The 72089-nt window shown below is 44.4% G+C and overlaps 1 protein-coding gene across 1 annotated transcript; it reads left to right on the top strand.

Moving 5' to 3' along the window:
- The first annotated feature begins 27119 nt into the window (after positions 1 to 27119).
- Positions 27120 to 69252, top strand: LOC147449559 (uncharacterized). The gene is made up of 6 exons (XM_086521591.1): positions 27120 to 27179; positions 66920 to 67007; positions 67260 to 67323; positions 68185 to 68239; positions 68600 to 68730; positions 68945 to 69252. The coding sequence occupies exons 1-6, from the start codon at positions 27120 to 27122 to the stop codon at positions 69060 to 69062; spliced, it is 516 nt and encodes a 171-aa protein (XP_086377717.1). The 3' UTR covers positions 69063 to 69252.
- Positions 69253 to 72089: the final 2837 nt, after the last annotated feature.

Raw genomic sequence — 72089 nt, 5'->3', positions numbered from 1 at the left:
TCCCCTTCTTCTACACCAGGGTCCTCTGATGGAAGGAGTAAAGCTAGATCCTTTGTCAAAGGCAGGGGGAAGAATCTCCCAATCAAGAAAATGTTTTAACTCTTAAATTGTATTGCCCTTTTCAGATCAATCGGACCGCTTCTGGAAAGCTGTTTTTATGCAAAGAAGAGAATCAAAAGAAGCGAATTGTTCACTGCCACTTCGCAAATAGTATTCTGGAATTGTTTACTCCAAAAAGTTTGATACAGTATGCTTTCTTACATATATTTAACACACACTGACAGAGTAGATGAACTAACCTTCGGTTGGACCTTTGATCCTCCCTTTAAAAAAAATAATGATTCCACTGAATTTCTCACTTCAAGCAAAAAAACATCTTGTAAGTGCTCTATCTTTGGAAATTTTTTTTCTGACTTCCAAGTTTTTGGAAAACACGTATGCACTATGGATTTATCTCTTATTGATTCTGGGGAAATCAGAAACCTATTATGTAAAGGCCTTAATCATATACCACTCCAACCACTAAATCCACACTTGGCATTTACCTCATTACTTACTTGCTTGACTGACATAGTCAAAATACTGAATTTAGACAGTCTACAACATGCTAGACTGGCTGATTCTTTATCTGCTCGCTTTCAAACGAGTGTTGAGTCAATTCCACCCTCTTGGATTAGTCGGGAAACAACATGGCTATCCCCTTCACTATCCGCTTTGATACATAAACTCAAAAACGATTGGTTTGTGGTAGGACTTGACAAAGCCCCACATATACCCACTATTGTCTGTAAACACTTAGCCAGAATAATGGCTCTCAGTCAAGGCTTAATGGACCGGAATTTTTGCTTTCAGAGATGAGTCCTGAAGAAGTCATTCGGTATCTAGATTCCTCAATGAGGTACCTCAAATTGGATACTCGGAGTTCGAAACTACCTATACTTTTTCCCACTTACAAAAGTCACAAACATAAGTTTAGGTGGATTTCGGATGCCTCCAACTGTATCATGTTACATGCCACCGATGTGGTCACAGCTTGCCTTAATCTTGTTCTCACGGACTTTAATAACATTTGTGAAGAAAAGTTTCTAATGATGAATTAAGACCTTCACTAGACTAATGATTAATAACTTCTGGCTGGTGAAGAACTCTTCTAAGGTATTCATCAATCTGCCGCGAATCATTTTTTCAATATTTTCAACTGATATCACACAATGTTATGAAAAGATTTCACTCTTTGGTCCTTCTGGGCTGCTCTTTGTTCTATAGCAGATAGGCAAATTGGTTTTCACAAGGAGAAATAGGATGGGACACCAAACTATCTCACTGGTTAGAAGCCCGAGATGGGTAAAAAATATGCAAAAAGGACCACCCACCCATTATAATCTCCATAATCTAATGGAGGTAATTGAATGGTTATTGCATAATTGCTTTGTTATATTGGGTGAGCAATGTTTTCAACAAATCCATGGTATCCTGATTCTCATGTTCACCAGTCATGTGCAATCTATACTTGCGTTTTTTGAGTATCAATGGATACTTAAACAACTGGAGATAACTGACCCGACCATTGATCTTACTCAATTTCAACACACTTATAGATATATGGATGATCTATTAAGCTTAAACAATCCCAGCTTTTCATTTCATTGTCCTGACTAATTATATCGTTAATACAAATCGCTTGGTTTGCTTAGTAGAAGGCAACATGGGGTGGTTTTTTGTCTTGTGAGTGTGCTCTGTTTTAGGCATGTTCATTAGTCTTTGAACGTTGTGAAAATATGGCTCTGAGTACATTGAGGTGGTGGGGCTTTTCTAAGTTGTACCATCAAATTTCTTGGGGCTAGTCATAGGGCTTAAAAGCACCTAGGGGCTAGCTCTCGAGACTCTGTCGTGTACTCAATATGATTGCCATTTTTTAGGCGGCCTTTTTATGTAGTAAAACACGTCTATGGCTTGCATGGCATGATGTTTTTTTTGGGGTTGATATGTCCGTATATTGTGGACAAAATACAACAGATACGCCTAGCCCCAAAAAGGGCACCAGTCACCATTGTTGAAGGTGGTGATACATTCTCGTGGTGACATGCTCAAACTTTATGCGAGATTTTGGTGTTGGACCGTTAAAATAAACTATTCAGGGCTTCGTTTGTTTGAGTGCAGGGTGTTTTAAAAAGAAAAAGAAAAAGGAAGAAGCAACCATATAACATAGATACTTGGCTCTTGTAGTGGTTTGTTTTTTTAAACATGACACAATCGATGATGGTTTGCAGAACTGCTTACTCGATTTGCTTATGATATTTTGTTTTGACATACTAAGCCAGATGTATTGCCTACGCCAAATAAAAAAGGTAGTTTTTTTTTGGGTGGATTGACAAACTAGTATGATTTTTTTAAAGGGAAGACAATAAGAGGTTTACTCTAGATATATATCCCGCAAAGTACTAAGGGAAGACAGTAAGAGGTTTACCACTTGGTTGGCGACTCTAGATATATATCTTGCAAAGTACTATGGGAAGAACTTGGGGATGATTATGGTTGTGACACACTTCAAACGGGTTAGTAACCTTTTTTATCTAAATGCTTTATATGTTAATTTACGAGCTAATTATGATATGGTTATTATATAACTATCATAGGTTTAAAGAAGTATATCTTTTACCACACACTTTTGGAGATAAATTAGAAAATATACACACCTTATACATTTGCACTCTGGAAGTTTGTTTTAGGTTAAAAAGTTGTAAGTTGGACATGCATAACAACAGATATAGTCCGAAAACACCTCAATCAAGGCTAACATATATGTTGTCTTGTTTGAATGGATGCAGAAGAGGGCTCTATCATTTCTTGGAATTTTTTAGCTTAAAGCAAATGACCGGCCTTGTGAAACCCGATCGAACTGTCAACTTAGCTTGAACAGTGTATCTTTACACTAGAATGAGACCTCATTCATATAACTATGTACATAAATAATTCTAAGACTGAGTTGTTTTTGTGCTTATCATTGTCACTTGTGTAAAGCCAATGGTCCTTTGAGCTTAAATGTTCATTTATGTTCTATTATTTAAGTAAAACAACTACACACACACACACACACACAAAACACACACATAGAGATAAAAACTAAGTAAAAAACATAGAGTTCACCGATGACAATGAAATTATTTAAAGTTAAGGCAACTAATAATAAAAATATTATGAAGGCTTAAGCAAAGAAAAATTACCAATTACCCCCAAAATTTGTGAAAATTTTCAACATACCCCTCAAATCTAAAAATATTATTAATATACCCTTGTATCGTTTTTGGATGGATTACCCCAATTTTTGCATAGTTTAATCTTTTGACAATAGAGATTTATTTTTAAGTGTCTTAGAGAAAACTACTAACCAACAAGGTCACATATATAGATGTATCGAAAAACAATGAACGATTTTTTTCTTGAGAGCCCACAATACCATCTAAAATCCTGGCTATCATCTTCAATTGAGGGAGAACTAATCTATGAAGAATTGCAAAAAAATCGGCTCATTGCAAGGTTAATGAGGGGCATTTTCGGAATTTTCAAAAAAATAAAGGGTATATTGGAAATTTTTTGGCCTATATATTACACCTCATATTGGGAATTTTTGAAATTTGAGAGGTATATTGGGAAATTCCACAAAATTTGAGGGGTATTTTGGTGTCGCGACGATTTTAAACAAATCCTTACGACTGCGATCATGTAAGCGGGACAAACTCGTTGTACAACTGCTAGTGTGCATGGTAATTGTTCTTTCCGTAGGCAGCCGCTATTGCCCATTTCGATCCCTCGCTAACATCTAACTACGTTTGGAGATGCTCTGTCTCTCTCTTCTCCTTGCTTGCATGTGTGTTCATCACCACAGTTGCTATAGTTAACGCATCTCTCTCTCTCTCTCTCTCTCTCTCTCTCTCTCTCTCTCTCTCTCTCTCTCTCTCTCTCTCTCTCTCCTAACTTCCTCCAATAGCAAGGATTTTGTGCCCCTTGCAAAATTGTGTGATAGGAAGGACGTGGAGCCCTGTACGGTAGCAGGAGTGGGGTAGGAGAAGTCGGAGAAGGAGGCAAGGGACGAGGGGGAATGGAAGAAGGCAGCAAAGGGAAGGGGAAGATTCCTATGTATTGAATTTGGGGATGGAGATAAATTTCGAGTGCTCCTCCAGTGTGGCAGGAGGGCGCCCGTTGCCACCTTAGCATGCTTGCCACCGTGGCTGGCCTGCTCACCAAAAGCTGCGCCGAATGCAATGCTGTAATTTGCTGTACTGCCGCACGGGCTTAGTCACAGATCGATGTTGCAGGCCAGTGCTTCGTACGAAAGGCCAGGATTCCGACACACACACACACACACACACACACACACACACACACACACACACACACACACACACAGAGAGAGAGAGAGAGAGAGAGAGAGAGAGAGAGAGAGAGAGAGAGAGTATCGTAGAGTCTGTATGGGAGAGAGAGTATATTAAATTTGCGAAATATTTCAAGCTAGTGCCCTTATTTTCTTTAGTGAGCCTTAGTAAGACCTCAACTTGTTTCATAAGGGAAAATTATCAAAATACCTCTCCCAAAATGCACTTCAAATTTTCCAAAATTCCCAAATTACCCCTTGTTGTGAAATTTCTCCAAAGAGTAAAAAAATTGTAGCTTTTCATAAGAAGACTCATTGTCTATAAAATCAAGACGCTAAATCTAGAATTTGAGTTGATTATATAATATATGGCTTTGGAGACGAATTGCTTCATTATCTTCATACATAATTACCTTTTTTGTGAGGTAATTAGTGACAAATTACATGATAATGAATTGCTTCATTATCTTCATACATAATTACCTTTTTTGTAATTAGTGACAAATTACATGCTAAGCATGCAAAAAAGAATCTCAATTGTCAAAAGGGAATAAAGAAGGAATAAAGATTAGAAAATCTTGAACAATCCAACCAAAATAGATACAAGGGTCTTACATGCTTTGAGTGTTCACCTGTACCTCTTTGTCATTTGATTCCATATGCCAGGTCAGAGGTTTGCAAGGTGAGATAAGTGGTTTAAAATCTGCATTTGTCAAGGAAGGATATTTACAGGAAAAAGGTGATTTTGTTGTTTCTTTGTGGACTTGTCAATGAGAGAGAACCATGGTAGTAGGTGAGTGCATATTGTAATCAATTATGTAGAGTACTTGTGCTACATTTAAAGATATACCATATTTTATTGTGTATGAAGATGATATTGTGCAAACATGGGATCCAATTTGGCAAGATATAAACAAGGAATATGAGTTGGATCTTGCAAGGAATGATTCTTTAAAAGAGTCGTCAAATAAGATGTACTATGTTTGGGAAGGCAATCACGGAACCGTTGCATGGAGAGCAGCCATAAAAGAGAGGTTCTCAAAAAAATTAGAGAAGCATTGTACCATGATTGATCCTACAAAGGTTTCAGAGATTGCATTACTTAGTAGACTTCAACGCATGAGTTTATAAGTACATGATTTCTCTCTTTATTGTAACTTTCATTGGTTTTTTCATCTTCTTGACTTTCGATGTTTTTTAAAGCATGAACTCACATTAATTGGTTGCTACCCATCTTTGAGATGAGCTTGTAAACTATTCACATGTTTGTTCATCGGATCATGAAGTTTGCTTAAAAGGGATGCTTGAGAAGGATCAAAAGTTTATCGCATCCATGCGAGCAAAGTACTCCAAAGGAGAAGAGCCATGCTATCCTATGACAAGGCGCTATCTAGCAAAGATTATGTATGATGTAAGTTTACCTTGATGCACTATCTTTTAGAGATTTTATTCCTTTATATAATTGTGAGTTTTTGGGTTGTATTTGAAGGTACAAATAAGTAAAGAGCTAGCTACTCGATTGGATCAAAAAAGACACGAGCTTTTGAAAGATGATTTAAAAAAGGAAGAAACAAAGATTTTGAACGCTTTGATCCATAAATATACAGATCGCATTGGAAAGGTAAAGTACTCTTTAAATTACTTTCCAATGGATATTATAGAACTTGCAATATTTCTAATTTGTTATTTTTTGCTATGTAGTTGCTGACTATCATGGATCCTAACTTGGGTGTTGAGTGGAATGAGAAAATGCTGTCTTTGAAATGGGGGAAGATAGTTGGGCCACTCTCAAGAAGTTAAATTTAATGGCTACATATGATGTTCCTATTGAGAATAAAATTATTTGGTTGTCTTTGCTTGAGGCAGACAAGATCACAAGGAGTGCTTATGGGTTAAAAAAAGGTACTCATCTCTTTTGCAAGTAAGTACTTGGCTTCACTAATCGACTTCTCGCATATATTTCTTTCATTTTTTGTGGTGATTATACATCTTATGAGAGTGCTATTGTTTGTTTGCTTTATGTCGTAGTTGGATCGTAGAGAGGGCATTCTAGTTGGTGTTTTGGAAAGAGCAAAAAATATTGTAAGGGATGTGATGACTGATGAAGGAGACATTGTGCTTCCTCATGATTGCTCAATTTTTTACTATTTTGAGGAGATAAAGTATGAGGCAAGGCCACATCTCTTTCCACTTGAAGTCTCACTTGAAGCCAAAACTAAAGATGTAGAGAAGCAAGCTCTTAAGAAAGTTGAGAGCATGCGTATGACAACTCAACGCTCGGCTTAAAGGTCGGCCCTAACCTTGAAACATTGCAAGTTTTCTCCTTGTCTAGAGTCATTGTGAGTTATTTCTCTTTGAGTCTAAGTTTCTTTGTTGATGTCTGTTCTGATAGGTTTTTGTCATTTTTGGTGTCTAAGGGTCATTTGCCTTGCATGCCATTCTTGGCAAGACAATGGGCCCTACTATCATTGAAGGATAGTTGTATGTACTCTTTGGCTTTGCATAAGTTCAGTGCTTGGGAGATGGAAAATTGTCCATCGTTGATTGATATGGAGCGGGGACACGTTCTTGCTCGAGAGAGGGAGCTTGATGAGGCTATGAAGAATGATGCTCCAAAAGATCAATGGAAATTTTTGAAATTTGAGGGGTATTTTGAGAATTTTCACAAATCAGAGGGGTATTGTGGTAATTTTCCATAAATTCCAAAATTAACGAACAGGATTAGGAATTTGAAAATTGGCACGTGTGTGGACGGTAGAGTCCCAATGTTCACATATCCCACTTTATTGTATTTTTAACATGTTAAATTTGTGAAATACTGGCTATTCCAAGCTTGGCTTGAAGAAATCCGGCAAAATTTTACAAGTTTTAGTGTTAAAACCAACAAATGCTTCAAATTTTGACCTAGAAACGGGAAGTGATTTATTTCCAAAGCACCCTGGCACCTGCCTAATCTTCATCGCCTGGAGCTGCTTGCGGCCTTCAAATTCACTACCAATAAGTATGGCCTTACTAATGTTCCTCTTATTCCTTGTTAAAGTGAGGATGGGATAATTTTCCAATAGTGCGGTAATTTTATGTTTTTTTAGTCTAAATATCCATAAACACTTCATGTTTGAGCCTAAAACCACTACAATGCTTTCTTGTTTGTTCACTTAATTTTGAAAGAGGGGGAGGGAGAGAGAGTCAGCGTGTGTGTGTTTGTGTTTCGGGGGGGGGGGGGGGGGGGGGGGGCCTTGTGAATTTTGAAAAAAAAAACTAAGTTCTAAGGATAAATGGCTAGCATATTACTACCAATATTTGGCTCAATTAAAATTTAGGGCAAATTACCAAAATACCCCTCTAATTTGTGAAAATTCTCAAATTACCCCTCAAATTTCAAAAATTCTCAAAATAACCTTATATCTATTTTGGTTGGACTGTTCAACATTTTCTAATCTTTATTCCTTTTTGACAATTGAGATCCGTTTTCAAGTGCTTAGCATGTAATTTGTCACAAAGTACTTCACAAAAAAGGTAATCCCGTCTAAAAATAATGAAAGAATTCATCCCGAAAGCCTACTTAACCAACTCGAATTCTAGTTTTAGCATCTTGTACTATAGACAATTAGTCATCTTATGAAAAGCTACAATTTTTTTTATTTTTGGAGAGATTTACTCTCACAACTAGGGGTATTTTGGAAGTTTTAGAAAATTTGAAGGATATTTCAGAAATTTATTGGGGGTATTTTAGGAATTTTTGGAATTTGAGGGGTATTTTGGAAATTTTCACAAATTAGAGGGTATTTTAGTAATTTTCCCCAATCCCGAAAATGTAAGGCTCAAAATTCAACTGCCTCCTTCAGACAGTTGCAATGACGGCGTGGCAGTACTGTACCAGCGCAAGGGCAGGCTGCAGCTTTTTGGCAACGACAAGTCAGGCCACGTGTGTACTGTGCGCGTGCAAGACTGGTTGCAGCCTTTTTGCGACGTGCCACGGTGGGCTGGTTGCCATCCTGGCAAGGCATTACCTCCGCCACGCTGGAGGTAGTGCTCGAAATTATCCTCGGCCTCTTCGCTCACAGCAAGAGCGAAGAAGGAAACGCGCGGGCTGCGGAAGCAGAAGGTCTCTCTCTCTCTCTGTCACACACACACACACACACACACACACACGCACGCACACATACCCCGTTGTACAGGATTGACTGCGTGTAGTAGAGAGGAGGGTTCCCGCACAGGAAAACATGAAGCGTTCAATGGGATGATGTTTTCTTGTTTCTTATTTTTCGTGTTTTTTTTGGGGGGTGGGGGGTAGGGTTTGTGTGCCGTCTTGTTTCAAAGAGTCGCTCACTCAATGAGCAATGACAGGGGCGTGGCAAGTCCAGCTGCACTTTACCGACAGCTTAGCATGGCGAGATGAGATGTTTAGCAAACGATGGCAAATAGGGGTCTGCAAAGTAGAGCTGGCTTAAGGACTACAATCCAGATGATCACACAAGATAGCTTGAAGAGGAAGTCCTTAACCTCCTAAGAGGCTGGATTTCAAGGGTGGTGATCGCATGGAATCCTACTTTATAAATGGCCATGATTCAAATGAGGTAGAGACAGAGATGGGGGAAGGTGTGGCGCACGCTCATTGGGCAGGTAATGAGTCGTGAGCTTCTGGATCCACTTCAAGGAGACCCCCCTTGGGCTGACTCCCATATGTTTTTCAATTTTGTCAGAGGTCACATTCAATGGCATTACTCCTCACCGCAGTGGCATACCCCACCTTGAGGAGTTACCTTTGGTGGATTCTTCCATATTTACTTTTGGTTTTTTTTCAGCCTTGTATATCCTGTGAGATATAGGCTATTTCTAGCATCTTCTTTTGTACTCAGAGATCCATGGCGGCCACCACACCTGCACCGGGTGTCATGACGATTGTCCACGCACCCTTCACTTGAACATATGACCTGACTACGGAGGACCTAGCAAGTATTGAGGCGGCCACCATACATTACTTGGGCCAGGGCTGGTTGGGCACATGGTGGGCCTCTCCCCTTCACATGGCACAATTCAAGAATTGCTCCAATCTTCCCTCAATGGCTTTGGAGGCAGCATTTTGGAGCTCATCATGCTAGGCCGTGGCATCTTTCAGAGGACCCCTATGCCTAGTCTCTACAATTGCTCTTCTATTGTTGCAGGGACCCGATTGTTGGTTTTAAAGCTTTGGAATCCAGACTTCAATGTTTGAGGAGTTTGATCGCTAGTAGCGGATCCCTCGTTTTCCGGTCACTCTCTCCTTTCCATCGCTCCCAGTCCATCTTTTAGGTTGTGTTATTGGTATAGCTACTAGGTTGGGCCTGGTTATACCAAGTTCACTGGCTACAAAGATCGACACACCACAGATACAGGTCTTGCACCTGGAGACGCCCATTTTCTGGATACAATACGACTTTGTGATCCTACCACAGAGCAGGTTCGTCTATAGAGGTGGGTGGTTACTGGTCGCCCGATCAAGTGTCTCAGATGCTATCAATTTGGTCACGTGGTGAGAGACTCCCCTTCCCACCCTTCTCGTCGCTTAGAGCCACAACATCCCCCACCTCACGGCGCAGTGGAGGGTTGGCAGAAGGTCCCTCATTGCCATACCTTTCGACGGGCGGTTGCACCACACCCACTGCCTCGACAACTTGTCTCCCGATAGTCTCACAGGTCTTAGCTACGCAATTGGTTTGGCCGCCACCGGACATATCCTCTACTTTGCAGCATTCGTCCAAAGCTATTTCCCATATAGCTATGGAGACTGACTTCCCACCTATGCCATCTTCACCAGACACTTCTTCCCTTCCTTCTCCACCGACTGACATTACAACACCTTTACCCCTGCCACCCATTCGAACCCACCCACCTCTACCCATGGCACTTTATCATCTCCACCGCTACTATACGCCCCACCACCCCCTTATGTTCCTAGATCCTTCGTAGCTTCTACGTCTCCAACTTGGTAGTTTTCTAGAGCTGAGTACAATGGTGATAGCTCTGGTCTATATTGGTTCGGTTGTACATTTTGCAACGTGCACAGAAGGCACGTTCTCTTCTAGGTAGTAGCAGAGGGTCCCATGCTCTCCTTCTCCCTACTGCCCACTGGCACGGAGACATGGATAGAGGTTTCGATTATGGATTTTGTTCTTTGCCACACCTTGTAGGCTATCCAGACTTGGGCAGGTTACATTCCATCATGCATTGCCATAGACAGACTGGCACAGAGCATATGAGCCATTCAGTGGCTACATACAGAGGATTGCTACTGTTTACCAATGGTTTTGTCGTAGATCATACTACCCAGATCCCTTGCACTATGCAAGTATGTGTGGAGTCGGCAGTAGTCTCCACACTAAGATTCTCTTCTGACTACTTTGGTTCTTGGTTTACAGTTGCTCGCTCCTTTGCGCCAGGATAGATCCTTTGACCATTACCACATGACGAGGATGCGCTTCCTTTAGCTCTTGTTCCACGGCTTCGGCTAGGGATCAAGAGAGCTTGGCATTGACCTTCAGTCTTGTAGCCATTGACATGATCGATGTATGCTTTTGAGGTTTCAGATTCATCATTGGTTGACACATTGATTTACATATTGTCACTTGGAATGTCAATGGCTTGCATCACACTAGCATCAATGGTCCTAGACAGAATTTGCTTTGTAGAGATTTACGCTCTCATGTAGATCGAGATGTGGATATACTAGTTTTGCAAGAGCACAAGTTATGTATAGATAGTTATCGTAGATGTGGCAGTGTTGTTACTTTGCGATTCTCATACATTTTGGGAAACTGCGATTGGACAATAGTATTCTAGGAGTGATGTATGTATTTTTGTGGGACCCCGTTTGCGCCTGTGTACGTGACCATGGTACTTGTCAGGTACAACGGAAGTGTTTATGGATTTAGCTCGGTTCTAGTACTCCGCACAAACACAAAGGACACTTTACTTCACTTGAAAGAAGTGAACTGAAAGAAAGAGAGACACACAAGAGAGACGACACGGGATGTCGGGTCCCAACCCTCAAGGGCCCCCTTGCTATGTTGCCAGAGCAAGTACTTTCTTTATTCTTACACAATGCTCATACACTATGCTAAATACTAAGATGCTGATGCTAATGTGGGTACTGATGCTATTGATGTTGGGTACTGGGTATTGATGCTACTGATATTGGGTAGTGCTGGGTACTGAGGTACGGAGGAGAGGTTCTATATTGACGACCACGGGTACTGATGGGTCTATGTCGACGACGATGATGTTGACGACGAGGTATTGATGGGTCTATGTCGACAACGAGTTTCTCTCTCTCTCTCTCTCTCTCTCTCTCTCTCTCTCTCCTCCCCCCCTTTTGTAACAGAGGAGAGCAAGCTGAAAATCTCTAATTCATCGAATTTCATTAGAAATCAACAAAACATAGTAAATCGAATGCAAATATTCTGAGTTTCGTAAAAAATCAGTAAAATATGGGTGAAATTTCTCGATTTTTTTCTGATTTTTACTAAATTTCAGAAAAATCAGCGAACACATACTCTGATTTTATGAAAAATCAGCAAACAATACATTAATTATCACTTGCACACTGATTACAAGAGAGAAATAAGTAATTGCAAATTACATGAAATTAAGGTTTTCTGACTTAAACCAACTCATAGATTTGCACATGGTCCTTCCTGTAGCTAAGCCGGCTCTAATACCATGAAACGAACATGTGGAAGGACGAGGTGACCTCGCGCACTCCTACCCTCATGGGCTGACCACTGGCACTTTGCTAGTGGGGGTCGATAACTACAAATGAGGCCTTGGCCTTCTTTTATATAAGTGGTGGTCACATTGGCCGGGTTTACTCTACTCCGCCCGGACGCTGGACACCCGTCCCCACAGTGTCTTTTGACTAGATCCCCTCTCCTGTGAGCAGGACATAACACTGTCCGTATGAGGGAGATTGATGAGGCCATTCCATCCGACTGGTATGCCTTTATTGAGGGACAGACTGCTTTACCTTCTCATCAAGGATGGTGGGTGTACTTCGAGCCTCTGTCCAGAGACCCGATTGTTGCTCAACAATGGACACTGGTCATCATGGATGTCACCTCAGACTAGGCCAAATGACCACACTTTCCACAATTGTAACAACGGTTCTCGGTCCTCTTTCTGGAATCCGAAGCAGCAAGTGCTTCCCCACTCGTCGCAGAAACCTGAATTTTTCCTTGAGTTATCAACACGGCTTCCTCCTCAATGAGAGAAGAGCTCGTGACTGGTAGCTGAAGTGTCCTAGACACCGTTTCATATGCCTTACGCAACTTCGTGAGAACCAAATCATCTAATTGAGTACTCGTCAGTGCACTTTTCATAGCTGATAGTTGATCATGAATAACTTTATTCTTCATAAGAAATGATTGCATACAACTTCTTCGCGGAAATTGGATGGCAAATAACTGTCCAAGAAGGGTGACTGCTCGCATCGTAGAATCCTGATCCAACATTCCAATGAGCTTGAACCACATATCGTTGGCACTCTTCAAAGTCCGATGGCTAGAGATTTGAGAAAGGTCCTTTGTAAGAGATTCCGCAATGGCAGACATAGCCTTCGCATTAGCCACATCCCAATCGACACACAATTTGAGATATTCGTCATCTTGAAGGCGGGTGTACCTGGTGTGGGGATCCCTCGTGGGACGGGGCTCCGAGCCATCGACAATATCCCATAAGTCTTTCCTTGAGAACCAGAGTTGCATGATCAAATTTCAATGAGCATAGTTATTGCCGTTCAATTTGTCGCTGGTGCTCCAGCAAGGGGGGCCCATGTTGAAGTTGCAAGATCTGGTATTCTTGGAAGCCTTTTCGCACTCCAAGGGCCAAGCTATAAAATAAACTCCAAGCTGCTTTTCCAAAAACTTCTTTGTTGCCTTCTCCAAACTCCACCTCTTCCAACCTGCAAAAAGTTCCCCAAGCCACACAAAGTGAGTCTCCTTCGATGCCCCTCTTGGGCTTCGGGGTCACCATGGGGTGGACGCGCCGTTCTCCACAAGCGATGGGCAGGGCAGCGTTTTAAAACGTTGCCGTAGTAGAGGGGTTTCCAAAACGGAAAGCAACGGTTTCTATTTGGTGCCGTTAAGAGGGTCTTGCGTTTCAGAACGCCGCTGTGGGGGGGTTAGGCACCGGCTACAAAAGGGAGGGAAGGCTCCTCCGAGCTCTCTTCATGACGGCGCTCCTCCACCAAAGCTCTTCACCAACACGTCTCTGATACCATGTCAAAGTCGACGATACGGAAGCGGAGAGAGAGAGAGAGAGAGAGAGAGAGAGAGAGAGAGAGAGAGAGAGAGAGAGAGAGAGAGAGAGAGAGAGCCCGACAGTGGCTGCCAAATTGATTAGTACTAGATTGCGTCCTTTTCTGCCGGACCTCATACATAGTTCTTAGACAATTTTTGTTCAGGATCGGTGTTTTTGGATTTTTTTTTTGCTTTCATCATGTAGTAGAGTGGGCTCATTTGTCCCATACGTTGTTGGAGATCCTTGTTCTCGATTTTGAGAAGGCCTATGACAAAGTAGACTGGAATTTCATTGAGGGATTCCTACTCCGGATGGGTTTTGCGGATGCTTGGATTAGAGGAGTGTCTGCATTGTACAAATCACCTTTTAGTGCAGTGATTATTAGAGGATTTGTTGGACGCTTGTTTGAGCTCTCTCATTCAGTCAGGCAAGGCTGTCTGCTGGCAGCTTACTTGTACTTGTTTGTGGTGGAGACGATGTCGGATTTCGTCAGAGCACAACAGCCAAGTATTAGAGGTCTACTCATGCTCGTTTAGGATGAACCCAATTTGGTAGATCAGGAGTATGCTGATGACACTCTACACTACTGTTTTTATGCTATGCCACAGGGGTTTTGGTGGATACGATTCATCACTCTTTGGATGTATATTGTTTGGCCAGTGGTGTACGCATCAATCGGCACAATCTTTTGGCATTCTTGTGGGCACTGATGACATGCTGACCTGGGGTATAATGGATGGCTTTACCTGGTTGAGACCTGGTTAGTGTTGCAGATAGCTGGGGTTTTAGGTAACTCTGGATGTGCCTTCGGAGCCAGCAGTTTTCACTTGTTATGCAGTCAATGCATAGGAAGCTTTGCTATTGGTCTTCGCAACATCTTTCTTTGGCTGGTTTAGCATTGGGCACCAATCAGGTGTTGTTTGCCTCTGTTGATCAGATGGCACTCGTGACTAGAGTTAGATGGTCCGCAATGATTCTTTCCCGTGCAGAGGGTGGTTTGGGTGTCATTGATCGTGAGATGCAGAGCCATGCACTTATTACCAAGCTCATCGTCAGGGGATTTTTCTCGGGCAATGAACCTTGGAAGATGTTACTCTAGTCCACCCTAGCCACAGTCACTCCCACCCATGGTGTTAGAGACATGCACACATAGATTGTAGGGATACCGTTTTTGTTTACGGATGCGCCTTTGTAACGAGATCATTTGTCTCCTTCCGTGCGCTTATTGTTACATATTTGGAGCTCCTTTAGAGAGTGCTTGGTCAGATGTACTCGTTCAAGAGAGGAGATTGAACGACAGTCTCTTGTATGGAATTCTTTGTTCACCATCCCTATCCATTTAGAGTCTGAAGAGAGACCTCAGCAGCTAGGGCAGCGATTACACATTGATTGGGCTATTTAGGATACCGGTCCAGCGAGCTCAATGACTGCCGGCTGATATCTTGATAGAGGTATGATGCCCGTAGAGGGATTTAGCCCAGGATTCTTGAGATTTGAGTCTGGCATTCCAGACTTGTGGAACCATGTTATGAGAGGTGATACTGCGCTTTCACAACATCAGGGTTGATGGGGCTACTTTGATCGATATGGCACAACCATACTTGTCAAGTATCAGTTCCTCTCGTTCATTATTGCTAGACCTCTTAGATTCTTGAGATCGAGTCTGCGATTCCAGACTTGTGGGACCAGGTTATGAGAGGTGGTACTACGCTTCATAGCATTAGGGTTAGTGGGGCTACTTTGATGAGTCTGGCACAACCTTTCTTGTCAAGTATCAGTTCTTGTCGTTTATTATTGCTAGAGAGCACGATCTGTGCACACATACGGATTCATTTTTGCTTTGATGAGAAAGGGCTCGTTCTTTCTAGGCTTGCTTGGTAGCCGATCAGAGTAGTGGGCTCCTATGGCAGAAAGCGATGCGTAGATCCTCATATCTCTGTAGAGGAGGCTACCTCTTGGAGGCTTTGGGTTTGCGAGAGTCGTCTTTTATCTCAACTATATTGGGATCCTGGTGAGTGGCAGTGGCCGTCGGATGTATAGGGACATGCTTCACTCACCTTTTTTGAGTATTGTGTCAGGATAGGTCGCACATTACATGTGCGGAAGTAGTCTTGGATGCCCAAATGACAGAGAGAGTGGTTACATGCAGGTCTATCACATGCTTTTATATATTAGCTTTGGTCTGCGTTGTGGGCTTTGAGATTGGCACAGAGGATTCGTTATTTCCATTGGCTGTTTACTGATGGTGGTCTTCAAGTTGGCTCTTGGTGTGCTCAGCTAGGCTCTGATCCTCTATGTGTACCCTGTATAGGCAGGATTGTGGAGACTCCCAACCACTGCCTTTGGGGTTGCTTCACATCACTCCTTGTTTGGACAGCTCTTGGATTACCTTTTTCCTATCATTTGTTTTTAGAGGGTGCTGCCACAGATCTAGTTTTTATGCTGACAGCCTTAGAAGTTATGGGTACCTTGAGTATGGGTGAAACCGGCTCGTAGGGCGGTAGGCTTTGGCTTTCACCCGAAATTCTTTACTTTAAACTTTACAACACAAAAGAACTTCACGAATAAGCCTGTGGTTGGAATTCAACACTTTAAGACAAACCACGGCCTGGCAGCTAGAGCGCTACCAAGCAGATAACGACACCCTGTTGGCCCCAAAAACTGGCGCCCCTTTCGGTATTTCTTTATTCATATTATACTTAAGAAAAACCTGTAAACCTCCACAAGATGTCCCACTTTTATCGAGCTGAAATTCCTATACTCCAACCCGATTTCGGCAACATAACCTCAGTAGAAGTCTCCACGGGCAAAATCCCAAGCAAAGATTGACTTTCCACGCACTTTAGAGCTCTTTGCAGAATCTGGCGAGAAATTGTAGCTCGCTGAATTCTCTGTTTTGCACTCCGATCCGCGTGTCGATCACTTTTCTGGGTAGCCCTCGAGCTCTCGCACCGTAGGGTCACTTGTCCCTTGAATTAGACGAGATTCCTCGCGAGAAATCTCTCTAAATTGTCCCGTACAAGCACCCAATGCCTTCCCAAGGCTCCTCTAACAAATAAACGATCCGAACCGTTGCACCTAGCCCTCACCAAGCTGTCCAAACCTGTCCATGGCTGTAATTGCAGGTTTTTGACCCAATTTCGCCAGCATAATGGCGCAAATATCCATGTAGGTCAAAAGTACACGTCAAGGACACTTTCTCTTCCGGTATGGAAGCTTTCCAGTGAGCTGCAGGTCAATTTCAGCATGCTGTAATTTTCTGTTTTGCCACTTTTAGGTGCCTACTGCCCTGTACACGCATCCGAAGGCCTATCCGAGGCTCCCTTGGCGATTCCCTGCAGTTTAGGTGCAAAACCCTAAACCTGCAGAAAAACACAGCAGGCTGTAATTCTCTGTTTTGGACTGTTTCGAGCAGAGCGAGCATGCCTACGCGTGTCTAAGGTGCTCCCGCAGGCAATGGGACAGTTCCCATGTAAATTGGACGAGTTTTCCTGCGAGAAAACTCTCCGTTTTCGCATTCCTTCGCGTTGGAATTGTGCGTACTTGAAGGGGACTAGCAATTAGCTAATCCGGTTCCTGTACATAAGGCTCTTGCCTTGGCAAATGCGCATAAAACCCCCATAACATGGACATCTGAGAAGCCCAACTAGAGGGGCGTTACCATATGTGCAAAGGGGAGAGAGATGCGCGAGAGCAAATCGTCGCGCTACATAGAGCAAGGGAGAAGGCAAGCTTTCCATTAAAGCTGTGATCACCTGCACCCGCTGTCAGGAGTTTTTTGGAGCAAGGGATTGCGCATATGTACATACCCATGCATGGTGCATAAAATAAAGAATTGCCCATTTTCCAGAGCCAGGTGGTTAGGGCCCACATGTGTACAGGTAGGACAACATGTACATAGTGCATCGATTTTCACTATTACCAGTACCAGTATGTTTTTTCTACAATAATGAGGAGTTTCTAGCGCGTAAAACTTCTCGAGGAAGCTATCCGCGGGCCGACGACATGAGGTAAGCAAGTGCGTCAGATGGCATCTAGTGGCGTCAGGAGGCCGAACGGGGTCAATATTTGCACGTGGATGAATACGGACACAACGTGGGTGTTTTCTTGTGAGAGTTATGCAGAAAGGTCATTATGAGGACCATATTTTGGGGCCACTTCACGTGGTGGCGGGATGCATTATTGAAAAAAGCTGAGTGCCAGGTGTGCGGATGATGCAAAAAAGGTGACAACTATGCACTGCGAGGTCAGTTTTTGGCCTGTTCGAGGTCCGTTTGAGGTCATCTAAAAGGCCAAGGGTGCCCAACTAATAAAGCTAAGTGTGGGAACTGAAAAAAACAGAGAGAAGACCAGAAAAAACGGGGAGAGAAGAGGAGGAACAGCCGCAGGTGTGTTTTTGGTGTTTTTGGAGCCTGTTTTGGCCCTTTACTTCTCATCCGAGGTCGGATTTGAGCACTTTGACATTGTAGACTGGGGTTTTAGGCCGTTCCGGACGCGATGGCGCTGTCCATTTTGCCAAATTCCTCACTCTTTTTCTGCTATTTTGGCTGTGTAAGTTTCTCTTATGAGCGAAGCTTCTGCTCCAATTTGTGATTGTATCTGGTATCTTTTACCCATATTGTGTGAGCTGTTTGCCCCATTGGTGTTGGCCCAAGCTCATTCGTATCTAAACATCAGAAGTTCTCCTCTTTTGAGCTGAGTTTTTTGGGTGTGTGTGTGTGTGTCTCTGTGTGGAGTGGGCAAGTGGATAGTCTCTCTTCTCTCACTCTATGGGTGTGTTTCCTGTCTCGGCCAGGAGGGTTGTGTAAGCCAAGTGGTGCCCCATAGTGTGTGTGTATCTTCCCAAGAGTGTGTGTCGGGTCGTTATAGAGGCGTTCTGTGTGTTTCGATCCCGCCCACATTCTTTTGGCGCCCCCACGGAGGATCTTCTTCGAGTACCTTCTGCTTCGAGCTTTAAGCTTCGAGATTCGAGATTACAGGTTGCAGACTACAGGCTACAGGTTACAGGTTACAGGTATATGTACAGGTACAGGTGATTCACACAGGTACAGGTAGCTGGAGTACAGTGGTATACTACCGGTGAAGTCACTTGCAGTTGTTGTGGGTATGCATCATTTGGCGCCTGTTTGAGCGCATTGTATCTACTGGTATTGTACGTTACTTGTGGAAACTGCCATTGTACGTCTTTGTGGAGCCTACTTGGTTTTCTTTGGTAGTCCTAGCCATTTCTGAGACTTGGTCTGGAAGATAGTCATTTCTGAGACTTGACTATACGCAATTTGCATTAGCCTTCGCGTGAGGGTCGATAGCGTGAGGTTTTATTGAGCTAGGGGATTCTCAAATATGGAGATCCTTTCGGTGATACAGGTAGCTGGAGCACCCTTTTCGTGACCTTGCCATAGGCTGTGTATTAGTGATTCCTATTTGATGCTCGGGTTCTATTTGTGGCAGTTTATGCATACATATAGTCTATATTTTGGGTTCCTACTGCTCTACTTCTGGGGAAACTCTGCCAAAATTTTTGGAAGATATGATGGCTGGTTTTTTGGTCTTTTGAGCCATTTATGCTGTTATGCTGTTGAAATTTTGGCAAAATCAGAGGATAAGACAGGTGTGCCTTCTTGGGAGCTTCATGGTTGGCTTTAATGGATGATCAAAATGGCCCTCAATTCACTCCTTTTCATTTAACTCAAAGAATCCAGATAAATGTTCATGTGTCCAGGAAGATTTTTTTCCAGCAGCGCATAGTCTTTATGTTCGGGCCAAGAAGATTAAGAGAGATACTGGAATGTCCTTTGCCTGTTGTAATTCCGATGATTAACTATGAAAACTCATTTGATGTGCACGTGTTTGTCCTTATCTAAAGACAAACTCCATTGAAGTTTTTAGGGATTGAGTCAGTCAAAAGTTTTGGGTTCTTGCACGTGTGTTCAAAGGGGTTCTCAAAGCATTGTAGCTTGGGTAGCCATGGCTTTCTCTTATCCGGAGTTTCATGGAAGAAGTGATGAAGATGTGGAAGATTTTTTGGAAAAGATGGAGGTTGCCTGCATTAGCAACCAGATTCATGACCCGGCACAGATGGTACGTCTTCTCCAAATTTGTTTGAAGAGTGATGCACGAGTTTGGTCCAAAGCATTTGAAGAGGAGTTGCGTGTGGCTGATCCATCTGTAAGATTGAGTTGGGACAATCTAAGGCATGGATTGGAAGTGGAGTTTGTGAAGATAGAAGATTCTGACAAAGTGTGGCAAGAAGTACAGGCTTTAGTGCAAAAGGAAGGTGAGCCGGTAGATGCTTACATACGAAAGTTTTCATTGGCATGGGAGCGGATGTGCAAGGCCTTAGCACCATAGGTACCTCCACCTGACATGATGAAGAAGGACAGGTTCTTGGCTGGTCTTTGGGAGAATATACGTTGGAGAGTGGAGCTAAAGAAGCCTAGGACATATGAAGATGCACTAGAGGTAGCAAGGAACAAAGAGTGGAAGCTGAGGAAAATGAACCAGTTAGAGATGGAGTCTTTGTCCATGAGGTCTGAATTTCAGCTTATGGATTCTTTGCCAGGTCGCATGCCAGGGGTTCATCATGATCCAGTGGTTTCTGTTACTCCTCAGGTTATGCCGGTAGTGGTCACTACAGCAATGCAAGATGATGGGCTTAGGCAAGACATGAGGCAAGTGGTAGATTTAATGAAGAATCTCAGCCTAAACATGCTAGGCCAAGTGGGAAATAATCGAGGTCGAGGGAGGTATGCAAATAAGCCAGGAGGTGAAGAAAGACCTAGGAATGGTGTTGGACAAAGTAATGGTAGGTTCTGGAGGCAGATGCCCACATGTTATAATTGTGGAGAGTTGGGTCACATCAGCCCGCAATGTGATAAGCCACCAAGGATGGGGGGAGACATGTATCCATTGCCAAAACAGGTGCTAACTAGGTCGCATGATTATGGCATCGAAATTAAGGGAGATGGTGGATTAACCCAGGAGGAAAAGGGAAAGACAAAAGTGTTAGTGTGGTTACCTTAGAGAAGGCATCAAAGCTAGAGGATACATTAGTGATGCCTATTGGGAAGAGGATGCCAGAGGACAAGGAAGGAAGAAGTGCCCCAGGTCCTAGTAAGAAGAAGGGAAAGAGTCATGAAGGCGAGGATGTCAAGGCCAAGAGAAAAAGGAGGGTTCGTCGCAAGTTTCATGTTTCGGATTTTCCACTAGGAGATGGGCAATTAAGCTATGACTTAAAGGAGGATCTGACAAGCAGGAAGGCAAACGTTACTTTTGGCCAGCTCATAGAGATGGTTCCTAAACTAAAGCGACAGTGGAAGAGGATGGTTAACCCAATGGAGAAAGAGCCAAAGAGAGGTTCAATGAAGGTGTTGGCGATGGATGAGCTACCGGACATTTGTCCAATCGTAGATGTGTGGCACAAAAGAAAAAATAAGGTTATGTGGATAGTGGAGCCCAAATATGCGTCATAACACACTCATGCGTTGAGAAGATGGGTCTTACAGTGAGTGGGGTGTCAGGATTCCGAATCAGATTGGCAAACCATCAGAAAGTAAAATGTTTGGGTGTTGTAAAGAGCTTAGAAGTGGAAGCGTATGATGCAGAGGCAGTGGTTGATTTTCATGTGATGCCAGCAGGGTTGGGAGCTTATCCTATTATACTGGGTAGACCATGGTTACGTGCAGTGGGAGCTGTTCAAGATTGGCGACATGGTACGATTAGCCTCTATGGAAAGACATGTGCCAAGAAGCTATACAATATGGACACAAGGAAACGGCTAGAGGAGCTTTATGAAGATGAGGATGAGTCTAGTGATGAAGACTCTTCCATGGTGACAGATGAGGACAGTGATAGCACTACCAGCAGTGATGAGGATGCTGATGTTGCATTTCTTTTGATGGATAAAGAAATCCAGGAGTGTGGTTTAGTTGCATTTGCGAATGAAGTTGAAGATGAAAGTGAAGGGCGTTATGAAGTGATTGAAGGGCTGATACAAACCAAGGTTGAGTCGTCAAAGAAGCAAGAATTGATTAAAAAAATGATTAGTGGAGACCTCTCAACTATGGAGAAGGAGATATATTTGCACATGCTGGCTAGTTTTCCTGATTTGTTCATTACTTCATATGAAGAGGTCAGAGGGTGCAAAGGAGAAGAGATGCATATAGAGTTGAAAGAAGGTGCTAAGCCAGTGCGGCAAAGGCTAAGAAGGATGGGCCAAGAGCAGATGGAAGCCTTGCGGGAAGAGGTGGACAAGCTATTGAAGGCATGGTTCATAGTCCCAGTGGAGACCACAGAATGGGTGAGTCCAGTAGTAGTCAGTCCAAAGAAGGATGGGAAGTGGAGGATTTGTGTAGATTTTAAACCCTTAAATGCAGCCACTAAGAAGAACCCATATTCTCTTCCATTCATCGATCAGATCTTGGATTCAGTGGCAGGTTATGAGAGGTACAGTGTGTGCGATGGTTTTTCAGGCTATTTTCAATTGAAGATTGCTCTTAAAGACCGCACAAAGACAACCTTTATTACACCATGGGGCTGCTATTGCTACATAGTATTGCCGTTTGGGTTGTTAAATGGACCATCTTTCTATCAAAAGAGAGCAAATTGGATATTGGAACCATTCATTGGCAATTGTGTTAAAGCTTTTATGGATGACTTCTGTGTATACAGCAGTAGGGCTGAGCACCATGAGAAGCTTCAAATGGTATTGGCTTGATATGATGAATGTGGAGGACAACTAAATCCAAAGAAGTGTCATCTTGCACAGCCAAGGGTGAAGTTATTGGGCCATATGGTGTCAGAAAATGGCATTGAGGCTGATCCAGATAAGGTTAAGTCTATTATTCTTCTTCCATAACCTACGAGTACGAAGCAATTGACAACCTTTATACACAAAGTGAAGTACATGGCACGGTTTATTCCATTGTCTTCGCAGCTTCTTTATCCATTACAGCAAGTGGCAAAGCATGATCCATTGCAATGGGATGACAAGTGTGAAGAAGTGTTTCAAGAGGTGAAAGAGGTGTTAGGGGGGTTGTCAGCCATGCAAGCTCTTGATTGGGAGGTGTTTTATGTAAATCCATGAGTAGGGGATGATGCCATTGGAGCCATGCTATTGCAAAAGGGGAAGGGCAGCCATTATATGAGGCCAGTGTATTGTGCAAGCCGAGTGAAGTTAGTAGCGGAGAGAAAGTTCTCGGAAGAGAGCTAGTGATGGCCAGCGTAATATTTGCTTGTCGACGATTTCGTCATTACTTGCTACCACGATCTTTTGTTTTCTTGACGAGTTATGCCTTTTTGCCACAGTTAATTAATGGCACTAACATGTCAAATGTGGTGAAGAAATGGGTAATTGAGCTGCAAGAGTTTTGAGTTCTCTTTTTTAGTGGAAGACAGTACAAGGGCTACTCTAGCTGATTTGTTGACCTACAAGGAGAATCCCCTTATTGTTAAGGAACAGGTGGTGAGAAAGGTGGTTGAAGAAGTGCCACAGATTAGCAATGCACATGTGTTGTTCTTTGATGGTTCATACAGAAAGAGCTATGATGCAGCTTCAGGGGGTATAGCACTTTATGATCCAGAGGGGAAGCTAGTATGCAAGAGGGTTCAAATTGGATGCTCATAGTAACAATGAGGCTGAATATGCTACTCTGGAAGCCGGATTACACATTTGTTTGAAGCATGGGGTTCGAAGGTTGAGCATAAAAGGTGATGCCTTGTTAGTGGTGAAGCAAGTGCTGGGTGTGTGGAAGAGCAAGAACACCTCATTGAAGGAAATGTGCTTCAGAATTAAAGGCCTGTTAAAAAAGTTCGAAGCATGGAGCATCATACACATTGAACGTGCTCTAAATGGAGAGGCACATGAAGCGGCTCAAGGTATGATTGGGGAGCTATTAATGTTGAGGACCACTTTACCTCTTTATCATGGCCGGGAAAGTTTGGCTCAAGAAGACGAGTTTTTGCTAACAGGAATCATTCTAAAGGAGATTCAAAAGTCTAAGAAGTATGGTTTTGTGCGTAGAGCATATAGGTACAAATTGATTGGTGATGTCTTATACATGAAAGGGGCTGATCTCGTGCTGAGACGTGTACCTTGGTGGGAGGAGCTTTACAGAGCGTTGGAAGAGAATCATGAAGGTGCATGTGGCGACCATTTTGCTCTAAAGATCACTTTGCATAAGATCTTGCAAGAGGGGTATGTGTGGCCTAGTTTGCACAAGGATGTTCACCATTGGTGTAGGTCTTGCAATAGGTGTCAAGCATTTGGGAAGAGAGTGTTGAAGCCAGAGCTACGAAAAACCATTACGGCGTTTGATGTGTTTGAAAAGTGGGGGATTGATGCAATAGGCCCGTTACCTATCACAAGCAAGGGCAAAAGCTATATTTTGACTGCAGTGAACTATCTCTCTAGATGGGCAGAGGCTATAGCAGTAAAACAGATCACTGCAAAGGATGTGGCAAAATTTGTGTATGATGAAATATGTTGCAAGTTTGGGGTGCCACTGGAGCTACTTTCAGATAAGGGGCCTAGCTTTAGAGCTAAACTGCTAGATTTTTTATGTGCAAAGATGAAGATTAGGCACCAGCATACCACTTCTTATTACCCACAGTGTAATGGCTTAAATGAAAGATTCAATGGTGAGTTGGTACAGATTCTTTCGAAAGTGACAGAGCACCAAGGAAAGAATTGGGATTTGGAATTGCCTAGTGCATTATGGGCTTACCGTACGTTGGTGAAGACAGGTACAGGGTTTACTCCATTTCATTTGGTGTATGGAAAGGAAGCACCATTGCCTGTGGAAGTAGAGTTGCCTGCAGTCAAGATGTTAGAGAAGTTGCTTGGGTCGCCTAGTGATGCATTCAAAGAGAGGCTCTTACAGCTACAAGAGGTTCAACTGGATAGGATGAGCGCATTGGAACATTATGGGCAGATGCAGGATAAGGCTTTGGCAAAGATAAATGAAAAGGTCAAAAGTAAGGGTATCAAGAAGCATGACTTGGTTTTGCACTGCAACAGTAAGCTGGACAACACTTTCCAAAAGAAGTTTCAAATTAAGTGGGAAGGCCCTTTCAAGGTAGTGGAGTGTTTTCCGAATGGTACATATCAGCTGGCTAACCTGGATGGTGTTCTACATAAGTCAAGGGTAAATGGATTGCGTCTTAAATTATATCATGCCAGGTTAATGATGGTGGAGCAAGATGAGCTGTCTGTTGATCAAGCAGTGTTGGTGAAGGTTGAGGAGACTAGTGACGCTGCGAGTCTCATATCGCTTTTTGCTGCTGCTGATCATGAATGATCTAGCAGGCTAGGGAATGGGTAAATTATGTCAGGAGTTTTTTGGAGAAAGGGATTGCGCATATGTACATAGCCATGCATGGTGCATAAAATAAAGAATTGCCCATTTTCCAGAGCCAGGTGGTTACGTGGGGCCCACATGTGTACAGGTAGGACAACATGTACATAGTGCATCGATTTTCACTATTACCAGTACCAGTGTGTTTTTTCTACAATAATGAGGAGTTTCTAGCGCGTAAAACTTCTCGAGGAAGCTATCCGCGGGCCGACGACATGAGGTAAGCAAGTGCGTCAGATGGCATCTAGTGGCGTCAGGAGGCCGAACGGGGTCAATATTTGCACGTGGATGAATACGGACACAACGTGGGTGTTTTCTTGTGAGAGTTATGCAGAAAGGTCATTATGAGGACCATATTTTGGGGCCACTTCACGTGGTGGCGGGATGCATTATTGAAAAAAGCTGAGTACCAGGTGTGCGGATGATGCAAAAAAGGTGACAACTATGCACTGCGAGGTCAGTTTTTGGCCTGTTCGGGATCCGTTTGAGGTCATCTAAAAGGCCAAGGGTGCCCAACTAATAAAGCTAAGTGTGGGAACTGAAAAAAACAGAGAGAAGACCAGAAAAAACGTGGAGAGAAGAGGAGGAACAGCCGCAGGTGTGTTTTTGGTGTTTTTAAGCTTGTTTTGGCCCTAAACTGCTCATCCGAGGTCGGATTTGAGCACTTTGACATTGTAGAGTGGGGGTTTGGGCCGTTCCGGAGGCGATGGCGCTGTCCATTTTGCCAAATTTCTCACTCTTTTTCTGCTATTTTGGATGTGTAAGTTTCTCTTATGAGCGAAGCTTCTGCTTCAATTTGTGATTGTATCTGGTATCTTTTACCCATATTGTGTGAGCTGTTTGCCCCATTGGTGTTGGCCCAAGCTCATGTGTATCTAAACATCAGAAGTTCTCCTCTTTTGAGCTGAGTTTTTTGGGTGTGTGTGTGTCTGTGTGGAGTGGGCAAGTGGATAGTCTCTCTCCTCTCACTCCATGGATTTGTTCCCTGTCTCGGCCACCAGGAGGGTTGTGTAAGCCAAGTGGTGCCCCATAGTGTGTGTGTGTGTATCTTCCCAAGAGTGTGTGTCGGGTCGTTATAGAGGCGTTCTGTGTGTTTCCATCCCGCCCACACCGCTACTCACACACACAATAGCACTCCTTATGGGCTGAAATCAGCCCCCTCTCTTGAAACGGGCGCCCCCTCTTCATGCAGATCTGGCAGATCAGCCTGGAGCCGCCATGTGTCCCTTATGCCTCTTTTGAGTTAATTTCCTAGTACCTACAACTTATAAGTGTCGCGAGGGGCCTAAATGACTTTGAGCTGCGCCTAGACATCCTTTTACTGCTCGGATTCTAGTGCCGACTAGCCCGATCAACTTGTGGTGACCTGCCCTTCCCGACTGCGGGTGAAACTCTCGGCCGTCAGCCGTTTCACACTGGCCACGCAATGTCCGGTCATTTGCAACTTCAAAAAGAGGGTCCCAAAAATTAAACAAAAATCATTGGAAACAAACCAACAACTCAAGTTAGCAATTGCCATGTCCTCTTGACAATGGGGATGTGCAGAATGATGCTCCTCAGTTTGGAGATGAAGTGTTCTGCATGCTTGTTGCCATTACATTGTAGAACATTTGGTGAGCTCGCTGCCGTCACTTTCTCAGTGTTGCACCATCCTTTGTGGACATCATCGCTGACAGTTGGGTGGATATTATCTACACTATACGTAGTCAGGGGGATTCAACAGCAGGTTCCTCGAGGGCAGCCGGGGAGTGCAGGCTTTTTTTCTCAGACGATGGGCTCATTCTTAGATGTTTTTTAGGTTTGTCAGAGGTCACATTCGATAGCATTACTCCCCACCAGTGGCTCATCTTGCACTCCTCTCATACCACCTTTGGTTTCTTCAGCGCTATACATCCTGCGAGATAGGCTGTTTCTAGCATCTCCAGGGCTTTATTGTACTCAGATTTTTACAGATCTTTCCCCACACACACACACACACACACACACACACACACACACACACAGAGAGAGAGAGAGAGAGAGAGAGAGAGAGAGAGAGAGAGAGAGAGAGAGAGAGAGCATTGCACAAATTTGATGTAGGGCTAAGCTTTTCCTGTTGAAGGATAGCTATGAGCGAGGGAATGAGTCTCACTGACATCAAGGCTTTAGAAGCCCTTTTGACTCCACTGGGTTCCACACAGGTTTGGATTTTCTTTTCTGCAAAATGCTCTTGTTATTTGTTAATTCTCTAGATAATCTTCAAACGATTATGCTCTCTTTGCATCTTTTTGCTAGAGGTAAAAATAATCTGGTAGTCAAATCAAAGAGATTTCCATCTATATAATGTGATGAGTAACATGCAAACAGCCTTCTAGGAAGCATAGGGCCAGTAGGAGAGATGATGCCTAATCAAGGGGAAGCAGGCAGTTTATGGACAGACGACAAATTGGTAAGCTAGGTGGAGGAAAAAAATACGTGATCCTGATGTATCACCAATTTGTAACATCATGACCTTCAGACTCTCCATAAACGCTTAGATAACACAGTGAGAACTAGAGATGATCATGGAGTTCCCGGTATTTACCTCATATACAAGAGTCATAACTTCAATAGGCTACGATGGATTCTTGTTTGAAGAAGAAGAAGAATAAGAAGAAGAAGAAGAAGAGAATTTTAACGTCGTAGGCAACTATCCCAAGAGACCTTAAAGATCTATCCGACGAGGAGAGTTGAACTCAAGACCTCTTATTCAAGAGGGAAATGGCATAACCAATCTACCTGTTATGTGTGTGTGTGTGTGTGTGTGTGTGTGAGAGAGAGAGAGAGAGAGAGAGAGAGAGAGAGAGAGAGAGAGAGAGTCCTATCGTATCTGTCATGAACAGGAGGTATAACCTCGACTAATCACTGTGTACTCACATACTCTTAGATAACACTCTTGGCTTTGAGTATTTAGTAATCCCTCTAAATTCAAGTGTAATGTGCTATCTTAGTTCTTCATCTTATCTGTATCCACTATTTGACATTAGAGGGGATGCTGTAGTATTTAGTCAATTCAGTGCATGATGGAGCTGATGGTTATATTGCCTTGTGGCTGACTTCCATGAGTTTAACTTGCACTTTCCTTCATAGCATTCAGCTAGGTATATCCACGCATGCACTTGGGCTTTCTGCCTTGTGAGCATGCTACTGCTACCCTGGAGCAGCGGTAAGTCTCCTGATCTTGTTCATAGGACCTGTTAGATTAGGCAGTACCTGTCATAGCCTTCGTTGCATAATGATTTGTACAAGGCATAGATTGGGTGTCATCACAATCTTGTGGGATCTGGCAAGCAGATTAGTAGTCTAGAAGATATGCACAAATGTGCACCACTAAAGTTCACATTTTGTGAGTGCTTTTATGGTGGCTCAAAATTGGTGGTGATTTGGCTGTACAAAGTTCTAGGAGAGTTTTAAGTCTAAAGGTTGCCCTTATCAATCAATCTCATCTGAAGTATAATGGACGAAGAAGGCTGTAGCCGAGTACCAAACAAAGTAGGTGCCACTTGCAAGCTTCAGCTCCTTCCTTTTGTGTTTCCCCCATGCTAGGCCAGTCCCAACTTGTGCACTTGACAGCAGCAGTCTTCAGCCCACTTGAAGCCCATCTAAGCAACCTTCAGCCCCTACCTTGGTCCCCAAAGCAGCCAGCTATCCCAGTGCTTTTGCTGGATCTCTGCAGCCCCTTTTCTCAGCCATAAAGAAGCTCCAAGATCAGTGACTTTGGCAGATTTGCAGTTGCCCCTACAACCCTCCATACCTGCGTTATCAAAATGTGAGTGGATATCAGCCTCAGCTCAGCTGTATTCCGAAGTAGTGTTTTCAGTCATTCGTGCAGTCCATGATTTAGCATAACGATGAGCTGGAAGCTCCCACAAGTCATGTATGTAAGATATTGATCTAGTCATTGCCTGAATATGACAATCGACTGTTTGGATTGTATATTGATGAGATTTCTGATTATATTGTGACTACAAGGGATAGAGGGGCATAGTTGTCAGGTACATGACGTGCCAATAGAAAAGAACAGTCTTAACAGACTTTTAGCACTTCAATAACAACTGAATTGAGAGAAAGAGATGACACGCGACGTGGAGTGGCAAAATTCCACCTCAGAGAGTATTGGCCCCAAACCTTGGCGCCCCTTTCGGTATTTCTTTATATTGCATCAACACAGTACAAGCCGGTACTCCAGACTCTGCACCTTCTCCAGGAAGCATGCCAAAGAATGAGCCCTAACCTCATATTTAAAGGCCCTTGGCCTAAATAGTAAAAAGCAATTACAGTGAAAAGCCTTCAAACTCAAAAGCATCTGGTCCAAAAGCAATGCCCAAAAAGCTGCCAGCGTAAATCACGGACATCCATACAGTTGCCACGTCATCAACTAGTACAAAACGCGAAAATCCGCACAGCGTGCCACGTCAGCACTACCAACGTGAAAAGCGGAAATCTGTACAGTTCTGCCACGTTAGCAGTCAACGGAATTTTCGGAAATCTGTTGCTGCTTCTTTTGTTGCTTGTTCTTCTTAGGGTCCCTCGGCCAGCATCTGCAAGTTGGCTCCCTTCTTTAGGGCTTTGACACGTCAGTAGTTTGTGACATCTCCCCTTCTTGAAAGAGAGTAATCGTCTGCGATTACAGCATATCTGCAAAACAACTCAAGTTAGCTCAAATTTTTTTCCCGAGGGTCATTCCGAGGGACAATCAGTTTGCTCTTTTTGTTAAGGAGTTAACTTCTCCTTTCGGCTCTTTTTATCAAGGAGTTAGCTTCTCCTTTCGACTCTTTTGATCAAGGAGTTAGCTTCTCCTTTCGTTCAGATCGGAACTCTTGATATTCCGGCGTAGTAAAATTAGCCATCACACCCAGACGGTACTGATCTTCCACGGGTGTCTTGATGCACTAAAATTACATACCCAGGCAATCTCATCCAATTAGGAATATTCAGTAATTGACACATCACAATGCAACACAAATGCGTACATATGCATGTTACAAGACACAACAAACAACGCTGTTGAGCACTCCCCCGAGACAAACGGTCTACGGTATGAAGCTACTCAATGACTACCTCGTCACTCTCCCGCAAATAACCTAAAAAGGTCCGGGCCATGAGCTCAGAGGACTGTGCAACCAAACGCTCCCCAGACCGCAGTCTGCCTCGCTTGGAGGTTCAAACATACACCAAACGCTCATCGGCCTGCGTCATTCGGAGGTTTTCTAGCATACAACAGAACGCTCCCTAGGCATCGGCCTGTGTCGTTCCGAGGTTCAAACAATACCAAAACAATATTTCTCACTTCTCCACCTGGGAGTAAAATCGAAACCAGTATTAAAACGAGAGTAAAACATTTCAAATCGGCACCAAAACAGGTTCAAAATAGATACCATCCATTTCAAACAAACTCCAACAGGACATTACGTGCTCGCTGCTGCTGTACCCCCCGCTACGCCATCGCTACCCCCCCCCCCAGCCCCCGCTGCCCAGCCTACCCTCTCGTCTTCCCTGCTTGCCCGCGCATTGCCCCCCCTGTTTTGCGCTGCCCCTGCCCGCGCGCTGCCATCGCCTCCACCCTTCGCTCCCGCCCGCTCCCGCCCGTGCTCCCGCCATTGCCGCCCTCGGACAACAACCCCCCCTCCCCCCCCGCCTGCTTGCTTTCCTTCTTCCCGATAGCTTTCTGCAATTCGACACCTGCAGCATTGAGATTTTTTGGGGCAGTGCTCGGCGCACCCAGTTGCAGAATCTCCCCGCCCCCCCTTTTCTTACACCACAGCAGTAGACATAGATGGAGGCTCTAGCTCCGCCACAGAGGGACTCGCCCGAAGCCCCCTCGCCCGACCCCGCTGAGCCCACCATTCGACTTGCTCTTTCGCCGACAGAGCAAGCGAGCCTAGCCGCAGAGGTAGAGCGATTGCAGGCGACTTCTGTCATCTGCAAGATTCTCGGCACCCGACTTAGCAGAGGAGAGCTGCGTGACCTTCACCAGGCCCGCCTTCTCGCAGAGGTGAGCAAGATCTTGGACGTACAGATTCTCGGACGAGGTTACTATCAGATCGAGTTTGAGACCTCCGAGATGGCGTCCAAGGTCATCGCCATGAGTCCACTGACCATCCGAGCAGCACGTGCCCACTTTCGACAGTGAAGACATGGTTTCGACCATGCTTCGGATGCTCTAGTAGAGGAGGCAGACATCCCCATCTCGGTTTGCTTTTCGGGTTTGCGGAGGGAGTACTTACCACTTTTATCCAGGATCGGCTCAGCCATTGGGACTGTTCGTGAGACCCCTCGTACGGCAGCCTCAGTAGCTGCCAAGGCGGCTGGCATTTCTTCAGTTCGAGTTTTGGTCAGAGACACTCACACGCTCCCGAAGGTTATTCTTTTGCCTTGGGTGAGTGGGGGTTGGTTTAGACAGAGTGTGGAGTATTCGGGCCTCCTGAACCAGTGCTTCATTTGTCGACAGATGGGCCATCTAGCGAAGGCCTGTCCACGGAGGAGGCCTCGACCTACACCACAGCCTCAACCCCAACCTGCAAAGGCTGGCCAGCAGCCATAGACAGAGACAGCGCACACATGCAGAGCCACCCTCTGAGCCTGGGGCTCCAGCGGAGGAGGGATGGCAGCAGGTCCGTGGTAGACGACGACAAGGGCCACAACGTCAGCCTGGCACTCAGAGTGGCCCTCAGGCGCCTACTCAGCAGCAGTGGGTTCCCACGGGGAACCGCTTTGGTTCTCTTGAGCAGGAGGAGGTCCCTGCTCCAGCCCCCACCCCAGCTTCACCCTCGACAGCCCCTCCCCCCAGAGTTCCCCCCCTCTTTCTCATCCTCTCCCCCGCCTCCTGCTCCCGCCACCTCTTCACCCTGCCCCTCTGCCTCTGTCGCCCCCTCCCGCCTCTCTTCTCCACCGCTTTCCCCAGCTCCTTCTCCCCCCCCTCCTACTCCAATTCCACAGTCGACCCAGGGGGCAGGGCCTTCTCCGGCTGCTAGGAGATCTCTTGGCAGCGCCTTTGCCACGAGTTGCCTAGCGAGAGAGGGTCAACCTTTCTTATGGCCCCTTTGCAGGTACAGACATCTTCCCTTGCAGCTATCCCTCGTGGTCTGACGAGCATTCACATCCGGCGCTGATGGGACTTCTTCGACTACGGCTTCACTCGTTTTCTCGGCGACTCCTCAGCAGACCATGAGGCAGCCTGCTTCAGGGTCCATGCTCTGTTTCTTGCTGCTAGGGAGACAGAGGCCTTGGACTCAGCAGTTGGTTTCTCCTTCCCCCTTTGCGGCAGGGCGCAGAAAGAGTGGACTCTCGACTGAGTGTTGGGATGATTGCACACACAGGTCCTAGAGTTCTCTCACCATATGGGAGAACTAGGAGTTATAGACATGCTACAGACTTTGTGGCCATTGGCCAAGTTTGCGGTGACACCTCCAAACTCAACAGGATGTAGGCACATTGTGGTTTACTTCTTTGCTGATACACAGTGCTTGCCATGCTATGTATACATTCATGAGGACTCTTGGACAGAGGAGGTTGCTTTACGTACGGCTCGCTTTGCTTGGGCTTGGGCTTGGGCTAGGCACTCGTTGCAGTCACGCCTATCTAGAGGACGCTCGGATGCGGATTACTCCCCATCCAAGCCAGCCTCGAAGATAGCCCGTCTAGCTGCTACAGCAGCATCTGTTCTCTCTCGCTCCCCATGAGGATCGTCTCATGGAACGTGCAGGGACTAGGTGGGCCCTAGTTTCAGCGTCAGCGGGGCCGAGTGCGTCAGGAGCTTCAGTGTTGCCTTGTGGGAGGAGAGATTAATCTCCTTATGCTTCAGGAGCACCATCTGTGTGAGAGCCGCATTCGACGATGTGGTCAGCTTTTGCGTGGACGATATGATACTTTTTGGTCAGCTGCTTTGGACCTAGAGGCATCCAGGGTGGGGTATGTATGACTATTGCGGACTCATTGCAACAGGCCATTGTGGGCAGAGGGATTATTGTGCCAGGCAGGGCTCAGTGGATTACTATGCAGGTTCAGGGTTGCCTAGTGGGTTTCCTGAACATCCATGTGCCCAATGTGGCGAGTGCTCGTGCAGAGTTTTGGTCACAGATTGTTGAGTCTCTGCCGGAGGCAGAACATTGGTGCATAGGAGGGGACTTCAACATGTTGGAGGACCCTCTGACAGGATTGGTGGTAGCCATGCTACTGTGCATGGAGTTGAGTTGGCAGCTTGGGAGAGGTTTTGTATGACTCTGAGGGTCTCGGATGCGTGGCAGCACTCTGGTTTTGTGAGGCCCCCAGACAGTCTTGCCTTCTCTCGATTGAACCGCAGAGTGGGAGGAGTGAATCTATCGCGGATAGATCGCTTCTACACTAGTGACCACTTCAGTGACTTGAGAGGGTCAGTGGGCATCCTTGCAGGGACCTCCTTCTCGGACCATGCACCAGTGATCCTCACAGTGGCAGACAGTCAGAGGAGTGGGAAGCACGATGCTTTGCATCCCAGAGAGGATCTTGTTGGACTCAGCACTCAGAGAGAGGGTAGAGGCTCTCTGGACAGTGGGCATGGACAGGCAGGATTCTCCTACTGACAGAGTGGCCTCAGGCCTAGCTCAGATTAGCCATTTTTTTCTTCAGGAGTCTCTGGCTCGCCGGCGGGCTGCAGCGAGAGAGGCGGAGCAGCGTCTCAGACGGGGCATTGCTTCGTTACAGAGGATGCAGGATCAGCATCTCGACAGTCCTTGGTTGGAGGAGCAGTTACAACAGGCCCGACAGGAGCTTGCTAGCACAGAGGAGAGGCGACATGAGTTTGCTTTCCACCGACACGCATCTCAGTGGACTCAGGTGGGCGACAGAGTGACTGGTGCTTTCTTTGAGGCAGTGGGACCTCGGCACTCGCATGCCAAGGTCAGTCAGTAGAGGAGGCCCGACGGGTCAGTTGCTTCTGAGCCCGAGGATATGCGTGTAGTTGCTACCGACTTCTACCGTGAGTTACTGTCTGCAGAGCCCCAATCAGAGCGTCAGGATGCATGCAAGGAGCAGGTTTGGGCACAGATGCCTTGTCTTGTGAATGACTGAGGAGATGCGTCAGAGGCTAGAGCTGCCACTTCAGCTTGAGGAGATGCACACGGCTCTTAGGGCCCTCCCCCGTGGTAGATGTCCAGGTGAGGATGGGTTGACTCCCAGTTTTGTCTTGGAATACTGGGACCTGCTTGGCCCAGATCTCTATAGTGCTTTTTAGTACATTTTGCACACAGGAGTGATGCCTGACAGCATGAGTGAGGGCCTGATCTACCTCATTCCCAAGGAGGGTGGCTCCTTGGATGAGATTCGACAGTGGCGCCCCATCACCATCCTCAACTAAGCCTACAAAAATCTTGCCAAGGCTCTGAGTTTGAGGATTCAGCCACTTCTAGAGAGCCTTATACATGGGACCCAGACAGGTTTTGTCAAGGAACGCAGTATCCTGACAACATCTTTATTTTTTGGGAGGCTTCTGCCCTGGCACGGCTCCGTGGTGAGGACCTCGTGATTCTTCTTCTCGATTTTGAGAAGGCATACGACAGAGTTGACTGGGACTTTCTAGAGGGCACTCTATGCAGGATGGGCTTCTCAGATGCTTGGATCAGAGGGGTGTCAGCCTTGTACAGACAGGCTCATAGTCAGGTACTTTTGGCAGGAGGTAGAGGTGATCGTTTCATGCTGACACGCTCGGTCAGGCAGGGCTGTCCTCTTGCCCCCTTCCTCTTTCTGTTCTATGCGAAGGCAATGAGCAGGTTTTTGGTGTCACAGTAGGTTAGTCTACGGGGCTTAGCACTCCCTGTTCAGGGAGATGAGCTACTGGACGCTGAGTTTGCCGACGACTCAGCCTTGTACGTAGATGGCCAGGGCACCTTCACAGATGTGAGCAGGCTTTGGAGACCTTCTGTTGTGCATCGGACGCACTGATCAACTGGAGAAAGACAGTGGCTTTCTCGGTTGGTAGTGCTCCTGTGCTAGATTGGATGCCAGGAGAGGGCTTCAGCTGGATTCCCCTAGGGACTGTAGTTCGGTATTTGGGGTGTCAGGTTGGGTTGGACTTGTCTCATGAGCAGCAAATTGCTCCCCTTCTCCTGTCTATCAGGAGAAAGTTGTTACATTGGAGCTCAACACGACTTTCTTTGGCTGGCAAAGTAAGTAGTTGCCAACCAGGTGTTGTTGGCAACTATGTGGTACATCACTTCCTGCTGGATCTTCTCAAGTTCTTGTATCAGCCAGGTAGAGAGGCTGATTAGGAACTTCCTTTGGTCAGGACGTGACACTCAGATAGCCCGAGCGAAGGTGGCTTGGCAGGTCATCACTCTTCATGCGAACACATAATACTTCCTGTGAGGGTTGCTTGGACCAAGGCTCGAGAGCCAAGATCACTTCTTCGGGATCTATCGAATCGTCTTGTGGGGGATCTGTGGACCTCGACTCGAAAGCCAAGATCGATTCTTGGTGATTGATCGAATCTGCAACGAGGTTAGCTTCGCTAGAAAGAGCATCAACTAACACATCATCCTTGTGAACAATCACATCTTCTTCATGCAACTCATCATGCTTGTGAGAAATCACATCTTGATCATGCAAATCATCATGCTTGTGAGAAATCACATCTTGATCATGCAAATCATCATGCTTGTGAGAAATCACATCTTGATCATGCAAATCATCATGCTTGTCATTGTCATCCAAATCATTATGCAAATCATTGGCATCCAAATCATCATGCTTATCATTGTGCTTCAAATCATCATGCAAATCATTATCATTCAATTCATCGTGCTTCTCATCATGCAATTCTTGTGTGTCATGCTGTGGAGAAGAAGAGACTGAGAGAGTCTCCTTTTTCCGATTCTGTTGCATCTGTGTCTGAGCTTGAGAAAAGAGTCGCAATAACTCTTGCATTTGTGCTTTGTTCTCGCGATAAAATTCTGCTTCTATGGCTGCCCTTCTTTCTTGGTACTTACGCTCAATGACTGCCATATCTTCTTCGTAGGCTTTTCTTTCTGCTTCTCTTTCTTGGTCCAACTTCTCCATAGGAGTTAGTGCAATCTTTGTCGTAGATGGGGAAGGATCGGAAAAACCTCCTGGTGGGGAAAATTCTTCTTCGCCTCTCTCATGCTCATCACCTCCAAGCGAAGTATCCATTCTGCTTCGAGTGATGACCATTCTGCAATCGGGGTTCTTGTGGGTTCTTAAGTTCACGAGGAACTTGGGTTCTTGCGGATCTTGGGTTCTTAAGTTCACGAGGAACTTGGGTTCTTGAGGGTCTTGAGGTTCTTGAGGTCCTTGATTCGTGAGAATCTTGGGTTCTTGGGGTTCTTGAGTCTTAAGGGTCTTGGGTTCTTGCGAAAAGCGGAAATCCGTACAGTTCTGCCACGTCAGTAGTCAACGGAATTTCCGGAAACTTGTTGCTGCTTCTTCTGTTGCTTGTTCTTCTTAGGGTTTAGGCCCCTTGGCAGGCATCTGCAAGTTGGCTCCCTTCTTTAGGGCTTTGACATGTCAGCAGTTTGTGACATCTATTGCTTTATGCTAGTGATATTGTGCTTTGAGGGGATTCCGGAAATGGAGTTTGAGCCGGCTTGCAGAGCTCACATTCTCTAAGAGCACACCAGAGGAACACAAAGCAGAGAGTTTGCCTCTTAAGGTCGCAAGGGAGTAAGGAAACTCGGATCTTGTGCTTGTAAAACATTCTCCCTGTTAATAAAGGTTCTCTTGAAGGGGGCACACCAACCCATCTTCACGTCCCCAAAACTTTGTTGATCTTCTCCCTTGTGTGTGTGTGTGTGTGTGTGTGTGAGAGAGAGAGAGAGAGAGAGAGAGAGAGAGAGAGAGAGAGAGAGAGAGAGAGAGAGAGAGAGAGAGAGAGAGAGATTCTATTTATTTTCAGCTATTAATTGTTCATGTGCACTCCCGTTTGTGACAGCTTTGGCTGCTTATCCTGTATCATGGATTACTATGGTCAGAGGTGGCTAGGCTATCTTCTTGGTGGAGATTTGTAGACTGGGAGAGACTACCCTCATGAGTAGAGGACCTACATATGGAGGATCCATACAGAGGCAGATCACAACATTTTACAGAGAGACTACTGGGGATGGGTTACCCAGTCACACCCTCATTGGGACATTCTTCTTGATGGAGCCATCCAGCTTGGCCGCTCACGACACCCGAGGATGCAAGGATCTTCACATCGTATACGAGGTCTAAATAGGAGGCTATGGAGGATTGTTGAGCGACATCGAGCGGCGCCCCCCCCCCCCTTCCCCCAACCAAGAGCTAGCCATGGAGGATATTGAGGCCATACTACAGAGACCCATGAGAGAGTTCTTGGAATGATCACCATTGGATACTTTCTCCATTGTACACCTCATTAATCCTCATCTGATTGTATGGCACCGTAATGTAAATTAGATGTAGATTAAGGAGTTTAAGCTCCCTTACAACGGGTTAACCCGACTTAATACTATAATAGAGAAAAACGCTTAGAAAAACTATGTTGAAGGAGATGGAGAGTGCGCGGTGATCTCTATGGTGATGATGAAGTTCTCCTCTCACCATTGCTGTATTTGCCTTCAAGAACTCTCCTTCTCCTGCTCTTCTTGCTCCCAAATCTGCTCTGTGATTGCCTTCCTAGAAAAAAAATTCAGAACTCTTAAAAAATGCTCAAAAATGTTGTTTTATAGAGCCCAATGGCTATTTTTAGCAAGAAAAGGAGAATCGGACACTTGTTCCTCTCTTCCTGGAAATTTTGCATGTGAGCTGCCTCTCAATAGGCGTTGCCGAATCCTCTTTCTCTCTCACTGTCTTAGTACCCCGTGGGAAGGGCCCCTCTCCTAGCACTAGCGCTAGCGCTAGTGGGAGGGCCCGTTAGCCTTCAAAAGTGTTGGCCCATTGTGGGCGCGTGGAAACAGCCCGCCACGTCATCAACTGACTGCAACGGCAGCGGCCGCCGGCCCTTGCTCACAAACGCCACAACAACGGCATCGCCCACGCGGGCACCACCGACGTGAGGCAGCGTCCCCGCAGCAGTGCCCACCCTTAAGCGCCATAGCTCACCACGAAGCTCAAGAGGCTCACGCCTTTGTGATGCCAATGTAAGGGACTGAATTAAGCTTTATACCCTGCACCGTGACCAGCTTTATTTGCTTATAAGATCCCCCCCCCCCCCCGGGCCACGTGGCAACTCTGGCTCCCTCGGTCCTCAAAGGCCTTGCAAAACCCCCCAAACCAATATTAAAATTCAATTTTCTCTCCACTTTACCGCCTTGTTATTGGTCACCTGAAAGTCGGTTTTCCGAGCCATCGGTTTTCATTGAAAGCTCCGCAAGCCAGCTTCAGACCGTGCCGGTTCCACTGCTTGTGGATATTGCCGGACCTGCAAACCGAGTGCCCACAAAAACCCATCAAATTCCTCCCGGCTGACAATCGTCGCCAATTTCAAACTGCTATAGCTTGCCGATCCGGAATCCAATTGACATGCCGTCAATTCCTATGGTCTAACACATGCTTCACATACAAACCCTGGTGATGTTGCAAAATCTTTAGATGACACACGGACCGAGGCGACCTAACTAGATCAGAACTGGCCCTCGATGAAACTTCAACAGGCAATATCTTGGCAAATAGAACTCCGATTGCCGATGTGAAAAGACCGACGTGCTCCAGATGATGAGCACTTTAGGCTCATGCACTTTCTTTAGCCTTGATTCTTCACCAGCAGATGTCCAAGCAGATGTCCACTCCGGTACAGATGTGAAATCTATCCCAACTTTAGCTGCTATATCTTCCTCACCGTAGCTCCAATTGACGAGCTGTAAAGACAAGCCTGTGGAGCACTTCGAGTACTACAATTTTAGTCCATAAGCTCCCATTTATGATCACTTTAAACATACTCTCTTTTAGCATCATTAAAACAACTTTTGGCCCTTTAAAGCCGCATGTGGCATACATTTAGTATAAAGCTAGCTTGTTATCAAGCCGTGATCACTGGTCATTAAACACATAGCCTTCAAAGAAGCTTAATCTGCATCCCTTTGCTCATTTTCTCATCGTGAAAGCGGAGCTGCACGACATCCACCCCCTTTGAACCCGCACAGCCTCTGGTCTGTGCTAACTGCACTTAATCAGCATCATCAAAAGCATCATCAGATACATCGTTCGATGCATACATAGCATTAATTCGGAGGTTGATGTGAACTGAGATCTTCAAGAAAAATCTCTCCTTCTGGCTTCTTGAACAACTTGATCCTTTTCCCTGCAATAAGCACCTTGAGCACAGTGCCATCAAGTTCACATAATTTATATGTTGCACTATCAAAAACATGAAGCACCACATATGGTCCAAACCATCGTTTAACCATTTTCCGCATAGCAGTATACTGATTCTTCAAGCTACTATCATAAACACGCACCCAATCCCCATCTTTAATGGCATGAGTTCGGAGTCTGTGCTTTCCATTGAATGCTCCTTTATTCTTCAACCTTGCCTCCTTAAGCTTTACTTTAGCCTGCTCGATATCTTCTTGACACCTCTCAAGTGGCGAATGCGTAAAGCAAGCAAATCTTCTATAGTCATATCTTCTCCGAGGCATAACCTACATCAACTCAAATGGCATAAAATCTGTAACAGAATTGTGTAGTACGATCAACCTGTAAAGCGAATGGTAAGAGTTTAGGCCAATCACCGATATGCCCTTCGCATGCCTTTGCTAAAGCTTTTACAATAGGCGGATGCCCTCTTTCACTTTTCCCATTACCCTCTGGATTGTATGTTGTATTGAGAGCTATTTTGATGCCCAAACAACCAAAAAACTCTTGAGCTTCATCTGCATCCAACTCTCCTCTATCAGCCGTAATTCTGCCAACACAATCATACCTTGAAATAACATCTTCAAGCAAGAACTTGCATATTGAACTTGTAGCTTTGGTACGCAGAGGTCTGCCTTCAACTTGGTTAGTAAGATCTTCTCTAGCAAGAACAATTTGCCTCATTTGCCACACACCTACTGGCATCGTAATCAGGTCCACCACCCACTTGTAGTGCATAGCCAGTGGATAGGTGGGATGCAATCCATCTCGATGTCTCACATTAGAATACTGAATACTGCTAACAAATTAAACATGTCTCCACAAATTGAGCCACACCTTTATCCATACCTTTCCACCAATATCGGTCCTTGACCTTGACAAAGGTTGCCCATACTCCTCTATGTCCAGTCCGTAAGCTCTCATGGAACTCTTTTATCACTTGTTGTTGAGTTGCTTTGTCTCAAACAACCCGCTGTGGTACCGCTCCGTGGTACCCCTCTTGTACGCTTAGGTTGTTTCCATAGATGTCCATCCCTTAGAAAGTAGCCGTAGGCCTTTTTCCTGATCCTCTTATAATCTTGATCACTCCATTCTTCTTGTCTAGTGAGAGTGCTAAGGTAGCGGCCAATCATAAGCCACTCTCCCTTGTAGAATTCTTCAGAAAATACTTCAAAAACATGAGCAATAGCACCACAATCTGCATATAAATAAGAACTGTAGAACCTCAACCGGATATCATCGCTTGTGGTAAGCATCTCTTCTTCATCTTCAAACCTGACCCTTGATAACATATCTGCAAAAGGATTATCTCTACCTGCAATATGACAAAATTCAAGGTTAAGAAACTAGATATAAACTATCCATTGTAGCATGGCAATATCCGGGGTAGAGCAGTTTGCAATCATCCCTACCAGCGGCAAACAATTTGTCTCTACCACGATTGAAGATCCAATAAAATATTCTTTATCAGACCTTAGAGCAGTAGCAACGCCCCAAAGTTCTCTCTTAACCTGTGGGTACCTCGTTGGCGAGCATTGAGCACCTTTGCTTCAAATCAAACTACATACCTATGTCCTTCTGCATCATCTTGACCTATAGCCCACCCAATACCTTTCTGGCTAGTGTCAACTGTTAAGATTACTTGCCTTCCGCATTTGTAGTCGATTTTCCTCAAGGTCGGAGCCTCGAGAAGCATCTTCTTTAGTTTCCTGATAGCCTTCGTGCGAACTTCTTCCCATACAAACCTTTTAGCAGTTGATAAAGCACCTCTGCAACATGAGAAAAATGTGGCAACCAAATAAGGTAGAATACACACGCACCCAGAAACCGACAAACGACAAACTTTAGTAAGTGAAGAGCATGTTTCTTTCATCTTTTGGATAGCTTCAACTTTAATTGGACTTGGTCTTCTACTCTTTGGATTGCACACATGTCCCACAATTAAAACCTCTTTAACCTGCAAATTTGATTTTTGCCCCTCTTGGGGAGCCGAGTCCTTACGTAGTCTAGAGGAAACTAGTGACAAAAGCGTCTGCCCTATGATTATGGGTGCAATAAAGTCTTTGTTGTCTCTTTCGCTTCTCTATTTCGAATGTATATACTAACATTAGGAAGGGAATGGGGTCTAAGGGGGCCTCTTTATTTGCCATAGGATTAAAAAGGAGATTATGGAAGGGGCAAATGGGTGGATGCCATGTATATTGAAACGGTGGGTATGGCAAGGCCTAAAAGTAAGTGGTCAAACTTGTACTCTCTTATAAAATATAAAGAGAAAATCTCTTTTAAGTTCAGAAAACTAAACTTTTCTCAAAATAGTTGAGTAAAAACCAATCCTTTCTCTCTCTACTGGCTGCCAGTTTCTCCCCCCCCCCCCCTTCTCCTAAAAGGGGGTCCCTCCAAAAACATGCTGATCATTCCCTCCCTCTCTCTCTACTGTACCATCTCTCACTTCTCTTCACTTCACCTTGTTTCTCGTTCCTTCCTTTCAGTTTTCCCTCCCAAAAGCTCTGCACCAGAAGTTTGAACCTCCTTTCCCTCCTCAAGCTCATTGCATTCTTGAGGGTTGCATTCTCCTCAAGCTGAAGTTCTCCATTTCTCCATGGGCTTCACTAAACACCTCTAGCTAAAGCTGAAGTCTACAACATATCCTTCTGCTACATCATCCCTGTTTCTTTGCTCAACAGGTTTCTTGCTCCTTCTCCATTAAGCTCTCTAGAGAAGATCTACTTCCCTCTCAAGCTTTGCAACATTATCTTCCACATTAAGCCAACAAGCAGGTGGAGCAGTATAGCAGTAAGTGGCATCCTTAACCTTTGTGTACCATCAAGAATCTTGCTCATCTTCTTTCATGGAGGAGCCAATGTAACGAGTCTGTGGCAACTTTACTTGTTGATTTCTTTTTGGGGGAATTTTATTTGACTTGTTTTAAAGCACCCCTTTGGAAATGCCAATGCCCGAGTTGCATGGTGTGAGGCGGACAGTGAGAGTCTAGGCTGGACGGCCAGTGAGCACTGAAGTGGAGCAAATGGACTAAGGTTAGCCACGGTGGGGCTACGAGTGTAAATCACGTGATAGCTGGCCGACATTGCATTTTCCGATGTGGTTCCAGTGGTGATTGATGGTCAGACGACCAATGTGAGTGGCGTGGAAGCATCTCCTAAAATTTAGGGAACTGCTATTTTGGGCCGTGAAATGTGTTCGCGTCATTAGCTTTGGAATGACAAGGGGAACATTTTATTGCTCTGCTGCCAAGTCAACTGAGGCACCAATTGAGATATTTTTAGCCAAGTTGGTCAAAGTCAGAATCTGGTCGAGGTGTTAGCTCGTGAGCAATTCTGCCACTTTGGGAGAGCTGGGTGAGTTGTTTATAAGAAAAAGGGGCGCCATTTTCAGCCATAGGCGGATTGCAACAGGTTGAGAGCTATGGAGTGCTTCCTTTCCCTGTTATGTACAGTACGGTGCCAGGAGTGATGCCCTACACGCTACGCACTGCCCTCTCTCTCCCCTACGAGCAGTTATGTTATGCCCCACTAGTGGGCTTCTCATTTGACCAATGTACAGTTGTGTGGGTTCATGCGGGATTGCCGAGGCAAGAGCCTCTTGCACAGGTACTGGATTAGCTAGTGGCTAATCCCCCGCAGGTACATGTGAATTTGGAGAGGTTTCACGTGAGAAATCTCGTCCGATTCATAGGGCAAGTAGCCCTACAGGTGCGGGAACTCGAGGACTTGCTACGAATGTGACCGGCACGTGAAACGGAGCCTGAAACAGGGAATTTCAGCCTTCTGTGTATTTTTGCAGGTTTAGGGTTTCGGCCCTAAACGGTCCCTAATACCCCCAGGAGGTTCGGGGACGCGAGGGGACCGCTGTACAGGTGATCTGGCGCATTTTCGGGGCAGAAAACAGAGAATTCAGCGTGCTGCAGATTCTCGCCAGGTTTTGCAAAGTGTCCGTATGCGTCGGGAAAGTCATCTAATGCGCGGGGATACTGACTATGAAGGGTCCTAGTATAGTTATGCTGCCGAAATCGGGCCAGAACAGATGGAATTCAGCCTAGATTGTGCGCGGCAGCTTGTAGGGAATCATAGGTTCTATTCCCTCTTTTAAAGAATAAAGAAATACCGAAAGGGGCGCCAACCTTTGGGGCCTACAGGTGTCGTTGTCTGCTTGGAAGCATTCTAGCGTCCTGGCCGTGCTATTTGTCTTGAAGTGTAATTCAGTCTCAATTACAGGTTCCTTTTAAGTCATTGCTTTGTGTCGTAAAGTCAAGTGTTGAAGAATCGGGTGAAGCTAACGTCCACTGCCCTACGGGCCCGTTTCATGGTCCGGTTGCCGGCAAGATCACTTTTTCCTTAAGAAGTGGGCCTTGGTTGGTTTGCGGCGAAGACACAAAGCACAGGAACTTGGAATTACGCTATGGCTGATAGGACAGACAATGCTAGAGAAGAGGGTTCCTCTTCCCAGGGTAGACAGGTTATTCCTTTACAGCATGAAGTGCGAGAGTTCACGACCGCCAGTGTCTATGCCTTTTGATCGTGTGAATGCATAGCAAGAACAGGTTCACGGATTCATGACTGGGCACTTTGAAGAGGATGCGTTCGGGACACAATTAGTTGCTGCTGTGAATGTCTTCACTCAATTGCTGCAGAATCCTAGGTTTATGGGTTATCTGCAAGCACCATTAAAGTCACAGTAGGCAAGGGAATGCCCTCAGCGTACAGAGCCCGTTGAGGTTCAAGCCCAGGTCCCCCATGTGACTGAGCATGATAGGGAGCATTCACATGTTGCGGAGTCACGTCAGGCTCCTAGACAGGTCCCTTTTGACCATGAACAGGTGGCGAGGATTCCTACTCCACAGATTTTGCCAATTTAGCCCGCCACCTTTCAAGGTTAAAATGTTGCATTGAATGGGCAGGGAACCAATCTCCAGGCAATGCGTAAGGTTTTTCCACCACCCACGGTACATCTGGGTATTTCAGGGGTGGATCCGTGTTCCAACGTATGGCTTGTTTTGCGCCTGGAAACCAGCAGTACATGCTTGGAACAGTGTTTGGGGGTATGCATGGCATGACGCCAAACCCCATGTATGGTAACATTGGCATGCAACAAGGCTTTCAGAGCAATCAGGGCCAGTTTGGGGTGCCACAGGTCAATTTTAGCATGGCTGGTTTTTCTGGACAGCAGTGCCCATGCTGCTACAGTTTGGGGTGCCCATGCTGCAGACAGTGCCCATGCTGCAGACACTTCTCTATGACAATTTGGGGCCAATAGAAAAGCCAAAACCATACAAAGAAGGTGGTGCAGCTGTGAAATTTAGCACCTTTAGTGGCTTCGAGGATAAAGCAAAGGCTCTCACTTTCCTCCAGCAGTTTGATACAGCTTATGCAGGAGGGAATTTTACAGAGGCTTCTAAAGTAAGAAAAGCCGCCACTTTCTTAAAGGACAATGCGCTCACATGGTGGACGACATTGTTAATGCAAGGACAGGCACCTGCCACTTGGGTTTACTTCAAGCAAATGTTTTTATTTGCTTGGCGGTCAGATGAATTTGAAGCCGACGTCATGACAGATTGGCACCAACTTATTTCGGCTACATGCAAGAGTTTGCTGGAGTACAATAGGAGGTTCTGTAAAGCGTTACTCTCAGTGACCTCCTACAGATTTGTGCCATTGACAGAGCAGATAGAGAAGTACTGTTGTGGGTTGCCTAAAGGGCTTCACGATTATTGTACCAAGAACAGAGTGGCTACCCTCACTCAGCTTATGGATGTTGCTAACACTGGTCTTGCCTTGTTGAAAGGAGAAGACAGTGGGTTTCCGAGCAACGTGAAAGGAGGGCAGCAAAAGAAAAATTCAGCAAAGCAGCCCTTTACGAGAGCGGCTCCTGAAGCGTCCCAAGGGCCAACTAGGTTCAATAAAGGCAAAGGTTCAGCCGAGACTTCTAGAGCGCAGGCAAGGAATCAGAAAAGGAAGCCTTTTATGTGTAAGATGCCCGAGGAAAAGAAGGTCTTGATGGCTGAAAACAAGTGCTTTATATGCGAGCAGACTGGTCATTGCAACCAACTGTCCACAAAAGAAAAGACCAGCTGACTCAGATGACAAAGAGGATAGGAAAGGAAAGAAGCCTATGCCCTCGGCAGGTTTAATGCCAGACATGTTGGGCGACAAGCCTAGTACAGATGCCAGTGAGTTATGCAGAGTGTGGATAAAGTTAGAGACCAGATGGCACTTATCTTTTGTGATCCAGGTGTCAAAGCAAACTTTATCACGCCAGAATTAGCTATGAAGCTGGGCATCAGAGCTGAAGAGATGGGGTATACCGCAGAGGCAGGAGTGGCATGTCCTGGCCACTCAGAGTGCGTTACTCCCATCATTGGAAAGGTGCCAGTCATATGTGGACACAGAAGAGTTCTACATCATGCCGCTGGAAGGATGTGATGTGTTGGGGATCCCGTGGATGTTCCGAGTGCATGGAGTCTTGGATGCCTACAACAAAAAGATCACTGTACAACATAGGGGCAAAACTCACATCTTGGATGTAAAGCTAAAAGGAGAGTCAGTCCCTATTGTATCTGCTTCTACTATCACTTCTGTAATAAAGAATCATCTTTCTGCGTACTTGGTTTTTGCACGTGATGTTTCAGATAGTTGCCAGTCAAATTTATCTGTGTTAGATAAAGACAGGCTAGCATTTTTGCAAAAGTTTAATGGCTGTTTTTCTGATTCATTACCATCTCAACTACCGCCGGAGAGGCCCGAGGATCATGCGATTGATTTGGTGCCAGGTTGTAGCCCACCAAATAGGCCACCGTATAGGGTTAGTGAAGCGCAGCGGAAAGAGATTATGAGCCAAGTGGAGGAGCTCTTAGAGAAAGGGCTGATTCAGCCTAGCTCGTCACCCTTTGCTCTCCAGTGCTCTTTGTACAGAAAAAGGATGGCTCGTGGCGCATGTGTATTGACTACCGTGTGTTGAATAAGAATACCATCAAGAATAGGTTTCCTATTCCAAGGATTGATGATATTCTTGACCGCCTAGAGGGTGCGGCGCTTTTCAGCAGGGTCGACCTTAAAAGTGGGTACCATCAGATTCGAATTAGGCATGAGGATGTGCATAAGACTGCGTTTAGAACGGCATTTGGTTTCTACAAGTTCTTAGTGTTGCCATTTGGTCTTACGAATGCTCTTGCTACGCTCAATAGGATGATGGATAGGATCTTCCGTCCATATGAGAACTTTGTTGGCATATTCTTTGATGACATGATAGTCTACTCGAAGAATGAAGAGGAGCATAGGCATCACTTGACCATTGTTTTCGAAGAGTTGCGCAGGAACAAATTGCTCATCAATGGCAAGAAAAGCGAGTTCTTCTTGGAAGAGATCCACTTTCTCGGACACATTGTGTCTAAGGATGGTGTTCGAATGGATCCTGCGAAGGTAGAAGCAATCAAGACATGGCCAGCTTTAAGGACTGTGCACGATGTCCGTAGCTTCTTAGGGCTATGTTCTTACTACAGAAGATTCATTCGCAACTTTGCAGAGATTGCTTCACCTTTACATGCTTTGCAAAAGAAAGAGGTCACTTTTAGATGGACCCAGAAAGAGATTTCAGCTTTTAATCTCTTAAAGAAAAAGATGACTTCAGATCCAGTCATTGTTTTGCCAGATCTCAGGAAGTCATTTGTGGTTCAATGTGACGCTTGTGGCAGTAGCATTGGTGCAGTGCTAATGCAAGATGGCAAGGTAGTAGCCTATGAGAGCAGAATCTTGCAAGGGCCAGAGACGACCATGCAGGTCTATGAAAAAGAGTTACTGGCTGTGATTCATGGGCTGTTAAGTTGGAAACACTATCTGCTAGGTGCTGATTTTGTTGTCCAAACGGATCATCAGACCTTGCGATACTTTTTGACACAGTCAAAGCTATCGGAAAAGCATATGCGATGGGCAAACATTCTTTCCATGTTTCATTTCCAGATTGTGCATGTGGAAGGCAAGAAGAATGTTGTGGCTGATGCGTTATCAAGAAAGCCACAAATTTCAGCTGTGTCAATTCCTTATCATCATGAGCTTGATGACATGAAGGAACAATATGCAAATGACGAAGATTTTGCAAGGATCTTCGAACAGTTACATGAAGGACAACGTCATGAGCACTACCTCATCAGAGATGGTTTTATAATGATGCATGGCAGACTCTGTGTCACTAGGCCATTGCGACATAAAGTCATGGTAGAGAGTCACGTCCCACTGTATGCAGGGTATCGTGGTATAGATGTTACAGTGAAAGCGGTTGAGACATTCTTTTATTGGCCTACCTTGAGGAGAGATGTGGATGCCTTTGTGCAAGCATGCCTGATTTGCCAAAAGGTGAAGTTTGACAGGCAAAAGGCACCAGGGCTGTTATAGCCATTTCCGATTCCAGATAAACCATGGGAAAGCATAGCTATGGATTTTATCTTTGATCTTCCAAGAACACAGACAGGGAATGATGGAATTTGGACCATTATTTGCAGATTCAGCAAGCAAGCTCATTTCATTCCTCTTAGAAAGAAGATAAAACCAGATCAGATGGCACGTCTCTTTATGTACAATATCTTTAAGTACCATGGTATGCCACAGTCGATTGTCAGTGACCGTGACCCACGGATGACAAGTCTATTCTGGAGAGGCATATTTCAGAATATGGGCACTACGCTTAAGTTCTCATCGTTGTTTCATCCATAGACAGATGGGCAGTCAGAAGAGGCAAATTCTACTGTCTTGGATCTGCTTAAGCTCTATGTGTCAGAGCACAAGGCGAAGTGGGAGCAGTATTTGCCGTTGGTTGAGTATGCGTACAATAATACAGTGCATTCTTCAACAGGCAAAGCACCTTTTGAAATTGTCAAAGGTCATGTGAAAGTTCCTCCCATTTTGCATACCAAGGAAAAGATCTTTCAGGCAGATCAATATGTACAGAATATGGATGAAATGTACCAGAACATAAAGCATGCCCTTGAAAGGACACAGACAAAGCAAAAGAAAGCTGCTGATCTCCACCGTGGTGAATTGTTGTTTTCACTTGGTGACTGGGTACTGTTACGGTTTGAAAAGGCACGCTTAAAGAAGCGAAAAGGTAAAGAAAGTCTCTTTACAAAACTTAGTATGCGTTACTATGGGCCTTTTCAAGTAACAGAGAAGATCAGTGACGTCAGTTATAGGCTGAAATTGCCTGAGAACTGGAAGATTCAGAATGCTTTTCACGTGAGTCTTCTCAGACCATTTATTGGTAATGTGCCAGAGGATATGCCAGTTGAAGAGCAGCCAGAAGTTGAAGAGCTTGATGAAATTTTGGTCCCAGAACAGATCATGGCACACAAGGAAAGAAAATTCAAAGGCAAGGTGAAGTTCAAGAACTATCCACCTATGGATGCAAAGTGGATGGAAGAGAGTGAACTCTTAGAGTCACCAAATGTATTGCAGCTCTACCTTGAAGCCTTTGGTTTACCACCTGCATATTCTCCAACTCAAGAAGAGCAAAGGTCAAAAGGAAAGAAACCTGCGCTAGGGGGGGGTGATCCAGGAGCTAGCACTTCTCATGTATCTATGGATTTAGTGCAATAGAAGTGTACCCTGCTTGGCAATTGCCCTTGGGGAGTAAAAGTTTTGTCCAAAAGTCTGTTTAGTGCTATAGAAGTAAGTATGTCTTGTTAGTTGTCAAGAGTACATCAATTGCTTCTAATGAGTACATGTTGACGCATTATTAAACTACTGGTTTATTATGCTTGAAAGGATTCGAAGTGTACTAGAAGTTATGGACTCTATTAAAGCCAGTGGCACAGTGTGAAAGCTATTCACTATGTCAATGAAACAATCTCACAGGTAGACCATACACGAGTTAACAAGTGTTGAATACACAAGAGTGTTAACTATGAGCATGTATGTCTCGTATCATGTTAACCAGGTGTGTACACACGAAAAGGTTGACAACCATGATACGGTGTCCATGAAGTGCTGTACACACTAATGGATTGATATTCATGCAAACGAGGACGTTCGCGATTTCAAGAGGTGGGTATGTCACGAGTCTGTGGCAACTTTACTTGTTGATTTCTTTTGGGGGAATTTTATTTGACTTGTTTTAAAGCACCCCTCTGGAAATGCCAATGCCCGAGTTGCATGGTGTGAGGCGGACAATGAGAGTCTAGGCCGGACGGCCAGTGAGCACTGAAGTTGAGCAAATGGACTAAGGTTAGCCACGGTGGGGCTACGAGTGTAAATCACGTGATAGCTGGCCGACATTGCATTTTCCGATGTGGTTCCAGTGGTGATTGATGGTCAGACGACCAGTGTGAGTGGCGTGGAAGCATCTCCTAAAATTTAGGGAACTGCTATTTTGGGCCGTGAAATGTGTTCGCGTCATTAGCTCTGGAATGACAAGGGGAACATTTTATTGCTCTGCTGCCAAGTCAACTGACGCACCAATTGAGATATTTTTAGCCAAGTAGACCAAAGTCGGAAACTGGGCGAGGTGTCAGCTCGTGAGCAATTCTCCTACTTTGGGAGAGCTGGGCGGGTTGTTTATCAGAAAAAGGGACGCCATTTTCAGCCACAGGCGGATTGCAACAGGTTGAGAGCTATGGAGTGCTTCCTTTCCCTCTTATGTACAGTGCGGTCCCAGGAGTGATGCCCTCTTATGTACAGTGCGGTCCCAGGAGTGATGCCCTGCACGCTACGCGCTGCCCTCTCTCCCCCCTACGAGCAGTTATGTTATGCCCCACTAGTGGGCTTCTCATTTGACCAATGTACAGTTGTGTGGGTTCATGTGCGATTGCCGAGGCAAGAGCCTCTTGCACAGGTACTGGATTAGCTAGTGGCTAATCCCCCACAGGTACAGGTGAATTCGGAGAGGTTTCATGTGAGAAATCTCGTCCGATTCATAGGGCAAGTAGCCCTACAGGCGTGGGAGCTCGAGGACTTGCTACGAATGCAACCGGCACGCAGAAAACAAAGAATTCAGCGTGCTGCAGATTCTCGCCAGGTTTTGCAACGTGTCCATATGCGTCGGTAAGTCATCTAATGCGTGGGGATATTGACTGTGAAGGGTCCTGGTACAGCTATGTTGCCGAAATCAGGCCAGAACAGATGGAATTCAGCCCAGATTGTGCGGGGCAGCTTGTAGGGAATCATAGGTTTTATTCCCTCTGTTAAAGAATAAAGAAATACCGAAAGGGGCGCCAACCTTTGGGGCCTACAGGTGTCGCTGTCTGCTTGGAAGCATTCTAGCTTCCTGGCCGTGCTATTTGTCTTGAAGTGTAATTCAGTCTCAGTTACAGGTTTCTATTAAGTCATTGCTTTGTGTCGTAAAGTCAAGTGTTGAAAAATCGGGTGAAAGCTAACGTCCACCGCCCTACGAGCCGGTTTCAGCCAAGGCCAACTTCATTTCAACGGAATTGACGGCGCGGCTCGAGATCACTCCCGATCAGATGGGACTACTTGCGGAGGCTGTTATAGCGGCACCTGGCAGGGACGTAGTGAAACCGGCCTGTTCAATCCCAAAAGGGCGGTAGACTTTAACTTAAACCTTATTTGCTTTCACCCATTTAATTTGTCGTCCACTTTACCTGTACTTTCAAGACACAACAAAGGGGAGAGGGATACAGGCTGCTAGATTGCACCTGTAGGAATAGACCGACACCAGATTGGCCCCTAACTTAGGCGCCCCTTTCGGTATTTCTTTATTGTTAAAAAGAGGGAATAAACGCTGTGGTTCCCTACAAGCTGCCCCGCACAAACTTGGCTGAATTTCAACTGTTCCGGCCCGATTTCGGCAGCATAACTGTACTAGGACCCTTCACAGTCAGTATTCCCACGCATTGAATGACTTTCCCGACGCATACGGGCACTTTGCAAAACCTGGCGAGAATCTGCAGCACGCTGAATTCTCTGTTTTCAGCCCCGAAAATGCGACAGATCACCTATACAGCGGTCCCCTCGTGTCCTCGAACCTCCTGGGGGTATTAGGGACCGTTTAAGGCCAAAACCCTAAACCTGCAAAAATACACAGCAGGCTGTAATTTACTGTTTCGGGCTCCGTTTCGCGTGCCGGTCGCATCTGTAGCAAGTCCTCGAGCTCCCGCACCTGTAGGGCTACTTGCCCTTTGAATCGGACGAGATTTCTGGCGTGAAACCTCTCCGAATTCACCTGTACCTTCGGGGGATTAGCCGCTAGCTAATCCAGTACCTGTGCAAGAGGCTCTTGCCTCGGCAATCGCGCATGAACCCACACAATTGTACATTGGTCAATTGAAAAGCCCACTAGTGGGGCATAACATACTGCCATAGAGGAGAGAGAGGGCAGTGCGTAATGTGCAAGGCATCACTCCTGGCACCGCACTGTACATAGGAGGAAAAGCAAGCACTCCATAGCTCTTAACCTGTGACAAAATCTGAAAATGAGCCCTCCTCCTCCTAAATTCAGCGCCACTTCTTGTTGCATGAGGAAAGTGCACTAGCAGGGTGCCACTTGGCACATTTACAAGCATTTTCCCGTTTCGGGGTTGCCGCCTAAAAATCTCCCAACCAATTACCCAGTTGACTTCACGACAGAGTAAGAAAATGTTCCCCTTGTCATTCCGGAGGTAATGACGCAAACACATTTTCAGGTCCCAAAATAGCAGTTCCCTAAATTTTAGGAGATGCTGCCATTGTATCTTTCTAGGTCGTCTGACCCCCTTTGTACACTGCAGCCACACCCAAAACTGAAATGTAGCCTCTGTAGCAAAGGATTCCACTTTGGCTAGTCAATGACCCCACTTTGGCTAACCATAGTCTTTGTCCAACCTTAGTGCTCTCTTGCCCTCAGGCCTGGACTCCCTCTGGACAGTTCCACACTAGCTATGCAATGCAGGGTAGTTAGATTTCCCGAGGGGTGTTTCCAAGAAGTGAAAGTAAATCAATAATAAGAAAGAAATCAGCAAAAAGGATAGATAGTAGTCACACGCTGGTGACATACCCCCCTCTTGAAATCTGAAACGTTCTCGTTTGCATCTATGTCGTACATGCTCCTAGTCAACACTGATGTATTCAACACCTGTCGACACATGTATGACACATACATGCTCATTGTCAACCCTGGTGTATTCAACACCTCGTCGACACATGTATTGCCTGCGTGTGAACCCTATCCCAATGACATAGTGGTAGCTTCGCACTCTGCCATTGCTTTGAGTCACTAACTTTCCAATGACAAAATGGTAGCCACACATTTTGCCACTGTCTTATAGTACACGTTGGATCCCGTAACACTTTCGAGCATACCCAAACCGACAGTCTAGGAATGCAGTTACACATGTACTCTTTAATAGAAGCAATTATTGTATCCTTGACAAACTTACAAGAAATACTCACTTCTATAGCACTAACCAAACTTTTGGACATTCCATAAGAGCGATTGCCAAACTGACAATCTGTACAGCTCTAACATTCATGTAACATGTATTTGATTTGAGCTCACTTTAAATACCATGTACATCATTTGTTTCAGAAGCCATTGTCAAACTGACAATCCATGTAGCTTTGAAACTCAAGGGGTCAAGGTAGGTTGCAAATCGAAGGCTTCAAGGTAAAGTGATAACACAGTTGGTGACTCTGCAAGTTCACCTTCTTCCATCCACTTAGCATCCATTGGTGGATAGTTTCTGAACTTTACCAAGTAACGCCTAGCAACCTTGCCTTTCACTTTCCTTTCTTTATGTGCCAAAATCTGTTCGTGGACCAAGATCTCGTCAAGTTCCTCGACTACCGGCTGATCTTCAGCTGGCATATCTTCTGGCACATCACCTACATAGGGTCTGAGAAGACTCACATGAAACGCATTGTGAATCTTCCAACTGTTAGGCAATTTCAGCCTATATGCAACATCACTGATTATGTCGCACACTTGAAAAGGCCCATAGGATCGCATGCTGAGCTTTGGAAACAGTTTTTCCTTGCCCTTCATCTTCTTTAACCTTGCCTTTTCAAAGCGTAGAAGCACCCAATCACCAAGTGAAAATACCACTTCACGACGGTGACGATCAGCTGCTTTCTTTTGCTTTGCCTGAGTCTTTTCTAAGGCCGCTTTGACCTTCTTGTACATTTCATCCATGTCCTGAACATACTTATCTGCTTCAAATATCTTGTCCTTTGTATGCAGTATGGGAGGAACTTTCTTGCCACCTTCAACTATCTCAAAGGGTGCCTTGCCAGTTGATGAATGCACTGTATTATTGTATGCATACTCCACCAATGGCAAATACTGCTCCCACTTTCCTTTATGCTTTGACACATAGCACTTCAGCAGATCTAGGACAATAGAATTTGCCTCTTCTGACTGATGATGAAGAGAATTTGAGCGTTGTGCCCATATTCTCAAACAAGCCTCTCCAGAACAAACTTGTCATGCGTGGATCACGGTCGCTAACAATCGACTGTGGCATGCCATGATACTTGAAAATATTGCTCATAAACAAGCGTGCCATCTGATCTGGCTTGATCTTCTTCCTGACAGGAATAAAATGAGCCTGTTTGCTGAATCTGCAAATAATGGTCCAAATACCATCATTTCCTGTCTGTGTTCTCGGAAGATCAAAGATAAAATCCATAGCAATACTTTCCCATGGTTTATCTGGAATAGGTAGTGGTTGCAATAACCTGGTGCCTTTTGCCTGTCAAACTTGACCTTTTGGCATATTAGGCATTCTGGCACAAAGGCATCCACATCTCTTCTCAATGTAGGCGAGTAGAAGAATGTCTCAACTGCTTTAACTGTAGCATCGATACCACGATGTCCTGCATATGGTGGGACATGACTCTCTTCCATAACTTTGCGTCGCAATGGCTTTGTGACACACAATCTGCCATGCATCATCATGAACCCATCTTTGAGAAGATAGTGTTCATGACGTTGTCCATCCATTAGCTGTTCGAAGACCCTTGCAAAATCTTCATCATTTGCATACTGTTCTCTCATATCATCAAGTTCATGATGATAAGGAATTGACACAGCTGAAATTTGTGGCTTCCTTAACAAGCCACAACGTTCTTCTTGCCTTCCACATGCACAATCTGAAAATGGAACATGGACAAGATATTTGCCCATCGCATATGCTTCTCAGATAACTTTGTCTGTGTCAAGAAGTATCGCAAGGTCTGATGGTCCGTTTGGACAACGAAATCTGCACCTAGCAGGTAGTGTTTCCAACTTAAGAGCGCATGAATCACAGCCAGTAACTCTTTCTCATAGACCTGCATGGTCATCTCTGGCCCTTGCAAAATTCTGCTCTCATAGGCTACTACCCTGCCATCTTGCATTAGCACTGCACCAATGCTACTACCACAGGCGTCACACTAGACCACAAATGACTTCCTAAGATCTGGCAACACAATGACTGGATCTGAAGTCATCTTTTCCTTTAAGAGATTAAAAGCTGAAATCTCTTTCTGTGTCCATCTAAAGGTGACTGCCTTCTTTTGAAGAGCATGTAAAGGTGAAGCAATCTCAGCGAAATTTCGGATAAACCTTCTGTAATAGGAGCATAGTCTCAAAAAGCTTCGGACATCATGCACCGTCTTCAAATTTGGGCATGACTTGATCGCTTCAACTTTTGCAGGATCCATTCTGACACCATCCTTTGAGACAATGTGTCCCAGAAAGTGGATCTCTTCCAGAAAAAATTCACTTTTCTTTGCATTGATGAGCAACCTATGACTGCGTAGCTCTTTGAACACAATGGCCAAGTGATGCCTATGCTCCTCTTCATTCTTTGAGTAGACTATCATGTCATCAAAGAATGTACCAACAAACTGCTGGTGTGGACGGAAAATTCTGTCCATCATCCTATTGAACGTAGCAGGAGCATTTGTGAGACCAAAGGGCATCACTAAAAATTCGTAAAGGCCAAACGTTGTTCTAAAAGCAGTCTTGTGCACATCCTCTGATCTAATGCGGATCTGATGGTACCCACTCTTTAGATCTATCCTGCTAAACATAGCTGCTCCTTCTAATTTGTCCAGAATATCATCAATTCTAGGTATAGGGAACCTATTCTTGATGGTATTCTTGTTTAGTGCACAGTAGTCGATGCACATACGCCATGAGCCATCTTTTTTCTGCACCAACAACACTGGAGAACAGAATGGAGATGAACTGGGCTGAATCAGCCCCTTTTCTAATAGCTCCTGTACTTGGCCCATTATCTCTTTCTGCTGAGCCGCACTAACCCTGTACGGAGGCTTATTTGGTGGGCTACTGCCTGGCACCAAATCTATCGCATGGTCCTCGGGTCTCTCTGGTGGTAATTGAGACGGTAATGAATCGGAAAAACAGTCACTATACTGTTGTAAAAACATTGACCTTTCTTTATCTAGCATAGATAAATTTGATTCATCACAATCTGACACTTCATGTGCAAAAACCAAGTACGCAGAAAGATGCTTTTTCATTACAGAAGTAATAGCAGAAGCTGATACAGTGGGAATAGACTCCCCTTTAAGCTTTACATCCAGAATGTGAGTCTTTCCCCTGCTCTGTACAGTGATCTTTTTGTTGTAGGCATCCATGATTCCTTGTACACGAAACAACCAAGGAATACCTAGCAACACATCACATCCGTCCGGTGGCATGATGTAAAATTCTTCAGCATCTACATAGGACTGGATATGTAGACGCAACTTTCCAATGATGGGTGTCACAGCCTCTGTATGGCCAGGACATGCCAAACCTGCCTCTGCTGTATACCCCATCTCTTCAGGTCTGATTCCCAACTTTGAAGCCAATTCTGGGGAAATGAAGTTGGCTTTGGCACCTGGATCAAAGAAGATAAACACTGTTTGATCCTTGACCTTTCCCCATGCTCTGCAAAGCTCACTTGCATCTGAATTTGGCTTGTCGCCCACCATATCTGGCATTAGACCAGCCATGGGCTTCTTTCCTTTCTTGTCTTCCTTGTCATCAGAATCAGCTGGCCTTTTCTTTGTAGGACAGTTGTAAGCAATGTGGCCAGGCTGCTCACGTATAAAGCATTTGTTCTCTGTCCTCAGGACCTTCTTTTGCTCTTCTGACTTGCGAGGAAAACGTCTTTTCCATTTCTTTGCTGGTCCCTTTTCTGATTCAGCCATAGCTTTATCTTTCCCTGCGTTGGCTGACTCCTGAGTCCCTTTAGGAGCCTCATTGGGAACGTGCTTCTTGGCTGAATTTTTCTTGCCTGATCCTGCCTTGACGCCAGTGTTAAATTCACAATCTTCTCCCTTGAGCAAACCATTGCCAGTGTTTGCTACCTCGATGAGCTGCGTCAAAGTAGTGACTTTTGTCTTCGTGCAGTATTTTCTCAATCCTTTAGGTAGGCCACAACAGTATTTTTCAATCTGTTCTGTCAATGGCACAAACCTATAGGAAGTTACTGGAAGTAGAGCTTTCCAAAACTTCCGATTGTAATCATCTAGATTTTTGCAAGTGGCAGCATTAAGCTGGTGCCATTCTGTCATGACATCTGCTTCGAAATCATCAGATAACCATGCTGCTGCAAAAATATGCTTGAAGTAAATCCATGTGGACGGAGCTTGCCCTTGAAGCAATAAAGTTGTCCACCATTGTCCCGCATTCCCTGTCAAGAAAGTGGCTGCCTTGCGGACCTTTGAAGCCTCTGTAAAGTTTCCCCCTGCATAGGCCTTATCAAACTGCTGGAGGAATGAGAGAGCCTTCTTCCTGTCATCAAACCCTGTAAAGGTCGTGAAAGACACACCTTTGCCACCTTCTTTGTATGGAGTTGGCCTCTCCAGCGGCGTCAAATTGTCATATGGAAGTGACTGAAACATGGGAACACTATTAGGGTTCATCTGTGTTCCTTGGCCGCTATTAACTTGACTTAGAAATGCCATATTTGGCTGCTGATTTGTAATTCCAGCCATACCAAAATGTGCCTGTGGCATCCCAAATTGGCCTTCAGTGCTCTGAAATCCTGGTTGCATACCCGTGACACCATACATGGGATTAGGCATCATCGTTTGAGCACCCCCAAACACTGTTCCTGGTGTGTAAAACTGATTTCCAGGTGCATGGCCAGCCATGCTCTGGAATACCGATCCACCTCCAAAATAGCCAGGGTGTACTGAAGGTGGTGGGAAGATCTGTTGCATAGCCTGTAGGTTGCTTCCCTGCCCATTAGAACCAGCTATAGGCTGCTGAAAGGTGGCGGGCTGAACTCGTACAGCTTGAAAGACTGGCATCTAAGCCACCTGTTCTTGCACCTTAGGCATAGGTTGTGGAGACTGCATGTTCTCCGTCAAGTGTACAGGTGTTTCCATTGACCGTGCAGTATGAATCACCTGTGCTCGAGCCTTAACAGGCTTTTGAATATGATCCAGCGACCCAACTTGCTGAGACGGAACAGGAGGTTGCAGAAAGGCTCTGGTTCTGCATTACTTGTGTGAACATAGCCACAACAGTAGCCAACTGGGTCCTGAATATATCATCATCCGTCTGTGGTGGTCTTGATGACTCACCCACTTCATGTGTCTGTTGACCCTGTGAAGAGGAAACCTCTTCAGTCACATCATATGGTCTGTCAGCCATAATTGCAATTCCCTGTGTCTGGTCTATGATCCCTTGTGTCTTCAAGCCCAAACTGACCTAGGCTCACTTCTATGGGAAAAAGTGATTTAATCCCGGCAATGGAACCATGAAACCGGCCTGTTCAATCCAAAAAGGGCGGTAGACTTTAACTTAAACCTTATTTGCTTTCACCCATTTAATTTGTCGTCCACTTTACGTGTACTTTCAAGACACAACAAAGGGGAGAGGGATACAGGCTGCTAGATTGCACCTGTAGGAGTAGACTGACACCAGATTGGCCCCTAACTTAGGCGCCCTTTCGGTATTTCTTTATTGTTAAAAAGAGGGAATAAACGCTGTGGTTCCCTACAAGCTGTCCCGCACAAACTTGGCTGAATTTCAACTGTTCCGGCCCGATTTCGGCAGCATAACTGTACTAGGACCCTTCACAGTCAGTATTCCCACGCATTGAATGACTTTCCCGACGCATACGGGCACTTTGCAAAACCTGGCGAGAATCTGCAGCACGCTGAATTCTCTGTTTTCAGCCCCGAAAATGCGACAGATCACCTGTACAACGGTCCCCTCGTGTCCTCGAACTTCCTGGGGGTATTAGGGACCGTTTAAGGCCAAAACCCTAAACCTGCAAAAATACACAGCAGGCTGTAATTTACTGTTTCGGGCTCCGTTTCGCGTGCCGGTCGCATCCGTAGCAAGTCCTCGAGCTCCCGCACCTGTAGGGCTACTTGCCCTTTGAATCGGACGAGATTTCTGGCGTGAAACCTCTCCGAATTCACCTATACCTTCGGGGGATTAGCCGCTAGCTAATCCAGTACCTGTGCAAGAGGCTCTTGCCTCGGCAAGAGCCTCGGCAATCGCGCATGAACCCACACAATTGTACATTGGTCAATTGAAAAGCCCACTAGTGGGGCATAACATACTGCCATAGAGGAGAGAGAGGGCAGTGCGTAATATGCAAGGCATCACTCCTGGCACCGCACTGTACATAGGAGGAAAAGCAAGCACTCCATAGCTCTTAACCTGTGACAAAATCTGAAAATGAGCCCTCCTCCTCCTAAATTCAGCGCCACTTCTTGTTGCATGAGGAAAGTGCACCAGCAGGGTGCCACTTGGCACATTTACAAGCATTTTCCCGTTTCGGGGTTGCCGCCTAAAAATCTCCCAACCAATTACCCAGTTGACTTCACGACAGAGTAAGAAAATGTTCCCCTTGTCATTCCGGAGGTAATGACGCAAACACATTTTCAGGTCCCAAAATAGCAGTTCCCTAAATTTTAGGAGATGCTGCCATTGTATCTTTCTAGGTCGTCTGACCCCCTTTGTACACTGCAGCCACACCCAAAACTGAAATGTAGCCTCTGTAGCAAAGGATTCCACTTTGGCTAGTCAATGACGCCACTTTGGCTAACCATAGTCTTTGTCCAACCTTAGTGCTCTCTTGCCCTCGGGCCTGGACTCCCTCTGGACAGTTCCACACTACCTATGCAATGCAGGGCAGTTAGATTTCCCGAGGGGTGTTTCCAAGAAGTGAAAGTAAATCAATAATAAGAAAGAAATCAGCAAAAAGGATAGATAGTAGTCACACGCTGGTGACATACCCCCCTCTTGAAATCTGAAACGTTCTCGTTTGCATCTATGTCGTACATGCTCCTAGTCAACACTGATGTATTCAACACCTGTCGACACATGTACGACACATACATGCTCATTGTCAACCCTGGTGTATTCAACACCTCGTCGACACATGTATTGCCTGCGTGTGAACCCTATCCCAATGACATAGTGGTAGCTTCACACTCTGCCATTGCTTTGAGTCACTAACTTTCCAATGACAAAATGGTAGCCACACATTTTGCCACTGTCTTATAGTACACGTTGGATCCCGTAACACTTTCGAGCATACCCAAATCGACAATCTAGGAATGCAGTTACACATGTACTCTTTAATAGAAGCAATTATTGTATCCTTGACAAACTGACAAGAAATACTCACTTCTATAGCACTAACCAAACTTTTGGACATTCCATAAGAGCGATTGCCAAACTGACAATCTGTACAACTCTAACATTCATGTAACATGTATTTGATTTGAGCTCACTTTAAATACCATGTACATCATTTGTTTCAGAAGCCATTGTCAAACTGACAATCCATGTAGCTTTGAAACTCAAGGGGTCAAGGTAGGTTGCAAATCGAAGGCTTCAAGGTAAAGTGATAACATAGTTGGTGACTCTGCAAGTTCACCTTCTTCCATCCACTTAGCATCCATTGGTGGATAGTTTCTGAACTTTACCAAGTAACGCCTAGCAACCTTGCCTTTCACTTTCCTTTCTTTATGTGCCAAAATCTGTTCGTGGACCAAGATCTCGTCAAGTTCCTCGACTACCGGCTGATCTTCAACTGGCATATCTTCTGGCACATCACCTACATAGGGTCTGAGAAGACTCACATGAAACGCATTGTGAATCTTCCAACTGTTAGGCAATTTCAGCCTATATGCAACATCACTGATTATGTCGCACACTTGAAAAGGCCCATAGGATCGCATGCTGAGCTTTGGAAACAGTTTTTCCTTGCCCTTCATCTTCTTTAACCTTGCCTTTTCAAAGCGTAGAAGCACCCAATCACCAAGTGAAAATACCACTTCACGACGGTGACGATCAGCTGCTTTCTTTTGCTTTGCCTGAGTCTTTTCTAAGGCCGCTTTGACCTTCTTGTACATTTCATCCATGTCCTGAACATACTTATCTGCTTCAAATATCTTGTCCTTTGTATGCAGTATGGGAGGAACTTTCTTGCCACCTTCAACTATCTCAAAGGGTGCCTTGCCAGTTGATGAATGCCAGAAGGTCAAGTTTGATAGGCATAAGAAGGATGTGGAAGAGTTTGTGTGCAATTGCTTGGTATGCCAGAAGGTCAAGTTTGATAGGCATAAAGCACGTTTGACAGGCATAAAGCACAGGGATTGTTACAGCCTTTGCCCATACCCACCCGCCCGTGGGAAAGTATTGCAATGGATTTCATTTTTGATCTCCCGAGAACACAGAGTGGTCACGATGGTATCTGGATTGTTATTGACAGATTTAGCAAGCAGGCTCATTTTATAAAATAGTCAAGCCGGATCACTTAGCGAGACTGTGTGGGGCCCAGATTTTCAGATTACATGGCATGCCTGAGACGCTTGTCTCCGACAGGGACCCAGATTTACGAGTTTGTTTTGGAAGGCAATTTGGGAGAACATTGGTACACGGTTGCAATTCTCGTCATCGTTCCACCCGCAGACTAAATTGGCAATCTGAGATTGCCAATTTAGTGGTTTTAGATTTATTGAAGTCTTATATCTCGGATCAAAAAACTCAATGGAAAAAGTACCTACCTTTGGTGGAATTTGCCTACAATAACACGATACACTCTTCGACGGGGAAGGCGCCATTTGAGATTGTTGAAGGTGCTGCGAAGGTTCCACCCTTCTTAAGCACGAAAGATAAGATTTTTGAAGGAGATGAGTATACGCACGACTTAGACACGACTTTTGCCAAGGTCCGCGAGGCTTTGCAGAAATCTCAAGAACGACAGAAAAAGGCAGCGGAGCGCGATCGTTGCGATTTGAAATTGAAGGAGGATGATTGCGTGCTCTTACGTTTTGAGAAGGCACGCCTGAGAAAGAAGAAGGGAAAGAAGAGTCTTTTTCCAAAGCTTAGTATGCGATACTACGGACCTTTCCAGATCTCTGAAAAGATCAATGATGTCTCCTTCTGATTGAAAGTGCCTGACACTTGGAGGATTCACAATGCATTCCATGTGAGTCTCGTGAAACCTTTTAAAGGTGATGTCCCTGATGATGGGGAGCCTGATAAGCAACTGAAGTGGAAGAAAACGAGGAGATTCTTGTCCCTGAACAGATTTTGGCACATAAGGACACAAAGAATAAAGGTAAAGTTCGAAGGCGGTTCTTGGTTAAATTCAAGAACTATCCTGCATTGGATGTGAAGTGGATGGAGGAGTAGGACCTAGCAGATACTCAGATTGTGAAACTTTACCTCGAAGCTTTTGGTTTAGCATAGTCTATTCCAAATGGAACCCAGAATTCAGGTTGGCCGGAGATCTGGTGTAGTGGGATCCACAAGAGGGGAGTTACTCCGCTCCTATGTCAACAAATGCCTTGATTTTAGAATACTAGAGTCACTGATGTCTCTTTGAGCTTTAGGGATACTGAGAGCTGACAATATTCTGCTGTATGACTTTATGAAATGGAATTCCTGAATATGAAATTGATTTGTTCTTGACTTGTTTTTAAGTGCAGGAACTGATAGAGGAAATGACTGTAGCATTTTGGTCTACTTGATCTCGAATAGACATGGTTGCAATAGGAGTTAGTCAATCGGACATCGATGAGGTCCTGACTGGATCTCAATGCGATTGCTAGCTACATCGCCGATAAATCATGGTCTAAGATCCAAATGAATGTTGAATGTCCTGTGATGTCCTGTGATGTTGTGTGATGTGATTGTCGATTGGTACACGTGCTAGATGTGTGTTCCTAGTACGCAGGTACTAACAGTCAGTGTCTGTAAGACGGACGGTTTATGGCCTTTGTCTGTTTTGGAGGCGTAATTGAGGGCGATTACAATGCTTTCAAGAGGGGGGTATGTCACAAAGTGATGACGTAGCTGCTAGAAAAAAACCCTAATTCTGCCAAAAATCCTTATTTCTATCAAAAACCCTAACCCTAGCGGCAGAAATGACACGTGGCAGGCAGCGCAAATTGCGGGATTCCGTACGGCAGCTTTTTAGCAGTTTTTGTGCGGCAGCTTTTGGCACTTTTGCTTTATTTTGCTCCACACAATTGGAGAGAGAAAGAAAGCCCTTTTGCTTTATCTGATGAAGCAAGAGAGAGAGAGAGAGAGAGAGAGAGAGAGAGAGAGAGAGAGAGAGAGAGAGAGAGAGAGAGAGAGAGAGAGAGAGCCTGTGGAAAAGCAAGTAGCTTTTGAGCTTTTGGGGCTCTGCTTTTAGTATCCCTTGTAACCATTAAATATGTGAGCAGGCCTCATAACTCAGAGGATCTGGACGCAGAGTCTGAGTGTGAGCGCTTGCCCGCACTCTTGTACTTTGAACTTAGATTAATACAAAAAGAAATACCGAAAGGAGCGCCAGTCTTTGGGGCCAATATCTCTAGGCACGGAACTCCGTCGGGCCACTGTTGAATCAATTGTGAACTGTGAACTGTTTTGAAGTGGTTATTTGGTGTTGTCGCGGTAGATTCTTAACTTGCAGTATCTATGTTTGTTACAGATCGTCCATGTCTCGATCAGGGGGTACACTCTGGCTACAACTGAGGATACCTTGAAACCATTGTTGTAGTGCTTTATTCACTGTTTGTGTAGTGGTCACATCTTTCACAGAATTGACTGCAGCTTTACCACCCTTACCCTTATCCTTGCCCTCAGTTCCTAATGAGACTTTACTGTGGCAGCAATAAATGCATGGAAAGAGGGTCATTGCACCTTGCTTGCATCCTAACATACACTTGAGAGTTTTCAAGTCTCCTGCCAAATGCCACTCCACCCAGACCTGAAACCTGTAATCGTTGTCCTTCTTGTTGTTGCCGAATGACGTCAACGATTGGGGTGTGATTAAAATAACATTTGAGGGACTCATGTGTCTCATGTGGGAGATGAAAAGTTGCCAACTACCAAATATTCTTATCGGATTGAACACCTAAAGAGGTGTTTCCCTTCTCGCTGGCATTTAGCTCAACATCGACGTCCACCAAGGCTCTGTTCATAAGCGTAACGCTTACCCTTTCGAGCCGTTGACCTTTGACAATCTGACACTCATCAAGCTTCATCACAATTATAACTTTGCTATCACACTCTTCTTGTGTCAACCCATAAAATCTGATCATTGACTCTTGGAGCTTCAACAAGTCAACATAGACATTATTGAACTCGTTGTAACGAAAGGATTTGTTCTCTTCTAATGGCAGAGCATCCTCCACATATTGAAATCCACCCAATAAGCTTGCAACATTATACCTTTTCGAGATGCTAACACTGTAAGGTGTTTGCAGCAACCTAAACAAACCTTTTTCTCTAAGACCTAGAGTGACAAGTCTATACAAAGCTTCGTAGGCATTGAAACTTATTCTTGCGCTGTCACACACCTCGATCTCCTGAGGTGAAACAATGCTCTTTAGCTCATTGAAATACTTCTGGCGCAAAACTTTAGCAATAGAGCATTGGATGGATCATCCAATAGCTCCACCAACTCCTTTGGTTTGATGATATGCTGAGCATAGTATATTTAGTCGTTTCAACATCGGAATCGATTCCCATTATCGTCCGAGCCAAGTACCTGCATATTGAAATAATATCATAGCAACCCATAAAAAATGTATGAAATTAGAAGCTTGCATTTGTATTCCTACCGAATTTGACGGATACGTTTCTTTTGAGCTCCACCGCTTGAAGATAACACAGACATCGCATGTCTCTTGCGCTTGCGAATGGGATAGCCCAATGGAATGTGTGTGAGATGATCAATTCATCGGCGCATATTATGTGCAGTGTGTTGTAGCTGAACATAACTGTCTAAACGACGCTCTTGCTCCATTTTTTGATGCTCTGTCTTTTTAATAAGCTTGGACATCTCGTCGTTTAGCTCCTTCGTCTTCTCATTGGCTTCCTCTCTGACTTGCTGAATGTCTTTCACGTACTTCTCTTGCAATGATGAATAGGCAGCACATAGATGTTTTCTTGCTTCCCTTTCATTGACAAAAGCTGAATGTAATCTCCAGCTGTAGCCAAACAGTCCGTCTCTCCCATCTTCAATAAAACGCACTAGTTCAGTGACATTACGGAAAGGCGGTGATGCATTGGTCATTGGATCGCCAGGGTAAGTATGGCCATCAATCCATAAGTTGATTGCCTTGCATCCTTGGTTCCGTAGCTGGTCTCCAGCATTGGGATTAGATGTGCCAAGTCGCACAGTAGTGTACTTCCGCTCTAAATTAGTGTTTAATCGATATTGTTTTGACTTGTTAGTAATGTCTTGTAGTGGTAGGGGATTGAATGACATTTGTGTTAATTAATCAAGCAAATTAGTGAAAATGTGTAATGGTGACTGCTACAAGCAGGTGAAGGTGGCTATGGAGGAAAGAAGTGGAGAGTAGTCAGAGATAGGAGAAAAGGATTATGTTGTGGAGGGAAGAAAGAGAGGGACTGCATCTCAATCTCCTTCGAATTCGAATTGTTGATCATGACTGTAGAGAGAGAAATGTTGCTGCACACAGAGGTAATAGAGTTTTCCATTGCACTCAGCTAGAGCTGGAGTGGGAGAAGCATGAGAGAGAGAGAGAGAGAGAGAGAGAGAGAGAGAGTGGGGGATAGAAAGACAATAAAGGAAGAAAGAGTGGGGAGAGGACAGATTTGCAACCTTGGAGGATCTTCACTTTTTTAGAAAGAGGCAGCCAAGAATGTTCCTTAATGATTGGAAGAGGAAGTGACATGAGAGAAAAGGGGGGAAAGAAAGAGAGAGAGATTGCTCACGTTTTAGAGAGAGAATGCAGTGAGAGAATGTGAAAAATCTGCTTTTCTGGCGGGGAGGGGGGCCTAAAAAGTGCCTCCTTTAATGAGTTCTAAGTGAGAGAGAGTGTTTTATATGTTAGAGAGAGAAGAAGGGTGGGAAAATGACATTTTAAAATTCATTTACCCCCACCTCTCTTTTGGGTTACTAAATAGACTATTTTCAAATTCAAAATATGGAAATGGATTTTTAAAATCTCAGCATAGGCCTTTCTGCCCTCTCTTTTAGGCTTGGTCAAACTTGGCTTAAGATTCCCTTAAACTGTTAAATAAAGAGGCCCTCCTATACCCCATTCACTTCCTAATGGTCTTTTTTCTTTCTTTTTGGGGAGACCACAAATGGTAGGCATCCCCGACTCATAAAACAAAAAAAAATAGAAGCATCGTCTCATAAAGTGTCAACCCCATATATTTTGTCTACAAACACCCAAATTATACATCTGTGCATCAATCTCTCTTTAGATACTGTATCAAACGCTTTGCAGAAATGCACAAAGCAGTAGTAGTATGGCGTCCATAGGCTCTCAATGACAGCTTGGAGTCTAAATATATGATCAAGCATAGAGAATCCTCTTTTGGAACTAGCCTATCCTTGTGCTCAGACATCCTCTCTCTTTGCTTAATGCGTCAGCTCATGCTCAAGCACAGAAGCGTAAAGTTCGGCCAGTGTGTGGTCTATCATGATGGTATGATAGCTACTAGGGAGATGGGATCCGCCTTCAATATCGGTAGAAATAATGGTATGCTCCAGCTCTTCAGGAAGCCTTTGCATATGGCTCTATTTAACATGTGGTGTCAATGTATCTCCGGCATTGTGGTTGTGTGATCTGCTGGTGTGTAGTCTATCAATGGCCTCACGTATCATACTACTAGTGAAGAAGGTGGAAGTCGGAGGTCAAGACACAGGCTGCAATGGTAGGGCAGCAATATGCTCCTGTACAAGAGAAGTGGTGGCCTTGAATGGCTTGTGCTTGTTTGGGTATTTGTTTCTTACAACAATTATGGGTGCATGCCATGTGATCGAAGTAAGCTTCTCAATATATGCTTATACTTGAATGATAATTTGCAACTTATCCTCAAAATGAGTGTCAAATTTTCAAGTTTTAGTGTCTTGAGGCCAACTTAGTGGGTTCTTTTATAGAAGCCAAAAACTAACTCTTCAAAAGCTCCCACCTATGGCAATGTGACCATTGTTAATGAGTCGTGACCACGAAAGATCTGCAAGTAAGAAAGACCGCAAGCCGTGGATGTTTTTGCATGAAGAATCAGCCTAAATGACGCCTTTACTGCTCAAGCTGTTGCTTTTCACCTTTTTAATGAATTTTGGATATTTGCATCTTGTCAAATTGTTTGTTGAATTCAAACTTCTCTTTCTTGGACTAAGTTACATCGTCAAAAGCATGTGACTTGTAGTCAGTGATTTCTCCAGGAAGATAATTCCTTACGTCCGAAGAAAAAAGGCAGTGTCACTCCCGCCACTATAGGAAGTAGCACTTACAACAAAAAGAAGGAATCCAGTAATATTTCTGGCTGCCTTTTCTATTCTGCAGATATATAAATATCTAGCTATCATCAGAAAAACTAAGGTAAAATGAAGTATTTGTTTACGTCTGCAAAAGGCCTAAAAGACCTATGAGACTAGAAAATTACATCTCTTAGGCTTCTATTTGTTTGTGTTCATTTAGCTCTAAAGGTTTCATGGATTAATCAAAGTACATGATAGAGCAGCTATGGATAATTTGACATTTCAAGCCTTGTGTGATTTACAGCTGAGTTGGAGAAATTGGATCCAGACTTCGAGTTTGGAGACAAATATGGTCGAATTCAACCAGAGTAATAATCTTGATAAATTCTACAAGTTTCTAATGCCATTCTCGATTCTTTGTTCTTTAAAAGGAAAAGATAAGATATGCACTGCTAAATCCAGGAAGGTGGCATCTTTGTTTGGCCTGGTGATGGCTTTCTATTATGTGGTGTTGCATAATGGTATGGGCTCCGGGGGTGCACTTATAAGAAACCATCTATAGCACATGCATTCATATGGTATTAAGAAAACCCTTGTACTTACATATTGTGAGGCAATAAAATAACCTCTTTTTTCTTGTTAAATAAAAAATCCCTCTCGTAAGTTAAATAATTTAAAATAGAATTACCCCTCCTTTTGAACGCACTCGGTACGCTGATATTTTTGTGGTGAACCCCCCAAGGGTATGGGAAAACATCCTCTTGAATGCTCTTTAGTGGCTCTGTCTTTTTTCTCATTTTTTGGTTGAAGTCAAGAACACAAGGAATTATGTCATGTTTGTACATTGAGCCAGCAAGTAATGGGGGCTTTGAACCGCCTTTTTTACTATGTGGGGACATGTGGTGTCCCAAGTGCGCATTCAAGGGTCGATCAAATGAGCCATGTGTTTGTGCTTGAAAAATGTTCTATGGTCCTTTATTAATTATTAGGGCAAGGTCTCTTATGGCTTGATAATCCGCATTGGTCAATGCTCTGGCGCACGATAGTCAGTGGCAAAATCATCTAATGTGATTGTTTCTGTAGAGAGTTTTGAAGAATGGGGGGAGTTAACATGCATGATTCACACCATATGTGGCTCCGTTTCAAGCATTCTTGTTAGTGCTAAGTTTGATTTAAGGTTAGACCTTATTCTTGGATTGATTGTGTGGTGTTGGATGCTACTTGGCCAGGTATGACATAATATACAAGCAAGATGTTAGTCCCAATGATGTGTACTTGCAAATGGTGAGTGATCCTTTCTATTAGTTGTCAGAAAAAAACTAGGTTTAACGTAATTCCATCTACAAATTTTGAGCTAAATTTCATATTTGAAGGTGACAAAATCTATGAAAATTTAGTGTAAAAACACTCAAATAAAACCACTTCAACTCGAAATTTTTCCATGTGTATGTTTTCCAAGTTTTTAGGAAAAAAATATTTTGAGCACTGCTTTTTATGTTTGCAAAACAACATATCAAACATCTCCATTGGTTCTACTTGGCAACCTTTTTCTTCTTATGTTTTTTAGAAGTATTGCTTGATCATTAGTTATTTTGTGGTTGGTCTTTTCTTTCTAAAATGATGAAGTGTTTTTGCATGTTTTAGAGCGATAAAGACCCTTCCTCACTAAGTTGTGATATAATGATCCTGCGTGTCAAGCTTCCCCAAACAGAGTGCGCCTCAGAAATACAACTGGATGTCAAGGCAAAATACGTGAAGCTAACGACGAACCTTTAGTATGTGCTAATGAAACATCACCCTACAGTTCCATGTGAATTGTCACATAACTTTTGCATGCATTTACACATTTAAATAGGAGAGGATGCATGAAGCTTATCGTTTATTTTCACTCGTCACATCGATATGGAAATGGATGCAAACATTTCACATATCCTTGGACATCAGGATTCAATCAACTAACAAAGTTTTCCTCTTTTGTTTTACTTGCAGTTTTTTAGCTTTGTATTTGCCACAGCAGATCAAGCATGAAAGTAGTAGAGCTAAATGGGAGATAGATAGGGAGACACTTGTCATAACAATGCCAATAGATAGAGAGCCATTTTTGTGACGGCAAAGACATGCAAGAGACCACGATAAAATCGTTGTATAGGAGCAAAGCTCCACATTCTCTTACTTTTCTTTTTTGGCCCTTCCAAGAGCAGAGGTTAATTGTCTCATGAATCTAATAGTATGAGACACAACCACAATGCCTAATTTTCATAGTGTATGTTTAGCAATAATAAATGCTGTTAGCTAGAGATCTAGGAAATGACTGACATAGGCACACATGCTGGAAGAGTTAGAACCAAGCATTAAGTGAGAAACCTCAAGCAAGGGGGTTGAAAAACAACAATGCAAATTAGGCTTTGGTGCCGAATGTCCACATCTATGAGACCAAAAGTTACAACCAATATATATGTGATACATTGACTTGGAATGAAAATGAATAAAAAGATGATTTAAACTAGGAAAGATGTATATTTATGAAGAGGGGGCATTAATGGGGTTTGAAGAGAGAGAGAGAGAGAGAGAGAGAGAGAGAGAGAGAGAGAGAGAGAGAGAGAGAGAGAGAGAGAAGGTGGTAGGAGCTTTGCAATCATTGTAGCAAACGTACTCCTTGTTCTTTGTGTATCATGAGAAAGATGTGAATGTATTAGTATATGATTAGTCATGGGTGGTTGGTCATGAGAATTTTGCCACAAAACTCCGATTTAAGGGCCAAATTGTGCTTTTGTTTGAAACCTTTGAAAACCAATCTTATCTCGCACCTCATTTAGGATCATTGGATGTGTTCTTCAACTTATGAACTATTTGTATGGCAAAGCATTCTCTCCTTGTGGTAAAGGTAATAGGTCCCAAGTTCGTTTCATATGCAAAGAATCTATTCTTGATTTCATAGCACTCATCTACGTACACATCTTGTAACATTAGTCTCGTCATAGCAGGATGGCTCTTCATAATCTGTTGGTATAATGTAGTCTAAGCCTAGCCCAAACAGTTAAATGGTATGGAAAACTCGAGTTGACCTTTTCAATGCAATAGGTTTTGCATAAGGAATTGACTACCTCAGTGATGTTTGAACATTTCAACACTACTCGACAAACTACCACTTCTTCTATATGATTGGAGCTTTTAAGAGTATCTCATTGCACACTACTATTCAATGAGGCCAAAAAAAGGTCTACATCAAGTTGTCTTATGAAACAAAGGGCTTTGCAAACACTATTCCATCTTACCATCTTCTCCATAGCTAAGAAAAACTCACTTCTTTGTACATGGTTGGATCTTTTAAGATCATCATGTCAACCTCTTTAATCAAGAGATGGGGACACTGTATGCCAACTACTATATCACATGCCTTCAAGAGTATTATTAAAATCTCTACCTATGAATTTTTCACAATTATAATACACCCTTTTCTATTCTATTCGTATTTTTGTTTGAAGTTCCTTATTTGATACCCCTATAAATGTGGTAATATATGAAATTCAATATGCCTTTCTTTTGAAACCACGTGATAGGTGCATATATTGTAAGCCCCCCCCCCCCCCCCCCCCCCCCCCCCCCCCCCCCCCCACAAATTGCCAAGTTTGAGAGAATCTTGTGTATCTGATTTTCATTGAATGCTATATCACCACTACGAATAATCTTATGAAACGAAGGATTTTGCAAACACTACCCCATCTTACCATCTTCTCCATAGCTAAGAAAAACTCACTTTTGTAACTTGGTTCAAGCTTCTTTACAGGGTGCTTTGGCACATGTGCAAAGGCTTCGTAACAAAATTCTCTCAAGTAATCACATAAAGGTTCTCATCCACTCCAAGAAACTTCTTGTAGAACACCACCATTCACTGCCTTCATTGATGGTCTTTTTTCACACAAACTACAATTTTCATAGCTTCAATCCAAAAACCATTGGACTATTTACCATGAAATAACATGCCACAAACTTTTGATCTTTCCTCAATGTATGAGGAGAAATAACCTCTCTCTTTATGCCATTTATGTTGAAAAACATTGGAATTCAATTGAGACATATTTACCACCATTGGCATTCCGTTCGCACATAAAATTCTTATCTAATTGATCTTGAATGTACAAGTTTAATTTTAAATTATAAAAGTAGACTATCCTTACGAGTTGCATCATCATCTATAAAGGTATTAAGTAAGAAGCACCTAGTAGGTAACGATTCACACATCCCAACGTGCTAAGTCTAAATTTTCAAGATTGCTTTAGCCTTGTAAGGTAGACCTTGATTTAAAACAACAAGGTTATGAGAGGATTGGGGAGATAGTGATGTCATTCTCAAGCAAGGAAAAAAGAGGGTACAAATCCCTATGGTGAGCAAAGTCAACTTGAACCAAGCCCATAAACCACTTTCGCCTCAAACCATCAACTTACCAAAAGAGGTAGAAGATTCAAAAGAAGAAGAAATTTTGAAGGCAAACCCTCATATTGTACCCATCTTTGACAGAAATGTGCTAGCAAAGCAATAGTAGAAGTTAGCAGAGCAACAAGAGCAGATAGTACAATAAGTAAAGCCACGTTAGTTGCCGATCAAGGAATAGGTCCTGTAGATTGAGAAACAATAGCAAGAGGAGCCATCAAATGAAAAAGCACATGGGATAGGAAGCCATAGCAATGGCAGAAAAGAGTTATGAAGATCAACAATGCAAAACTAGTAGAATAGAGAAAGAAGAATTCTAGGAGCTTGTATCTAGGTACATCAACAGAACCAAAGATGTTCAAGGTTGGTAAATGTGTAGATGAAGCATTCAAGTGGCACTTGTTCACATTGTTGCATGGGAATACACAAGCATGAAGGGCATTGACCCATAGTTCTATCAACTAAAAATTCATTTTAAAAGTAGTTCAATAGAGATATAGGATGAATCCATCCTATGCCAAGGAGGTGAAGGAAGAAATAGACAAATTGTTAAAAGTTGGGCTTATCAAACAAGTTAACAACGTACCTTTGTTATCCCCCATTTTCATCAGTCCCAAGAAGAACATGAAACTAAGGGTGTGTATTGCCTATAAGAAATTGAATGCAGGCGCACTAAGTGATCATTTTTCCTTGCCATTTACAG

Source organism: Adiantum capillus-veneris, chromosome 10, assembly GCF_014529385.1.
Source record: "Adiantum capillus-veneris isolate H3 chromosome 10, ASM1452938v2, whole genome shotgun sequence".
Taxonomy (NCBI): domain Eukaryota; kingdom Viridiplantae; phylum Streptophyta; class Polypodiopsida; order Polypodiales; family Pteridaceae; genus Adiantum; species Adiantum capillus-veneris.
Note: the sequence above shows the minus strand (reverse complement) of the source record. Positions and strands in the feature narration are given on the sequence as shown.

Coding starts and splice junctions, on each gene's coding strand:
- LOC147449559 (XM_086521591.1), top strand. CDS start 27,120: ATGAGTCTCACTGACATCAAGGCTTTAGAAGCCCTTTTGACTCCACTG. Junction 67,008..67,259: donor CAACAAAAAGAAGGAATCCA/GTAATATTTCTG, acceptor TGTGATTTACAG/CTGAGTTGGAGAAATTGGAT. Junction 67,324..68,184: donor TATGGTCGAATTCAACCAGA/GTAATAATCTTG, acceptor CTACTTGGCCAG/GTATGACATAATATACAAGC.